The 65,288-nt window shown below is 39.9% G+C and overlaps 2 protein-coding genes across 2 annotated transcripts; both read left to right on the forward strand.

The window, feature by feature from the left end:
- Positions 1-2,153: 2,153 nt before the first annotated feature.
- On the forward strand, positions 2,154-23,092 carry LOC124147962 (organic solute transporter subunit alpha-like). The gene is made up of 9 exons (XM_048399554.1): positions 2,154-2,245; positions 4,404-4,473; positions 8,767-8,822; positions 9,084-9,238; positions 11,852-11,925; positions 15,268-15,404; positions 15,843-15,954; positions 16,970-17,222; positions 17,975-23,092. The coding sequence occupies exons 4-9, from the start codon at positions 9,217-9,219 to the stop codon at positions 18,202-18,204; spliced, it is 828 nt and encodes a 275-aa protein (XP_048255511.1). The 5' UTR covers positions 2,154-2,245; positions 4,404-4,473; positions 8,767-8,822; positions 9,084-9,216; the 3' UTR covers positions 18,205-23,092.
- A 15,759-nt stretch (positions 23,093-38,851) lies between these two features.
- Positions 38,852-58,534, forward strand: LOC124147964 (organic solute transporter subunit alpha-like). Its single transcript, XM_048399552.1, has 9 exons — positions 38,852-38,939; positions 43,658-43,721; positions 49,592-49,647; positions 50,306-50,460; positions 52,344-52,417; positions 55,230-55,388; positions 55,803-55,914; positions 56,446-56,698; positions 57,843-58,534. Exons 2-9 carry the CDS (start codon positions 43,699-43,701, stop codon positions 58,070-58,072), a joined length of 1,062 nt encoding a protein of 353 aa, XP_048255509.1. The 5' UTR covers positions 38,852-38,939; positions 43,658-43,698; the 3' UTR covers positions 58,073-58,534.
- Positions 58,535-65,288: the final 6,754 nt, after the last annotated feature.

A 65,288-nucleotide genomic window follows, 5' to 3' on the forward strand; every position in this document is an offset into this window, starting at 1 on the left:
TGACTGGATAAGTGTTCGAATTCTGTCCTGCGGAATTCTGCGCCATTCTGCTTGTAACGCGTTGGCCAGTTGTGGGAGTGTCTGCGGCGTGTTCTGACGTTGACGTACACGTCGATCGAGTTCATCCCAGAGGTATTCGATTGGGTTGAGATCTTGAGATCTCGACGGCCAGGACAAGTCGTTGATGTATGCATTATGAAGGCAGTCTACCGTGACACGAGCTGTGTGCGGTGGAGCGTTGTCCTGTTGAAACAGCTCCCTCTAGCGATCAATGATTTGAAGGGAGGTGAGGTTGAAGAATTTGATTCATGTAGCGATTTGTGGTCAAATTTCCCTGAACCACAACCAAGTCGGATCTCGTGGTGTATATGGACCCCTACACCATGACACTACCGAAACCGATATTGTCGAATTCACGTACACAATGTGGGGCAAAACGCTCATTTCGACGACGATAAACACGTTGTCTTCCATCTCGCCTCGAAGAAGAAATCGTGATTTATCGCTAAACCATACTCGTCTCCAGGTTCTCACATTCCAAGGCTGTAAGGTATGGCACCAACGCAAGCGTCGCTGTCTATGGATCTGTTGCAAAACGGACGATAACTGGTCTTCAGGGTCGGATTCCAGCCACGCGAAGATAGTTCCTGACAGTCTGGTCCGATATCCTCCTCAAACCAGGAATGCGTCCTGCAGTCTCTGTATCTGTTGCATTGCGATGACGTAAGTGGAACAGTCGAATGTAGCGATCCTGTGCAGGGGTGGTAACTCTTGGTCGGCCGATTCTCGGACGGTCTACAGTGGAATTAAACTGTATGTATTGGTCCCAAAGGCGGCAAATAGTGCTGTGGTGTACGTTGAAGTGGCGTGCAACAGAAGACTGCGATTACCCTCTTTGGATACGTCCTGTGGCAATGTTGACAATTGAATGACAAATTATTGGCTTATGCTTGCCTTTTTATAGCCAATACCACGAGTTACGAATGCCATAAATTGCACGTGCATTTTGCTTTACTGTTTTCCTCCAAGACATTTTTGAACAAGTGTGAAAACAATGCCGTTTAAGACATTGCAAGTCGACAATGGCTGCGTTTTAACCCACCGTTTGTCGAATATCGGGCCACCAACATTTTCCAATGACATATATCCAATTTATATACCGGATTTTTTGTGTAATCAGGTTCAATGAACTACATACTACCTGTGCGTTTCTTTTTTTTAAAGAGTGTTTTTGTTGTTTACAGTTGATAAAACTATTTTTTCAACCAGTAAATGATATTCGGATTCATTGACTGGTTGAATAAATGGCGATTATATGTGGTTTTACGCCGCTTTTAGCAATAATAGTAATGTCACGAATGGGAACACCAGAAATGGGCTTCACAAATTGTTCACATGGGGGGAAACCAACCCGGACTTTTGTCGTGACGAGCGAACCCAATCGCCTCTTAGTAAATAGGTTTCAATTAGTGGATAGTATGGAGGTTCATTGACCCCGTGGGGATCCGGGGTAGAATGCGTCCCCAGCAACCGGTTGCTGGTCGTTGGAGGCGAAATGGGGATTCCCAGCAATGCTGGTGATACGAGGATTGGGTTGTCAGGCTCAGTGACTTGGTTGATGGTGACTTGGTTGACTTGAATCATTGCTCATAAAACCAATCAACGAATTGTCTGGTGAAGACTCGGTTATTTGCAGGCAGTCGTCATACAGCTAGAATATTGCTAGGTTTTTCACTCTTTGCTCACCCTTGAATCTAAAATACTGCCTAACACTTAAATGTCAAAAGCATTGAGAAAAGGGTGCGATTTGAGGTTTAATTACTGAAGAAGTATCAAACAAAAGAAATACATGGAGGAATATTTTACGTTCTGTTTTTTATGTTTAATCTGCGTATCAGATACACCACTGCTGAGTCCCGAATTCCCTCTAAATAGACCCCCGAATTCCTCGTACCAAAAGGGGGTTGGCAGCCTCATTCCTGCGTCATAACATCAACCATGTATTGTTCATATATATTATTAAGTATGATCAAGTATTCCCATGGGTTCAACATGCAACCTATTTATACAACGATAAAGTGGGTGAAGAAAAAAGCTTTGGAAAGAAGCCAGTGTCGTCGGCTTGCAGCCTATGTCACGTGATCTCGTGCAAGCGCTGGTCGGAGATCAAAATATGTTCATGTGTCGCGGAGGGTACTCGAACAGAGTTTCTTCCCCCATCGATTTCCAGTCTCTCTACGGAACTGTGAGTAGCTGATGTTAAGCTCAACATGGAAATAGTCCGGCTACCGGTCGTTGATAACAGTTTATCACGTTTTAAGCGTACAACACAATACTAACGGCAGCGCTGCTGAGTGAGTGGGCGATTTGTCTCGATTTGAATGATAAAACTTAGCATGACGAGTGAACGATCTATCGTCTATGTTGATGTGAGGTCTTTTTAAGCCTTGGGAAATACCAAGTCTAGCCAGAGTTCATAATATCAGTTACATGTACATCAGTTGACTATGTCGACCGATTGATCTGCAATGTAATATGTGTGTTTTGTCACCAGTTGGTGAGAGACGATTGTTTGTGTAAATTTACACAGTGGCTCTGCATTCAACTACTGATTGCGCAATCATCACGAGGATGTTAGTGTTGGATTACAAAGCTATACCGCTCCATTGTTTTGAGTGTATCTTGATTATAAACCTCTTTCTGCCGTATGTTTACTCAGTATCATGTTGCGTTGATGGGTAAAGATGTGATTTTTAATTTTTTGAATTGCCTGTTTTTTTGCAATCTTAAAAAAAAATGATTTGACGCTTAACAAACCCACACACAATTATTTGAAAGTGTTACAGTCCGCATGAGGTCATCCTTCTCTGTGTATACACAGTTTCTAAAGCTTCATGCAGAATTCTTCTCCTTCCCCTGTGAGAGTACTTTGTTTGTTTGTTTAATGCCGCACTCGGCAAATATTCCAGCTATATGACGGCAGTCTGTAAATAATCAAGTTTGGACAAGACAGTCCAGTGATTGACATCATGAGCATCGATCTACTCAACAAACACACATAATACACACACACACACACCTGGAGAGAGAGAGAGTGAGTTTGGTTTAACGCCGCTTTTAACAGTATTCCAGTGTCAGCTTAATGTGGGAGGAAATCCCGAAGTGATGCAGGTCTCAGACGTTTACCACTTCGGTGAAACCCACGAGCACGTGTATGGTGCTGACAAACCTAGAAACATAATCGGGGCGAACCGGGATTCGAACCCACAATCATAGGTTTCTGGCGTGCCCAAGGGACACAACTCTGCACAGCGAATCGCGGCGCCTTAGACGACTGGGCCACCCGTGCCCCCGAGAGAGAGAGAGAGAGAGAGAGAGAGAGAGAGAGAGAGAGAGAGAGAGAGAGAGAGAGAGAGAGAGAGAGAGAGAGAATGAGAGAATGAGAATAAGAGAGAGAAAGGGAAGCATTGTGTCTTGACTAGCCTGCACCCAAGGGTATATACTGTGGGCTGTGTCATTAGCCGGGTGCACAGCGTTTCATGAGTTGAATTGTCTTGTACAGAGGCAGAAGGTTAATAGATGTACACGAATATTCACCTGAATGGGTTTTTAAAAGACAGGAACTGGCTAATGATTCTTTAACTAGTAGTGATGACGATAAGTGTATGGTTAGATTCCATCAATACCTTTATGCAAGTTCATTGCAAGGTCATTGTTATTCAAAATAAGGATCCAATAACTTAAGTTTGACTAGCCCTTTACAGGGAACTTGTGAATGGATCCCAATTACTTACTTGTTTTTTTATAACTTTGAGTGGAAAATACGATGACAATATGTGAAAAACATTTCAAAAGGAGGAAGGGTAGAAGGATCCAGACTCACCATTCCTACCCCTCATTGTGGGCCTACCAATGATCTGCTAAACCATATTTTTCAAAATGTGCTCAGTGTGTAGTTTGCAGGAATTTATCAAAGATTCTATACTGGTATGTGTGGCAAACTTATGAAAAAGTAAAAAGAAATTTTCAAAATGCAAAATTGGCAGTTCATATCTTCCTATTTTCAGAGGTAATTTAACAATGCAGTTTAACATTGTATTCGATGCAGTAATGTAAACCTCTTGATTAACCAGTTACGACCAAACAGCAAGTCACCTTCACAAAGCCACAACATAAGCTGTATGTAACGTGAATTGAGACATCGTTACTTCAAGAAAGGTTTCGTTGACATTTGCAGCAGACATGGCCAAATATTGGCATCTGAGCGGGTCTAGATAAATCACTGGTTTGAGTTTCGTTATTGTTGTTATATTTATACTTTTCTTCATAAAGAAAATAACCTTTACTTCTGTGTTCAATGAAGAACCTTTGTATCCTGAATTCCATTCATTGTTTCCCATAAGGAGCAGGTGGTGCAGCTGTATCAAGTTCTGAGACTTTAAACTCAAATATGGGATCTGAAGCCCCAAACACGTAAGTAAATTCGTTAGTTGTGATATACCGTTTCCCAGATAACCAGTTGGAATCAGAATGTTCCTGAATGTCTCTTTACATCCTCACTACTCAAGTTTTAATAATATATTAATGGTGAACCTGTGAACCACTGGTACTCTGGTATTAGCTCACACAAATCAAAGGTTGAAAGAAAGAATTCTGATAAAAAACAAAACAAAAATTATTTTGGGCATTTCCAAACTTTAGGGTAGGATCTTCTATATTCCAACAATATTTAGGACAAGGTAGGATAAGGGCCCGCGTACCCACAGAGTCTGCACAATTTCAGAAATGAGCAAACTCTACAGAAATCATTAAAAAAAGGTTTCCGATGTGTTTATAGGAATTGTACATAGGTAAGGTTCAAATATGTCAAAAGACTGATTTTAGAATTTGTGCGAAGTGTTTTTCTGATATTTTAACTTCTACAAGTCTTTTACCCAGGCTTTTTTTTGTAGGAGATAAAATCAGTACAAACATATAGTGCACAGTTTATGTTGGGTCACAAACCTGCTCATATTTAGATTTTTACTTGAATTAAAAATACATTTTCACTCAATTTAGTAATACTTTGTGATAGTATGTGATCATGCCATAAGTCCAAACTTACAAGCGTAAGAAGGAATAGATGCTGGGTGTCACCCTTTAAAACATATCTGATAACTTTTGTACTATTTGTAAATTGATATTACTAGTGTGCCAAAAATCAAACGAATAGTTATCATTGTCAGTAATTCTAAGAATACAACCTCTATTACATCATTGCCATAAATCCTGTTTTGGGGCTGCAATCACACTAAAACTAAAGTTTCAGATTTTAAAAAGACGTCCTCTTTACTGTCAGCTATACATAATTATTTGACTTTGTCCCGTAAAAGTACCAACAGCCTCCAGCTCTTCCTTGCGCAAAGGCAGGACAATCCTAACTTCTTTCCAAACACCAATCAACTGGAGACAAATGATTGGGGAGGTGTGTGTTGGGATGGGGGTGGGGTGGGGTGGGGTAGCGTGGGGAGTATGTCTGATTTAATAGAGGTAGTATTGTTGGAATTATTAACAATGATAACTATTGTTTCCATAATTCTTACGAACCCTCTACCTCTATTACGTCATTGCCATATGTCAGAGGGAAGGCGGGTTCTGTCTCTACCACACTCCCTGTATAGATGACAGTGATTTCTATAAACCCTTGTCATTCCATCATATTAGTTTCAAATCCTATGAGATGTCTTCCAATAAATCACTTGCAGTGGAATAATCAGTCAGAAATGTGATACCTTCCCATGAATTACCTTTATATTGCTGGTATTCGTATTAATAATTATCCTTGCACTCTTTTAGGGCATAATTTACCTTATTATTTCTGATTCTAACTTCACATCCGGTCTTTCTTTCTTCCGAGTTTGACGTCACTAAATGACGTCATTTCCTCCATACGATGCCACTTCCGGATCTTGTTATGTCACTTCCGATTTCATTTCTCTTCTCAATGTGAAGTCACATCCGGTCATTCTTTTCTTTGAGTATATCTGACCTGGGTTGCCGTAGAAGATCTCGGTGAAGAGGTAGGTATCGAGGTTTTTCCATCAGTAGAGACAAGAGCCTGGGAAACCATGGCCTGCTCGACCAGATTGGAGCAATGAAAATGATGGTACACTGCATCGGATCCGGTACCAGATTGACATAAACTGGAAGCCGATGGTTCAGGCAGGATGCAAACAGGACCAGGTGTGGAAGTGGAAAATTTGTTGAGAGCCATCTTCATTTCGGTGGAATTCTTCTCTGGCTCCAAGAACACTGGAGAATAGAAACCTGTGTTGTTGTCTGTGTCTTGGAGTTCCAGAAAGGCCCGTTTGTCCAAAGCCTTGATTGCGAGATCAGCCTCCTTTAACTTGGCTACTTTAAGGTGGAATCGACGACCTATAGATCAGGAGACAAGAAGTCGACAGTTACGGAAGTGTAACTTGTATCCTTGTAAGATCAAGTGGTAGGAGTGAGTGAGTGAGTTGGGTTTAAAGCCGCTTTTAACAGTATTCCAGTTATATCACGGCGTGTCAGCTTAATGTGGGAGGAAAGCCCGAAGTGATGCAGGTCTTAGACGTTTACCACTTCGGTGAAACCCACGAGCACGGGTATGGTGTTGACAAACCTAGAAACATAATCGGGGCGAACCGGGATTCGAACCAACAGTCATAGGTTTCTGGCGTGCCCAAGGGAAGCAACTCTGCACAGCGAATCGCGGCGCCTTAGACGACTGGGCCACTCGTGCCCCCTGGACCTGATTAGTCCCCAGTTTGATTGCGTAGAAAAAAAGGCACCCTACCACTGGACACAGAGTCGGATATGTTGTAAAATGTGGCAGTCTATGATCATAGTCCATAGAAATAGTCAGGCCGACAGGACCTGTGATGGCAACAGGAGCAGTGTCAACTGCTGTCCCCTCGACCTCCTGACTTGAAACCTCTTCAGCCAGATCCTCGACGTTTGGCATCAGACTGGAAATAGATTCAGGGGGTGCTGTGAATGGTCTGTTCTCCGAAAGGCTTGAAACGATTCTTTGCAAGAGACAATAAACTTCCTTCTTTCAGGTTCCCGGAAGGAAATGTCTTGGGAGTGTTCACGTGGTCGTTTAGGGGGAAAAGATGAACTATGAGCCTTGACAGCTAAATTGATGGTGGAGACCTGAGACCTTTCGACCGGATCCTTTCTGACCTCATCCTTGATCTTTCCAAGTTCATCCTTAAATATCTTGGGGGCCGTGATGGGCTGCGACATCAATCACCATCTTCTTAGCTTGAGTAGAGACAGCCTTGAAGCGGATTTGTTGCATATGCATCCAGAAGAATTATCAGTATGTCCAGACTTGTAACTTTCTGTGTTTTGCTTGGCCACTGACGAGTTTGGTGGATGTGTTGAGAAGTAAAAGGGGCATAGCAACCTGCGTATTCCAGCATCTGAAGAGGAATAGTCTGTTCCGTACGGTGTTGATGTCTAAACATGTCCTTATCTCCGTCCGGTAGCTGAGGAAGACGGACGTGGCTGTAATGGGTACACTCCCCTACGCGCTCTCTTGGCCGGTGGATTCTTCTGAGCCTGATATGCATTGACCCGTTTCAGCTTTTCTACCTTCAGACAAAGGGCTAGGAGACGGTATTCAAATAATGATTCCATTTCTGTTGAGCAAACAGTTGCTGGTTCCGGGGGTAAAGGGAAAGACATAATGGCCTCCACTTTCTTCTAGGCCGCTTCTTTCCTCGTGGCCTTGATGATGGATTACATAAACTTCGTAAAAAGCAGAGTGCAAATCTCACAACAGTTCCGTGCTGTTTACATCTCTGCACTTCCAACAGGCAGCTTGAGGGTCCCCAGACGCCATTGCCAACACCAACTTAAACTCACGTAATACAAGCCCCTATAAACAGCCAAGTAAACGACATCCAACAGTAGTAAAATGTGTAATAAACTATTTAAACTGAAAACGGACTACAATTAGTGTGCCTATATAACCATGTGCTATTATGAGACAGCTAAGTAGTAGAAGTTGACAATAGCACACACAGGAAAGAAATAAGTTGTTTCCTGCCTTTTGATGGAGGAGATACAGGCTGTTGGTGCTCTTAGGGGAACAAATAATGATGCATTTTTGACAGTGAACATGACGTTTGTTGAAAATCTGAAAATATAGATGTAGTGTGATTGCTTCCAAAGTACAGGATTTATGGCGATGGTGTAATGGAGGTAAAGAATTCGTAAGAAATAGGGCCTTATCCTACTTCGTCTTTCGAGCTGAAAATACAGCTAATCCAGCTCATGCCTTAATATTTATGGAATCAGGAAACATGGTAAAATCAAAATTCTTGTTTCATTCTTGCTCTCAAAATGTTTCTAAAGGTAAACTCCAGTTAATAATCAGGAGGTTGTTGAGGGGTACGGGTTCACTGTTTTACTTGTAATCCAGTTTTATCAAAGCTGGAAACAGCCCTCAAGAAACCCACATTTAACATTAGGAAAATGGATGTAACCACGTATCATTTTGCTATAGCTTTGTGACAGAAGTATTGCAACTGACACCAGTCCTAAACAAGCATAAAATAAAATAAAGTAATGAATGAAATCTCCTCCCCCAAGATAATGAAATAGTTGGCCCCTACAATTGAACAACGTTTAGAATGTGTGTGCGTGTCACGTTTACCATAGGTATTTTGGCATTCTTAAGTTTAAGATTTATTTTCATATAACATTATTTATATGCGAAAACCTGTATGTTTTCAGTACTGTGGCACCAAACTGCCCTGATGTTGTACCTTTCTCGGAGAGCTACTTTGCAGGTAATTAACATCACAAACATTATTTTTACACTGCATGAACATGTGAATGTGTTCTATTTACAAATCTTAATTTTATAGATTGTATTTAGATACTGCCGACTCTGTTTATATAGTACAATGCAAGGGACTGAGCCTTAAGTATCTCCCAGTACTTTTATCTCCTGTGGATGACCACCTGTACAATCCCTTGACATTTGTTCACGACATAATGATTATACCCTTTGTTTGTATTTAAAACATGTTATGATTTGTATTCTGCAGAAATATCTACCGGGCTTGTGGCTGCTATTGCAGTTGGTGCAGTGGTTACTGTAGTTATTGTCATCATGTTCCTTGAGAGCACCTGGTTTATAGTCCAACACTTCTTAGTACAGAAGACAAAAATTCTGTCCATATGGATGATTGGCCTACAACCAGTAAGTAAACAAGATATGGCTGTATGCACATTTTAGGCCACACTTAAAATTCTTTAAAGCTTATGTTTGTTTGTTGTTTGTTGCTGCACTCAGCAATATTCAAGATATATGCTTGTGAACTGTAGTCTAGTCTGAACTAGTCTGAACACAACAAACCGGTGATCGACAGTATGATCAACCACAAAGACACTCCCTTTTGAGTATGATGACACACAAACAAACAACTGATCTATCAATAGTCTTCAGGGACCCATGCTTGCCGTGAAAAGCAAAAGGGATAGGATGGTCAGGCTCGCTGACTTGTTTGATGCATGTCATCGTATCCCAACTGCGTGTATCGATGCTCATGATGTCAATCACTAGATTTTCTGGTCTAGACAATTATTTACCGACCGCCGTCACATAACTGGAATATTACTGAGTGCTGTGTTAAACAACAAACAAACAAACAAACATGGACGTCATTGTATGTTTATAAATACGCAATTAAGGGTAATTAAGTACTGGATTAAGCTTTTGCGAATGATCGCAAGTCGATAGCCCTTCCAAAGTTATGTTATGCTTAAAGTATTAGACGAGAATGGAAAAGTCAATTGGGCATCGTGTGTGAGGCAAACGTTATTTAATAGTGGTTTTACGTATGTCTGGTTATTCCAAGATGTTGGTGATAAGAACATGTTTTTATCTGCATTTAGATGACGCCCAAGAAATATATATATATATATATATATATATATATATATATATATATATATATATATATATATATATATATTTCCAATCATAGTACCACAGTATTACTTTAAATTGCATTATGCTAATATAAAATCTCTTCTCCAACCCAAATTATCCGCAACAGTACTCAGAGACAAACGGTTAATTAGAGCAATGTGTAAATTTCTAATATCTCTTCACAACTTTCGAGTCAACATTATTCTTAAAAGGTCATTGTTAAATATACCTCATACAGAATCTATATGTAAACAATGTGACCTTCATTTAGTAGAGGATGAAAACCATGTCTTTTTGTATGTAAGAAATATATTCACTTGAGAATTTTTTTTTTTTTATCTCATTACAGAAATATTATAAAGGTAATATTACGTTTGCAAATTAATTTAAATCATGGGATATTAATGTACTGCGCTTGATAGCTATATATTTATGTAAATTAATTAAAATGAGATCGACAGAGATGAAACACTCTGGATATGTGACCTAAAATGTTATATATCTTACAACTGTAGTATGGGCCATGTGGCCTGAATTACGAAATAAACATGTCTTCATTTCAGGGGGGCACGGGTGGCCCAGTCGTCTAAGGCGCCGCGATTCGCTGTGCAGAGTTGCGTCCCTTGGGCACGCCAGAAACCTATGATTGTGGGTTCGAATCCCGGTTCGCCCCCTTTATTGTCCCCCGCCGCGCGAAAGCGCGAAGCGGGGGATATAGTATTCACGACCGTCCGTACGTACGTCCGTACGTCCGTCCGTACGTCCCACCTGTTTGTTGCCGCGATATCTCAAGAACTAAACACTGGATTGTCTTCATATTTGGAACTATGGTGTATATACAAATTCCGCAGACACCAGTCGGTTTTGGTGACCTTGACCTCATTTTCAAGGTCACAGCAGGCAAATCTGCTTTTGGAGTTGGAAAACAGTGTGGCCGCGATATCTCAAGAACTAAACACTGGATTGTCTTCATATTTGGAACTATGGTGTATATACAGACACCGCAGACACCAGTCGGTTTTGGTGACCTTGACCCCATTTTCAAGGTCACAGCAGGCAAATCTGCTTTTGGAGTTGGAAAACGGTGTTGCAGCGATATCTCAAGAACTAAACACTGGATTGTTTTCATATTTGGAACTATGGTGTATATACAGACACCGCAGACACCAGTCGGTTTTGGTGACCTTGACCCCATTTTCAAGGTCACAGCAGGCAAATCTGCTTTTGGAGTTGAAACAGGGTTTTGCAGCGATATCTCAAGAACTAAACACTGGATTGTTTTCATATTTGGAACTATGGTGTATATACAGACTCCGCAGACACCAGTCGGTTTTGGTGACCTTGACCCCATTTTCAAGGTCACAGCAGGCAAATCTGCTTTTGGAGTTGGAAAACGGTGTTGCAGCGATATCTCAAGAACTAAACACTGGATTGTCTTCATATTTGGAACTATGGTGTATATACAGACACCGCAGACACCAGTCGGTTTTGGTGACCTTGACCCCATTTTCAAGGTCACAGCAGGCAAATCTGTTTTTGGAGTTGGAAAACGGTGTTGCCGCAATATCTCAAGAACTAATCGCTGGATTGTCTTCATATTTGGTACTATGGTGTATATACAGGCGGGGGACATTTCGTCACTTTGTGACAAATACTTGTGTTTCTAGGTTTGTCAGCACCGTGGGTTTCACCGAAGTGGTAAGTGTCTGAGACCTGCATCACTTCGGGCTTTCCTCCCACATTAAGCTGACACGCCGTGATATAACTGGAATACTGTTAAAAGCGGCGTTAAACCCATCTCACTCACTCACTCACTTCATTTCAGGTTAAGTGTATTCACTCAGTGGAACTTGATTGACTGCTTGTAATTGCTCCCAACAGGTGTTTGCAGTGACAGCCCTGATAGCTGTGTGTATACCGCGATCCGCCTTGCTGTCGGATCTGGTGGCGGCCATGTGAGTTAGATGTAGCGATTTTCTAGAATCTCTCTTTTGTCGAGTCCAGGGGATTCAGCTGGTGGGGGTGGAGTTGGGGGGTCCACAGGCTGTTGATATATGGCACGCTTCACTTGATTTCCAAAATTTGTTTTATTGTCATATCATTGCACATCCTCAAAAGCCTTCAGTCTATTATATATGGAGAAATTGGAGTATATTTCTTACAAGAATAGAATTGTCAGCTCTATGTAACATGCCGTCAGCAATTTTGATTCACTGTATTAGATTCATACAGCCAAACTACAAGCTATTGACGTGTCGTGTCTGCACTAAAGAAAGAAGTGAATACACTACTCTGATTAGGGGATAAACCTGCTCTGGGTTTTTTTTAGGTTTTGCACTTAGATTCAATATCTGTACATTTCATTCGAAACCAAATGCGTTAGCTGGAGAGTTCAAATTTGAAAAGTGTACAGGCTTCGAACTCTTTCGTAATAACGAAGTGATGAGTGATGGGCATTCGTTGAGTCGAATATGTTTAATAGGTGAATTCAGTAATGAATGACGATCGGTTTTATTCCACGAAGGTTTGTTTTTATTAACTCAAACCACAACTTTCATCATAATATTTAGCTTTGTTCAGTGTCAGCCAATACAAACTTTTAGTGCAGACACCCCGTAAGTAATTTTCTGGAGATCCTCCCTTACAAATAAGGCGACCTCTGCACTGTTTATTTCAAGAGTACACATCAATATTATGACGTCATAATGTACTTCAAGCAACGATGCCTAAGCATTGTGACGTGGTACAAATGACATCACAGTCTGCAAAGGAATAGCGCCAAATGTAAAGCTGTGTTTACGTTATGAATTCCGCCATACAGACGTTTAGTCATTGTTAACTGTCGCTTATGATATTCTATTACCCCTTTGGTTGTCAAAGTGTTTTCAAATACATATTTTCTTATATAGATTCAATAATCATGGCAAACAAATCAGAAAGTAGGATTCTACTATTGATGTCATGGTAGAATAATATACTGAACAGCATTGAAAACGCACCACCATGAAAATGGATGTATTTGTATCCGGGCTTAAGTCAAATGAAAATATATAAGTGAATGAGTAATATACGACGTTCTGGACGAAGCATGAAGAAGAACAGCTCGTCAAAACACATTCCTAATTTTTTGGTTAGCGAAATCGCCAAAACGCAACAAATTGCTTACACACCATGGAAAACGTGTTTTGTTTCACGGGAAGTATGCAGAATAGGGCTATAAAAGACAGACTTTTAAAAGCCACATCACTTGTTGCTGCAGACGTAAAGGGTACTGACACAAGAAATGCCAAGATTAACAGCAGAGGAACGTGAACGTGCCTTGGGCATGCTTCAAGTTGGTACGTCAAGTAGAGTCGTTGCACAACGGTTTCAATGCCATCATTCAACAGTCCTCAGGCTACTGAGCAGATACCAGCAGACAAGAACCACCAGAGATCGACCACGTACGGGTAAACGTCGTGTAACTACACCACGCAAGGATCGCCATATTGTTCGTCGGCATCTTCGTGATCGTACACTTCCGGCTACCAGGACTGCAGCAACCGTACAAGGCCGACGGAATTGATTAGTGCTGACACCTTACGTCGACGTCTCCGCTCAGGATATACACACCTTCCAGCAATCTATCGCCAACTGAACATCTATGGGGTAACCTGGGTCAACGCCTCTCACGTCGTCCGCAAGTACAGAACCTGAGAGAACTTGAAGATACACTACGTCAAGAGTGGAATGCCCCAGAACACTATTCGCATACTTATTCGATCAATGAGAAGACGTTGCATGGCCTGTGTTGCTGTCAATGGCGGACATACCAGATACTGACTTTTCATTTTAACCCTATGTGTCTTCCTTACACTGATGACGTAATTGTCATTACTGTGTGGTATTCCTGTTTCCTTTGTCGTCTTTCTTAATAATCCGTCTATGTCTGTTCTAATCAAAATCGGTCATTGCTCAAATTGTTTTTGTTATATTTCAAGATTTATTGCTGGTGCGTTTTCAATGCTGTTCAGTATATATTCAACTGCTGTAGTATAACAAATTTTATGCTTGAAACAAATGGGTTTAGGCCATGTTTTATGATTTTATCAACTTTTATAGCACATTCTTGTATATCACTACACAATTTGAAAACAATCTTTAGGACATTTTGGACGACAGTAAAAGCCCCAGTAAATTTAACCAATTTGAAACCCTGATTACACTTTTTGAAAATGGACAGAGGTTTATTTGTTTTCACTGCACTTGGCTTTATGTCTGCAGTACGCCTTGTAGGCACACTTATATACTACTCAAAAGAAGTTAAGGATCACCTGATTCTTTCATATTACAATAGTTAATCTCTCATGCCATGACAGATTAACATTACCAATATGAAAGAATCGGGTGATCCTTAACTTCTTTTGAGTAGTATATGTCACAAGATGTACATGTATATGGTAGGACTAGGACATGGAAAGTAGGGGACATGTACACTATATTCCACAGTTAGCTTTTCTTCGCCTATCACGGTTCACCAAGGTACTAGTGCAATATTTTAATGTATTGTAATGTATTGTATTGTTAAGTCCTGTATATTTTGCTATAACTTGTCACAACTTCAAAATCTGGCCTTTGTATACTGCTGATGAACATGTGATTTTGGCCATCTGCATGTAAACCAGTTATCCATGTTTCTTTAATGAACATAATACCTTAATGAACATACTGAGACATCAGGTTTTCTTTTAGCATGTCCTTCTTTACCCTTGTGTGAACTTTCAGATCTTATATGAAACTTAAGGAAATTTTAGATGAGCTAAAGAGTTCCCGGCTCTTTTTGTATTTTTTCACCTGGCCAAGAATTATGTAAATAAATATAGTGGCATTTTCTTCATTTCGATCACTGATACTATGGTTTTGCGGGGAAAGAACATCTAAGGGACCGGTAATTTATTACAGGGGTGAATGGGTCAGAGGTTTTTGATGCACTAATGTATTGAAAATAATCACCCTCCCCTAATGCTTGTCATATTGTTTGATGACCCTCCCCATGTCCTTGTACATTTGTTCATTGCCTCCCTGTAAAGACCAAATGAAAAAGCACTTTATATTCTATTATCAAATGTCCATATTTTCATGACCCTCCCCAAATATCCGTATTCTTTTCACATATTGAGACTGTCAAATTTTTGGAGACCCTCCTCCCTGATTCCCTCTGACCCACCCACCTCTATAATAAACTGAAGTCTCCCTCAGATTGACTTTCTGCAGAGTGTCTTTTGTACTATGTCAGCTACATGTCCCGCTGTCTCCAGCTGTTCCTCTTTCTGCTGATCCACTACCATGGAGGGGACCAAGCTCTCATCGATCACATGTCAGGGGAGACAATAAACCTGCGCAGCCCTCCCGTGGCCTGCTGCTGCGTCTGCTGCCCCAAGATAGCTGTAAATGAGTGAGCAGGTATATTTGTCACTGTCACTATTAATTCACCATCAAGCCTCTTGAGATGAACTTTTAAACCCTGTTATATTGATGCTTAAATAAAATACATTGATATGTAATTCATATTGACAGTGACAATTACATTGTGAGTACGTTGGGTTTAATGCCACTTTGACTAATATTTCAGCCGTATCTCAATGGGGTGTGGGAGGGATAGAACCAAGGTCTTTATTGTAACAAGAGGACACTTCAACCACTAGACTACCCCACCACTGCTAACCACAGGAAGAACAATGTGATGTGTACTTTTATGTGACAACAACCTGATTGTAAGAGTTCTCACATATCCATTCAATTCGGACATATGTATTTGTTGAGGTAACATTAAACTTCTTCATCCATTGTGTTCTAAAATAAAGCTTTGACTGGTTTCTTTATTCTCTTTCAGAAAGATCCTCTTCAGAATCAGAATGTCTGTTTTACAATTTGCCATTTTAAGACCGATCTTTGTGCTTTTGACTGCTGTGTTGTGGGCTGATAACAAATATCAGAACGGAAAGGTAAGTAAATAAGTCTGTTTCAAGATACATCCCATGCTCCCCAATATTTAAAAATACATTTCATAACTGTTATCTTGCTGCCTTATAATACATCTCATACCTGCTAGCTTCCTCTGCTTAACCTATACATCGCCATGTTTCCTATGTTTCGAAGAACGTCTCAAACCCGCCGCCTTTCCTTTGTGTCAAAGTACATATCATGCCAAACGTCTTGCCATGTTCCAAAGTACGTCTCAAACCCGCCACCCTGCTGTGTTCCAAAGTACATCTCATACCCGCCATCTTGCTTTCTTTCAAAGTACGTCTCATACCCACCATCTGGCTATGCTTCAAAGTACATATCATACCCGCCATCTTGTGATGTTTTAAAGCACATATCATACCCGCCATCCTGTGATGTTTCAAAGCACATATCATACCCGCCATCTTGCGATGTTAAAAGTTCGTCTCATACACACCATCTTGTTATGCTTCAAAGTACATCTGGTACCCACCTTCTTCTTATGCTTCAAAGTACATCTGGTACCCGCCATCTTGCTATGCTTCAAAGTACATCTGGTACCCACCTTCTTGTTATGCTTCAAAGTACATCTGGTACCCAGCTTCTTCTTATGCTTCAAAGTACATCTGGTACCCACCATCTTGTTATGCTTCAAAGTACATCTGGTACCCGCCATCTTGCTATGCTTCAAAGAACATCTGGTACCCACCATCTTGCTATGCTTCAAAGTACATCTGGTACCCACCATCTTGCTATGCTTCAAAGTACATCTGGTAGCCACCATCTTGCTATCTTTCAGCCTGTGTTGATTTGAAATCATGCATCAGCTCTGAAAATGATTCAGAACGTAAAATGTTAAACATAATTAGTTGTTTTAGTTGCTCATAGGTTTCATCAAAGTGCAAATGTCTGAGACTTTAAGCTTTCCTCCCACATCATGTGACATGCCATGATATAAATAACATATTGTGCAAAGCAGCATTAAAGTCAACTCACTCACTCTCTCACTTTCAGATGAGTCCAAAACAGGCCTCCCTGTACATAAGTGTGTTGAATGGTGTGTCAACACTTACAGCCATGTACGGCCTGATCCTTGTATTCAGAGCGTCCAGAAAACACCTAAAGGTGTTCAACATTGTCCCAAAGTTCATCTGCATGCAGTTAGTGCTTGTCTTCAGCAATCTGCAGGGCTTAGTCTTCAATATTCTGGCCAGTAGCAACCTTCCTCCTTGTACACCAATACTGCCTTCTACTGAACGAGGCAGTGGTAAGTGTCACAATTTGGCCATCAACAACCTTCTTCCCTGTACATCAATGATGTCTTGTATTGCACGAGGCGATGGTAAGTGTCACATCTCGCCCTCAACAACCTTCCTACCTGTACATCAATGATGTCTTGTATTGCACGAGACCATGGTAAGTGTCACATCTGGCCACCACCAACATGCCTACGTGTATACCTGTCTACCAATATTGCTTTCAACCTCACAAAGCAATGGCAAGTGTGACGTCTGCCATAGAAAGTGACATACCCATTCACTCGTGGAAGCAGAGATGATTGGTGGTAAACATAAAAAATATGCATCACTTCTGGCTTTCCTCACACACTGTGGTAACTGAAAATATATTGTTCAAAGCTGCATGACACCCAACACATCTGGACTTTTGTATGTAAGGTGTGTATTCTTTTTAGCGTAACATGTAGTAGTAAAAACAATACAAATCAATTTTGTCAGAACTGGTAATTGTTTATGGGTTTTTGGAGGTCATTTTGATATTCTTTCCCTGCAATACTGACTCTGTGACTCATTAATTACTGCTATTCTGTTTGATTTGCAGTATAAATACTTCGGAGTTAATATCCTGCAATACTACCACCAATATAGAGCTTTCAAAAGGAATTAATTCCACTATTTTAACAATAGTAACGCAATATCATCAGTTTGTTTCCACTAGTAAAAGGTGAAAGATGTAATCTGACTGGATAACAATGTAAACAACCTCTGTTTTCAATTTCAGTTTGGAACCACCTGATTGTCATTTTGGAAATGTTCTTGCTTGCGCTTCTTGCTCGGCGCTTTTATCGCAGGATAGAGGAAACACAGATCATCACAGATGTTGATGTTATGAGCTCAGGTGACAAAGACAAAGCACAGAAGAACGGGAATTCTTCCTTGAACAATGACACCAACATATTGAAATACACCAACAGTGGAATGGAATTAGAGGAAAGCATTACTTACATGTAGATGTTGATGAGAGTGGACACAGGAACGGTTATATTGCTTATTGATGGCAAGAGAACTGTGACCCAGGATACAGGAGAGTGTGTCCCAAATGAATATTGTAACTATACTTTATCTCAAAATCACAAAAGTCATAGCGTTAGGATCGCTTTGTAAAATGGTCCATGTCTCATAGTCAGGGCTATGACACTCGTTGGCTTTGGGATTCACAGGCACCACTTGTAGAAGAATAGAACACTTTCTTTTCTTTATAAGTCTATTCTTTTGTTGCATTTATCAACATTTTACAGGAAACAAATAGAGAATCTCACCCAAGTGTCTTTTGATATCAAATATATCAGCACAAAAACAAAACTCCGAGGTTTGCCGAGGAGTTTTTCCACGTAGATCAACAAGTGTTTATATATTTGATATCAAAAGACACGAGGGTGAGATTTTATTTATCATCCAACATCATTCTTCCAACTTTTTTTCTGTTTGTAGACAGCCATAAGCAATGTCTTAAGGGTAAAAAGTACTGCTAACAGCTTCAGTAACAGAGCTATTAGTGGTGTCATTTAATTGTGACGTCATGGTAACAAATGACGTCACAATGGTCTGCAAAGCATTGTGATGCAATTTCATTGCAGTGATATCTACAATTTCAGCCTAGCGATATCACCCGTGGGAGCCAATTTTGGATGAGAAATAACAATAACCCCCGGGTGATATGAAATAACATATATCTCTGTACATATTGAACAGCGCGAGAGTGGAAACGTGTACACAGACTAACAAAATAGAACATGACATGACGACCAGAACTTATAAAAGGAATCTGTTTTAGAATCTATGAAACAGGAACATTTAGTGATCATGTGGTTTTGTTTTACTTCATACTGAAAAGTCTAGAATGGTGGCATAGTTTTGTGAAACGTACTTTGGAAAGTCAATATTTTAAAAGTATAATAATAATAATAATAATGTTGATTGGATCATTGTTTCTCCTTGGATAACCAAGTAGTAAATGTCTCAATGGTGTGATATTACATTATTGGAACCATTGTAAACTAGTATCGTTTGTGCATGTAAAAGGAAGTACATTATAGTGTGGCTTATCGTTAGATATGGTATCATTCTGTAGGATGAAGTCGCATTTTGTCGATTGTTGATTTCTTTTGGCATAACGCAGTTATTAGCAGTATATAGCAATATTGAGTTCCTGTGGACATTTTCAATAGTTTGTATATGTGGGGGTTGGAGTTATGCCCCTTGTTATGCCAAGACGTGTGTTGATGCGTTCCGTCAAAAAATCATCTTAATTAGGTATTATGACCGAAATCGACCGAAGTGAAGCTGTAATAAGTGGTTGACATAATACCAGAGACCGAAACAAAACAAGAAATGGTGTCGATTGACGTCTCTAGATCCAGAGTTGGACTTTTAACTTAACCAAAAGGCACCAAAAGGCAAGTAACACTTGACAAACATAGCGAGTATTCACCCACTGTCGTCGGGTCTGATAAACACTTCATAATTATTATATGTGCAATGATGTTTACCTTGTATATTGGTTTGAGCCATGTTGTTTTGAACGCATGTGAAAATGTTGATCTGTATTCATATTTACAAAGAGCATGTTTGTGAACTTGTTTACACAAGTGACGTCACGTCATTCAAAATTAAATAGTCAGCTTGGCCAGCTCAATCATCACCTGCTCCAGACGCATGTCAATAATCCGCTGCCCGTAGAGGTAATAACACATAGAATCCTGTGTGCTAACGACATCAAAAGGAATCCCGGACCACTGACCTTAGACGAAGTCAAAGATGTCATTTTGAAGGAAATCTAATGCGTGGCATGTGACCTCGGAAATCAGATAACCACACTCACAAATCAGGTTCGAGATTTTAGGACCATATTTTATTACCTTGAATCAAAGATGACCAATCTTTAGATTGACGTGGAAACTGTACAATACAATCAGAGCATAATGTTCGAGGATGTTGGTTTGATCTCCGACAAGTTAGAAAACGTGGAAGAGAAACTAGCACAGTTCGATGGCGAGACGTTATTCTCTATAACGTGACAGAGGAAACAGGGGAGACGAACACTGATTCCAAGGTCAAGGTACTAGATATCTTGAACAGCAATGTTGGGTTAGTGATGAAGGGGTTAGTGATGACGTCTTCCGTTACATCGGTCCCCACATCTCCAAACCAAGATTAAATTACGGCTATCTGATGACAAGATCGAATTATTGAAAGCTCGAACAACACTCAAGAATAACGGTTATGAAGTCTCAAGTGACTTAACTATCCGACAAGATCAACAACTTAAAGCTGTGAAAGATAGAGGACTCATTGGAAATATTTCAAGAATGGTAAGCTTTATTGCCTACCCCCAATTTTTTGATATTGTGTGTTTATTGGAGACATTTTATAATTTTATATCAGATTTCCCAGACTTAAACTGGCTACCTGGTTACCAAATGTACTTTGCCCCAGCAGTTAAACTATCGTTTTTAGGTAGATGTTCTGGTGGTGTGTGTCCCTGCGTTAGACAAGATGTTGTGAACCAGTGCATCCACCTTAGCACCGATAAAGAAAACTTCATATGTTTTAAAATTTCCAAAATCTGAATTAAATTTAAAATGTGATTTAATGTTGTATAACTATGTCCCTCCGGCAGGTTCTACATTTTACAATGGGAGAACTGATTCAGGTTGTCTTATTTATAAACTGGAAGCTTTTATATTGGAACATTGGTCTGATTTAACTTCTTCACATGTGCTACTCTGAGGTGAATTTAATGCCCGCACAGGCAACGAAAATAATCCCATTTATGAGGACTGTGGTGCCTTTGGACATGATGATTTATACATTCATGTAGACAATGCCCCTGTTTAACAGCCTGTATCTCACGATCGTACTATCAATACATTCGGATGCATTTTGTCGAATCTATGCTTTGTTTATTTATACTAAATGGGAGAGTTTACGGTGAAAGAGCAGTCGAGTTTACATTTGGTGATACATAGGTGATACATATGCCTTTTCTGGTTAAATGTTTCAATCGGATTTTTGATACAGGTGTTTTTCCTTCTGTCTGGTCAAAATCAAAAGAATGGAAACAATCATGACAATTACCAGAGTATATCTCTCACTAGTTTCGCCATTTTACGTCACTGACATTATGTTGACTTTGTTGTCTACTTATACCTGGGCGGTTTCGGTAGGAACTCGGGATGACCTCAAAGGAACCATTTATGGTTTATACTTCATTATGTTTATGTTTATATTTCATACAGAACACTTTTTTCCATCCAAACCTGCAGTGTGCAAATATAGAATCTATACAACAGACAAAACTATACTTATTTATTATGGCAAAATATTAATTTATGACATTATACAAAAAGGGGAAATTTAAGATATTAGCACTCAATTGTAGATGCTATGAAATAAATAATACTTTTAAAATGACACAAGTATTTAGTTTTCTTAAAAATAAAAAAGCCCAGATTTACTGTCTATAAAATGTGCATTTCACAGTTGATCACGAACAAATAATTAAACAACAATGGGGTTATAAAGAATGTTATATCTGTCCTTTTAAAAGAAATGCAAGGGGTACAGCTATTTTAAATTTTAACGATTTTGAATTCAAGGTTATGCATTCAATTAAAGATAAATATGAAGGTAACTTTGTGGTATTAGATGTAAGTATTGATGACAAAATATATACCATAACTTATATGGACCAAATCCGGACAAACCAGAATTTATTGAAAAAATAAAGGAACTAGCAGTATAATTAACAGGAGAATCATAACATGTTGTGATTGGAATTTAATAATTGATCAAGACAAAGACACTTGTAATTATGAAGATATTAACCACCTCAAAGCAAGAAAGGAACTTTTGGAGACAATGGATAGTTTACTTCTTAAAGACCCATGGCGAGAATTATATCCATCTGAAAGAAGATACACCTGGCGACAACCCACACCAATAACGCAAGCTCGTTTGGATTATTTTTAGTCTCACACAATGTGCTACATTTAGTTGAAGACAGCGATATAATATACCTAGTATAAATTCTGACCATTCTATTATATCTCTTACTCTTTCACTCTCAGACATACAAAGGGGAAAAGGCTTTTGGAAATTTAATAACTCATTTTTGAAAGATAAAAAAACTTTGTCGCAATGGTTAAAAAACAATTAATGATACTCTAGATCAAAATGAAGACAAGACAGCTACAAATGAGAGAGTATTTACAATTGATGACCAACTACTTTGGGAAATGATGCTGTTAAATATTAGGGGAAGCTCAATGTTATTCTCCTCAACACGTAAAAAAAGAAAACATAGCTTTGTAATCCAGATTAGAACAAGATTTAAATCGGCTTGAAAATAGGTTAGGAGTACAAAATACACATAGAGAGATGGGAGAATTAATGGAACAATTAGATTCAGCTAAACTAGAATTGGAAAATTTGCATAGAATAAGAACTGAAGGCTCTTTTATGAGATCAAAGGCCAAATGGATAGAACAAGGTGAAAAACCCTCAAAATATTTTCTGCAACTTGAATATAGAAACTTCCTAAACAAATCCATATCTTTACTTGAAAAGGGAGATGGTACACAAATAAATAAACAAGATGAACTAATTCAAGAAGGTAGAGACTATTATCAGAAATTGTATAAAACTGAAGATTGCACACAGATTGATTTAGAAAACCTATTTTCTGATACCCATGTGCCAAGACTAGGTGATGATATAGCTTCTTCTCTCGAGGGTGAATTGACTTATGATGAGGTACTTGAAGCATTGAAAAAAAAAATAATAATAAAAGCCCTGGCCCAGACGGGTTTTCAGCAGAATTTATAAAATTCTTTTGGGTGGATCTTCATAGTTATTTAATAAATGATCTAAATTATGCATATAAGAATGGATCTCTATCGGTATGACAAAAACAAGGATTGATACCATGTATTCCCAAAGAAAATAAACCAAAATTATTTCTAAAGAATTGGCGCCCCATCTCCCTCCTTAACACATCTTATAAGTTAGCTGGAGCGTTAATTGCAGACAGAATAAAACATGTTTTGCCTTTAATTATTCATGAGGATCAAAAAGGTTTTGTTGGTGGTAGATATATAGGTGAGGTTACAAGAATGATTTATGATGTGATGGAATATACTAAATCTTACCAAATACCAGGTTTATTGTTATTAATTGATTTTGAAAAAGCATTTGGCTCTGAGGAAAGAAAAATTATGCTTAATGTACTAACTTTTTTAAATTTTGGACCAAGTATTCAACATTGGATAAAAGTCTTTTTTCGAAAACATTGAATCAAGTGTTTTGGTAAATGGATATGCTAGTCCTTTTTTAAGGTTTCAAGGGGTTGTCGCCAGCAATTACTGCTGTCATCAATAATAGATTAACACAGTGGTTAAATATGAGGGATTTGTTTCCTGAAATACAAGCGGGATTTAGATAGGACTATTCGACTTTTGACCACATGTTCACTCTATATGCAGTCATTGAGAAATATTTATCCCACAGCAAACGTAAGTTATATTTGGCCTTTGTTGATTTTAAAAAGGCATTTGATTCTGTAAATAGAGCTAAACTGTGGAGTTGTTTGAAAAATAAGGTTTTCGGAGGCAAAATGTTTGCCATTGTTAAATCAATGTATGCAAATGTAAAATCATGTGTTCGCTGTGGTGATACTAAAAGTAACTTTTTTGATTGCCCGATAGGCTTACGCCAAGGATGTGTTTGTATCTTACACTCATTGCTTGAGATATTGGTGTAAAATAATAATAATGCCTGAACACTGCTTATCTTATAGTATCGGGGGACACGGGTGGTCCAGTCGTCTAAGGCGCCGTGATTCGCTGTGCAGAGTTGCGTCCCTTGGGCACGCCAGATACCTTTGATTGTGGGTTTGAATCCAGGTTCGCCCCGATTATGTTTCTAGGTTTGTCAGCACTATACCCGTGCTCGTGGGTTTCACCGAAGTGGTAAACGACTGAGACCTGCATCACTTCGGGCTTTCCTCCCACATTAAGTTGACACGCCGTGATATAACTGGAATACTGTTCGGTGTTAAACCCAACTCACTCACTCACTCACTCACTCACTCACTCACTCACTCACTCACTCACTCACTCACTCACTCATAGTATCGTGAAGTCACTTTGTAAAATAATTGTGTACACCCACTTTGTAACATTGTCTCCACATATGTATTGTATGCAGCACATCTCTATAGCTGTGTTGCACTCACGGATATTATCACTTTGTACTCTTGTTTTGTATATGGGCGGAGGCCTTATGTACAATCAAACCTCTTGACCTTGATCTAAGAAAGCCTACAACATGCTTGTACACCTCGGTAATCTTGGAAAGAACACAAGGGCATCTTGTATACCTTCATTGCTTTTTACACTTTGCCATTGATACGAGTATGTTGCATCAGAAATGGCATTCAGATATTTACGAAAGTTCAAGATATGATACTTGTCGTCAGTTCATTGCTTGAACCAGAATCTTATTTATCAAAGTTATGGTACAAGAATTTTCTTAACATAATTATTCGTTTTAGACTTGGCCTGAATGATCTAAAAATTAACACTGGATGATTTTCATCTATTGAGAAATCGCTAAGGTTATGCCCATTCTGTGACATTAGTGTCGAAGATGAACACAACTTTATGTTTATTTGCACTATATACGAAAATCTAAGAAACAAGTACATAACGCAGTGGTCTATATCTCATTTTAATGCTATAAGATTGTCTTCATTACTGTCCTGCAAGGGTATTCTAATACAATATCAACTGGCTTTGTCAATACATCATGCGTTTTTGTTACGAAGTGAATTGTTACCTTGACTTTGTATCTTATAAAATATGTTATGTAACTCCGTTGTATATGGGCCTGTGTCCTTTCATACAATAAAGAATTGCATTGAATTGAATTGATTGGGTTAAGTAGTTTTTTATATTGTTTCTGAATCTATTTTGCATTTCAAAAAGTATTGCTTTACAGAGTTAACAACGCCCATATATATGAGAAAGTTTGTTTTGATATCAAACCTTTTTCCAAATGTGTCAAATGAAGTAGTTTCCCCTTATCATCGATAAGGTCACTTATCAAACGGACACCATAGTTATACCATTCTTTATTTTTTTTAAACACACCTTTTTCACAAATGTATATGTTGTTTGTATAATAAATACTTTCCGAAAGTATGTCATTATCTTTAACAGTGCTAAAGTTAATTTGAGAAGCGAAATCCCACCATGATGTAATAGCATATGTATCATATTATTTCGTATCTGTGATAAAATCTTCTTTCTCAAGTATTGACAATTATGTTCAAGTATGTTACTTTGGCCAATCTTTGGAAGATTCAGTTCGAAAAGCGTACGACATTCAATTGATTTTGGAATTAACGTCTCAACATAGACAAGTTTGGGCCTTGAAAGACTTCATTTATCTTCATTGATATTTGTATGACATATTATCTGAATCTCTTGATCTTGTCAGGTTTAAGATTCCAAATAAATCGAAAACACTTTTTCTGAAAGTCTTTTATACCAGTTTTTTTAGGGTTCGGAAGAGAGAGAAACAGATGATGAGGTTTTGGAATTAGAAGCGATTTTAAAACTGTATTCAACCCAGTTATAAAGTAAGGTTACTGGATGATAATGTACACATTAATGTTTCACATTGTCTTATTTTCTCGTTGTAATTGTCGTAAATTTATAACATCGTCCAAATTTAAGATAAGTTTTAGGCTAAGAAGGTCAAAAGAATGTTGGTCCCAATTTAGTCTCAAGTTTATTAGATACTGTCCATGAGTCGCATTTTATCAATATTGACTTTTAAACCTGAGAATCTGGCATAGAAATAATTTAATACATTTTTTAAAGCAAAATGACAACGCTCAGATCCGTCTAGTGTACATGTAGTATCATCGGCAAACTGTTGAAGCAAATATTCTATATTACCTATATTTATGTCTGTTATGTTATTTCTTATCGGTATTGCAATATTTCAGCACATAATATGAACATGTGCACGTGGTAGCACATGGTCCTGTGCACAGCGCACAGATCACAAATCAGGTGAGTTTAAGCATCGTCGGTCTCGGAGAGTAGTTGGATGGGTGACCACGTTAAGCAGCTTGACTCCTGAGAGTTTCTAGGGCTTCGTTCCTGCCCCACACTGAAGCACACGTACCACATGTGGTGTCTCCTTAGGCAAGTGACTTTGTTCGAAATGTGCCTCTGTTCACCCAGCAGTGAGTGGGTAACCGGTAGGATGAGATGGTAATGTGGCTGTTAACCTTCTAGCGCCTCACAGGCAGCTTGGGTTGTATACTCCCCAGGGAGATGAATGAAAATCGAGTCCATACTGATCCATTGACCGGGGTAATAATAATGTAGTGCCAAGAGCATCCACTTGGTGAATGGAATCTGGCGCATTATAAATGCACTTCTCCGATAGAACATTTTAAACCTTCTATGTATTGAGTCACCAAAATTCAAAAAAATAATAATGTTTTGTCAATAAATGTCCAGTGAACAGCATCAAATGCTTTCTCGAGTCAATCAGTAGTAAAAGACCGGGAATTTCATATGTCTCTGTATAGTCTATGAAGTCATAATTTAATGTAGTGATTTCACCGATGTACCTGCCAGACATAAATCCCATTTGGTCTTCGTTTATAAGTAATATCAAGAACTGACTTTATCCTTCTATATATAGTGAGAGATGCAATTTTATATAAGGCTGATAACAATGAAATAGGTCGCCAATTTGTTAAGTACTGTTTTGGTTTGTTGCCTCTTGGTATACATGCGACATCTCCTCGCTTCAAAGATATGGAAGTTTCTCCAGTTCTTTTTGCATATTTAACATTCAGCAGTGAAGCCATCGGGACCTGGGCTCTTCTCATTCTTTAAACATTTTATAGCAGCCTATTCTTACTCAAAGGTGATGAACTTATATTGCTTAATTTATGGATACCATATACTCTTTAAGCACGTGTACTAGATTAACATCAGTAGCTTCTTGTTTCGTATATAATTTGGACAGAAGGCTTTTAACTTCTTGAATTTCGTGTTGTTTTTCAATCACAATCCATTGAACACTTTCTAATCTTACAAATGATTTGTGAAGAAAGTTTCGTGAATCTAGACCAAGAAAATAGTTTGTGGTTGTTTTTTCCTTTTCAGTCATCTTTAGCTCTTATCATAAGGCCTAGTGTTTTTATCTTATTGATTTCTTCGATTAATTTCGATTTCTTGCATTAGTTTATCTCTGGTCGCAAGCCTCGTCCATTCTTCGGGTTAATTTTTCTATATTTCTTGTTCAGGTAGATTTTTATTTTATGTTTCTCGGGTTTTTTATGGGATGGATATTTTATGTTTTCTCCTCTAATCATTAATAATATTGTTTCGTAAAACAGCTGATCCTCAATACTAAATTCATTCGTGTTATCATTTGTGTTTTCGTATTGAGGACCATTTTCAAAGATAGTATTTCTACCATATTGACATAGTCAGTATCTTCCCAGAGAGAAGTGATGAATTTCCAAAACCCCTTTCCACGCTGTTTTCTGTTAGATTAAGTGATTTAGATATCGGCGAATGGTCCGATTTATGGTCCTTAATCGAAGAGATCATATTATGAGATACCAGAAAATAGTCCAGATAAGCTTGTTTTAATGGTGTTGGCTGTAGCCATGCAGATTGTCTGTCATTTGGGCATTTTATTCCGCCATGGACCTATCTATTTCATCTTTTAACTGCATTATTCTCTCCCATGCCTTGTGATTATTGTTGTTTTTATAATTATAAGTATCAATAAAATAATTCTGAACCACGTTCCAATCTCCATATACCACCACATGATCACTGTTTAGGGTGCGTATCAGTATATCTAATTTATCATTGAACCTAGGTCCGTCAGTATTTGGCCCGTATATTTTGATAATAGCCAATTTGTATCATCTATCGTAATATCTATTGCAATCATATTTCGATCATCGTCACTTTTCACATCATCAAGGTTATAGTACAGGTTAAGTACTTGTAGCATAAAATGGTTACCCCTCTGGAATTACGTTAAAATGAACGAAAATAACATTTCATACGTCTTCCTAAATTTGTTGTGCCATACCTTTAGTAAAACGTACATCTTGAAGACAATATATTGTTGAACATTTTCTCTTTAAGAACCTGAACATTTGTTTTCGCTTTACCTTATCATTTAAACCTCTGCAATTTAATGGTGTAATCTTTATTTTATCCATTGTGAGTAGTTAAATTGTATACCTGACATGTATGATATATATCGTTCGGTATTGCAGCAAGGAAACGTACTACTACATGTAAACTTAACTTACATACTGCAATATATCTTATTTCATGTGGGAGTAGTCTGGTGGTTAAAGCGTTCGATACGAACTCTTGCTCAGAAGTTGTTTTATCAAGGTCACAACATTCAGGGCTTCAGTAAAACTTTTAAAAAGTTTTATGGTATACATGTGGAGGATAATTCCAAATTTGACGCATCAGTGACAAAAATTATGTCCGGTGCAATTCCCTTTTTTGACTAGTACCATGTGTTCCCATGTTTTTCTCAGGTGAACACTTGACTTGCCTTTGCGTGTGGTTGTGACCGATGCCACCGGTGGGGCAGGATACGCTCACCTTTTCGCGAACACCTGGTATCATTACTTTTTGATAGTGATTCATAAACATGCTCATGATATAGTCAGAATTGTACAATCGACTCTGCTTTATGCAAAGATTTCTATTGGATATGGAAAGGGTTTTGTTTCTATATTTCTGTGACATTCACATAGCAATGTGCATGCACGTGTGTGTGGCTGCCTGTATTAGTACGGACTAATGCCGATATTATAGTGCTTGACGAGTGAGATACCATGCCGCAGTTTAACATGCCGACCCATATTTGTTTTATCCCCTTAATCCCGCGCGCCAGGCAGTGTAACAACAGGTACCATCTTTTAAACATAAAGGAACTTGAAACATATGAAAATATTATTCTTAAGCTCAGTATATAAGCTTTTGTAAGTTCTTAAAACTTCGAAATCCAAAAGATGACTCTCAGAAAGGATCACATGGACTTTGCTTTCCATGCTCCGGTATTCAAATTTCATGCATAAAACAAAAATGACTACAATTAAGCAAAGGAGAGAGAGTTTGATCCGGAGTTCAGTTACATTATTGCGCTTATGTGGGAACAACGCTCAAAATGATGCAGGATCATTGTCTTTTACCACTTTGGCAAAACCCACAAGCACAATTATGGTGTTGGACGACCATGTTGATTGCACAGCCGGGGGCCCCGGCCCGGCAGTGCGAGTGACCGACTGTTGGTCCGATATTCCATGCGCGGCGCTCATGTGACTTTTCAAATTTTCTTGTTGGTGTCCTGCGTAGAAAGAACATGGCGCTTGAATTACCATAAGTTGAATTCTTCAAAAAGGATCTTGAGCCTCGGTGCTGTTTTTTTGCAAACACAACTGCATGCGCATGTTGTTAATGCGAATGCATAGAAATGTCAACAATGCCCATGTTTGGGCGTATATCAATATTCATGCGCAACCAGAATTTGCAACCGGTTTCAGTTTAGTCTGTGAACGAACGAAAGTTGTTATGTATTTACACTTAAATATATATTTAACGTAGGTAATAAATAAAATACCACACTCATTCTCGTTAGGTACCATTTTTACGAAACTTTCGCTCGGTCCGATACCATAGAAAGTCCACTCGTTTCGTAAAAATGGTATCTAACGAGAATGAGTGTAGTACTATTCTCTATGTACTATGACCTTGTCATGTTTACTACAGGTGTTCAATGTGAGGTTACAATATGACATGTCAATGTAAATCCAAAGCTGCAAATTTGGAAGTGAAATTTCTCTCTGTGAACATTTCAAACTCGTTTCATCATTTATATTTCAACTATTTTCACTCTTTCGATGAATACAATTCAATGCATTTTTAAAGTGTGTACGTGATATTTGATTCCCTGTTGTCCTCCTATTGACTTGATACAACTCGAATGAGTGAATACATAATATTCTACATAATAAGCATATATACGTATGTACCTAAAATAGTTTATATGCTCACTTTTGCAAACCCTTGTAAAACACAAGTATGCAAATGTGTCCGTAAAGCCAGAGCTAAAGAGATTTGACTGACTTCAGCTCCCGGAAATAGGGTTTAATGCCGCCCTCGTCAGTATCCCAGTGTGGGATAAAACACGTCCGAGGGGTGGTATTAGCCAAGATGTTTTATTCTGAGGATAGGTGTTTTAAAACTCATGAAAACTCGACGGGGTGTTCTTTATCGAACTCCTGACCCGAAAAGAAAACCTGGAAAATATGTTTCATGTTTCAAACATATTTTCTATGAACATTGGGAAACGGGCGTAAATTATATCTTGCTAGCGTACATGTACTTGAAAAAAAGAGTGTTAAAATCATTGTGATTTCGCCCCATTGAAATGGAAAGAAAACATTTGTCTTTTGATTTTACATCATTCCACACATTTCCTTATGAACATTCCCGTATATGAGATTTAACCTGATTGTAGAACAATAGGACGAGGTAACTGGGGTTTATAAGTTGTAATACGGCGGTTTTGAGACAATTGGATCAGAGACCATATAATGATTGACGTGGAGTTCATGCTCTACGTGTATTCGCCAATGCTCCAAGTCGACTGTTCACATAACTAAATTCATTGTAAATAATTGGCTGTCTTTGACTGCTTAAATATAATTCATAGAATTGTTCGTCGCAGAGAAATCATATTCGGATGTAAAGGAAATGTCAAACGCTAACCTAGTAAACCTTTGCCATCTAATTCATGCTCAACCACGTGTGGCAGCCTTTGACGCACAATGTGCAACGGATTATGCAGGTGCAGGGGCTGATGTTTCTTCAGTTTGCCTTGGTACATATGTGAGCCAGTGGCGGTAGTGTGAGCTGTATTTGTAACGGGAACAGTGAGCAGAGTTAACTTATTCACTTCAACACATTAACCTGTCCTCATTCACTGCATCCTCGATTATACAATGTGTCATATCACGATTCTATTATGATAAATACCCTGGACCCAATTCGCCACCATCTCTCCTCTCTCTTTGCACAGCATCGCTTATGAGAGTAGTTTGATTGGACGGCTATTTTTAGCGTCATTCCATTCGAATCGGGCTCAGAACGAAGCTATGGTAGACAATGGGTCCAGGGTATTTATCATAATAGAATAAAGATAGAATACAGTGGATAATCGATTATATATGACAAACTTATGACGCTATTTCAGTTATTTTACAGTGTGTAAGCCTGACGTGGAAAGTATGATGCAGGCCTTAGCTACGATCGTGAGTTTGGTACTGACAAACCTAGAACCACACAATGAGAGCGAACAGGAACAGATTAAGAGGAACGTGAGTAAGTGAGTGTGTGAGTATGGACGCCGCTTTTAGCAATATTCCAGCAATATCACGGCGGGGGACACAGGAAATAGGTGTCACACACAGTACCCTTGTGGATAATCGAACCCGGGTCTTCGGCGTGTCGAGCGAATGCTTTAACCACTAGACTACCCCACCTCCCCGAGAGGTACATGAAGGCAGGCATAATAACAGCATATGCCAGTGTTATCAAAGATGCCATCACACTTTCAGGCCTCAGTTAGAGGCCGGTAGATACATTTTAGTACACTAAGAAACTCTGTATCACAACTTTAACATAAATACATATGTTGCAAAAGGAAATATCATGTAAATGATAATGTACACTAGTAGTATATAACGGGTCGCCAGAAGGTAGTTTTGGTTGAGGGAGGTTGAGGGAAAATAGGGAAGGTGATTGGCTCATCCAAGTCACGTCATCAGATAGGATGACTCATGTATCAACGGCGCGTCGGGAAAGGGGGGAATGAAAGTTGTGTGTTTTTAATGCAGCAAACCCATTTGTAAAGAATTATTCAGCCCTGTCCCGACTTGCATAGTTTATGTTTCAATGCTAGCTTTTCCATTTAACGCGATGACAAATAAGCCCTACGGTTTGAGTTTTAACCGTGTAACATGATGTGCACAGTTTTACTTCAGAACGTGCTATTTTGAAAATAGATAGAAAACTGATAAGTACATGTACCAGTGTGACGGCACGAAGCTAGGTTTGTTGGGAAAGTGATGGAAGCAATCTATAGGACATTTTCATGTTTACAATATTCACCCTTAATTCGAAGAGAGAACAGAGTTTATCATTGGAAATTGTTTGACGAGGAAAATGTTTTATTGGAAATATATGTCGAAGCAGGTTTGTTCATAGCTAATGTATAGCAGAGAGACTAAGCGACCGACCGCCCATAACAATGTCAACATACCCCGGCCTTACAATTAATGTCAACATACCAGCCTCGCCTGAAGCTTCCCATTCATAAATTGTGTGACCAGTGTCCCGTATTTATGATATGTTAGGGAAGATGTGTTGTACATTTATTCCCCTCATTAAACCTTTCTTTCGTTGGTGTCTATTAAACGTATCCGGTATTTAATACATTTGAATGATGTAGGAAAGTATGTGCGTGCAGATGTTGTACCTATATCCGAACACGAATGTATGACACCTTTCAATAGATCAATTACGGTTCTAACCACGACACGCAACATGACTGTGAGCGTGGTTAGCAGTTCATATTTATAAACACATCGTAAATGACAGATTTCTGATGAATGAACTCGCCCGCACACATGTCTATAGGGTTATGTTCGCCCGAACTGTAAACAGTGACACATTGATAACAGGAAGGGTGTGTCGCACGCTCTAGCGAGCGCGGGATATTTGAAACGAGCAGCAATCACGCCTCTGCATCTCCTCGAAACTGACTGGAAAAGTGTACGAATTCTGTCCTGCGGAATTCTGCACCATTCTGCTTGTAACGCGTTGGCCAGTTGTGGGAGTGTCTGCGGCGTGTTCTGGCGTTGACGTACACGTCGATCGAGTTCATCCCAGAGGTGTTCGATTGGGTTGAGATCTGGATGCATTATGAAGGTAGTCTACCGTGACACGAGTTGTGTGCGGTGGAGCGTTGTCCTGTTGAAACAGCTCCCTCTGGCGATCAATGATTGGAAGAAGGTGAGGTTGAAGAATTTGATTCATGTTGCGATTTGCTGTCAAATTTCCCTGAACCACAACCAAGTCAGATCTCGTGGTGTATGATATGGACCCCCACACCATGACACTACCGACACCGAAATTGGCGAATTCACGTACACAATGTGGGCCAAAACGCTCATTTCGACGACGATAAACACGTTGTCTTCCATCTCGCATTTGAAGAAGAAATCGTGATTTATCGTTGAACCACACTCGTCTCCAGTTTCTCCAATTCCCAGGCTGTAAAGTATGACACCAACGCAAGTGTCGCTGTCGATAGATCTGTTGCAAAACAGGGACGATAACTGGTCCTCTTTGTCGGATGGTTCCCGGCCTTGCGATGACGTTGGTGGAACAGTCGAATGTAGCGATCCTGTGCAGGGTTGGTAATGGTGCTCGGCAAATGGTGCACTGGTGGACGTAGAAGTGGCGTGCAACAGAAGACTGCGATTCCCCATTTTGGATACGTCCTATGGCGATGTTCCGATCGGCAGCGCTGAGTCTCGGCATTTTCGAACATTGAGCATTGACAAATTATTGGCTTATGCTTGCCTTTTTATAGCCACTACCACGAGTTACGAATACCATAACTTGCTCGTGCATTTTGCTTTAGTGTTTTCCTCCATATAATTTTCAAACAAGTGTGAACACAATTCCGTTTAAGACATTGCAAATCGACAATGACTGCGTTTTGACGTACCGTTTGTCGAATATCATGCCACCAACAATTTCCAATAACATATATCCAATTCATATACCGGATTTTGTGTGTGGTCAGGTTCAATGAACTACATACTACCTGTGCGTTTCTTATTTTGAAGAGTGGATGTCATAACTGCCAAGATGTCTAACTCAAGGATGAATATTGTGTCTTTTTGTATGTACAAAGAAGTAAGTTAATTTACACATAGGTAGAGTGCAAAGCCAAAATTAAAGAAAAAAACTTTATTAAAAATATAGACTTGTTCTTAGGAATTCGTGCGCTGCATCACCTTCATCTCTTAGGAAGCTGACAGAAACAAAGCACTCAAAGGTTGAATTGTTTTACAAATAGGTCATTTGAATAGTATATCTATCTCAGACGATAAGTAAGATATATTTGTTTTATCATGAACAATAAACTCAGATATATCTGTGTCAAGGTCTGTTCCAGAATCACCAGCCCTTGAAGATGTGTAAATATATAATGTCAACGCCAAAGACAAACCAGACCCAATCGTTAGCCGGGACATATTCCTTTTGGCGGAACAGGCAAAATAACAGTGAAAACCACACGAATTGGCCTTCGGACAGCGACGAAACCAGGCGCCAGCGATATGGGGAAGCACGCCCGCCCCACCTCCCACACAATTTGCATAAAAAGGTAAGTGTCTGTGCATTGCACAACGCCGCACAGCAGTACTCCTGTTATAGGACAGAGGCCTTTAAACAATCGACCCAGTGACGATAGCGCTTTAACTGATTTTGTTTACACTAAAAACGATATGTTAATTTGAACATATTTCTTCAGGTTACAACTTTGAACGTATCGGTCGGAACATACACCCATGCCACCTTAAACATTTTTATTATATGTAATAATGCTTATTTTCGGCCATTTCTTTCATCGTTTTCACAGTTTATTACATATAGATCACTGAAAATCAGTGATAATCCAGGTGCTCACGAAAAGGGCAAGCGTATCCCGCCACACTGGCCGCTGACACTATTTTCATAAAAAAACACGCACCGTATTGGTGATCCGAAAAAGTATTAAGATGTTGATAACCTTGGCATAACGACGCTCTACCTGCACATTTTGTTTAAGTTCCCCATATTTCCATTATTTGTTGAGTGACATGGTGTCTTAAAGAGGTATTATGCTGAAGTAAGACGAGTTCTATGGATGAACAACTTCCTTATTACAATTAGTGCGACGTTTCGGTGTAGATCCTAACACCTTTAGTGATCACTTGCTTGATAAAGGTGTTAGGATCTACACCGAAACGTCGCACTACTTGTAATAAAGAAGTTGTTCATCCATAGAACTCGTCTTACTTCATCACACCAACTTCTAAATGCCACTGAAGCGTATGTTTGTTTGTTGTTTAACGCCGCGATAATATATAAAGAGACTGCCCTACAATCACCACAGGTGACAAGATTTGATAACTATACTTTCTGGAAACTAATTTCTGGTAGAAATGGACACTTTCGGTGGGCAACTTCGATATTTTCTCTTTGTGCAAATCCCCATATCTCACTTCCATAAGTCAAATTCGGTACAATTTTCTAATTAAATATTTCGAAAGCATTTCTGGCAGTTAGATTAAAGTTTAAAGTATTTAAGGTTTTTTTAATCGGAATTAGAGATCTGATGCCCTGTTTTAAAAAAGTACCAACTGCTTTTGTCCAAATCATTTTTGTGTAACATTAATCCAAGATATTTATACGCGTTAATGACTTTAATTTCCCTTCCTTTATATGAAAACTTCCTCATATTTTTATCAATATCCCCAGTTCCTAATACCAGTTTACGTGTTTTATCATCATTGATTTCCATTCCCCAGTTAATACAGTATTGGCGTAACCAGCCTAATCTTTTCTTTTTGGAGAATCTGCTAAAAGTATCAGGTCATCTGCAACTAGTTGAGCAATAATGTTATACATTTCCGCCAATACATATATATCATCAACAAACGTTAGTGTAAAATGTGTCACCAGCTCTCTGATGAACAATGAAATAAGATTTGGGCTTATATACATCCTTGGCATACACCAGCTTTGCTAAAGAAATATTCAGATAATATAAATCAATTTTGAAGTACACCATCGATTAAACTGTTCATATATACTTTGTATTATTGTGAAGCATTTGCCAAGTATACCAGTTATAAAAAGAGAATAAAACAACTATATTCTGAGTGGCCTTTTTTAAAAAAAACTTAATATTCCCAAGTGATCTGTTTCCACAAATTCTTTAAGATTGTGAGATTTAATTAAGTAGGAAACATGGCAGTGCGGGCATTCCCCAGACAGACATATCTGCAGTGAGATCAGGTACACGCGGTACATGGGAAGAGATAAATAACACATTGACCTACTTGAAAACAGAAGAAAATAACACCAAGGCTGGCGTTAATCTAACTACCGTATTATATATTTCGCGTAGGCCGTTGACCTGGCGTTTAATACTGTTTAATGCTGGCACAGTGGCAACTCTATACCTTACCAGATCCCCCTATTCTACAATCATATAAAGGGTATATTCGCAGTATAGCACAGTAATAATGGTCCGGCTTCTATTTCTTTGACAGCGTTTGAACCGGCATGTTTTTAACACCCGGCGTTACACTGACATAGAGTCACAGAAATAAAGTTCACTTATATAAATATACGTGTATATACCTACAAACTAAATCAAATGAAATCCATATGGATCCCAGAACAAACCTTAAGTGGAGTTTAGGCAATCTAGACATGCCAAATCAGTCAAGGCTTGAGTTGGACCTCTATTTCAATCTATTCTCTTCGGTCTGGGAGACAGACTAAGACGTCGTCACATAGAGGAAACACGGTAACCGGAACCTTACTTACTAACTTACTTTGGAGATTTAACGTGCGCTTTCCGACTGATGCATATTTCGCACACGGGCCCGGCCAGGCCATTTAATGTGTTTCCGAAAGGGGCGAAAGTGGTCTGTGCAACCCAAGAGGGGGGTTTTAGGGGTTGCTTATATAGAATTTGGGAATTTCGAGATTTTGAATAGATGCCGATGGGATTGGGGAGGAGAACTCAGGGAGCTGGGTATGGTGGATGTTTGTTTGTTTATGTGATTTTGATTTGGTAGGTTATTGTGTTTTTAGATGCGTTTTATTAGTTCCGTTTTTATTAAGAAAACCGGAACCTGTTGTAAGAATCGTTTTATACCGCCACAGGTATTAACGCACTGGTTGGTGTAGATTAAGTAACACATCCCTTTAATAAAGGCTGCATCGAGTTTTATCACTCGTGGCCAACTGACAGAAATTCGCTGTGCTTGGTTGCGTTCCTTAGACCTGCTCGAGGATGAGTAGAGGTTACAAGAGCTGAGAATGGGATGAGCATACGCTGATAGAGCTGAGAGTGGGATGAGCATACGCTGATAGAGCTGAGAATGGGACGATTTTTGTATAGGCTGATAGAGCTGTGAGTGTGATGAATATAGGCTGATAGAGCTGAGAAGGGGATGAGCATAGGCTGGTAGAGCTGATAATGGAATGAATATAGGCTGATAGAGTTGAGAATGGGATGGGTACATGCCAATAGAACTGAGAAGCGGATGAGTATAGGCTTGTAGAGCTGAGAAGAGGATGAGTAAAGGCTGATTGAGTTGAGAAGGGGATAAGTATAGACCGGAAGAGCTGAGAATGGGATGAGGGATGGAATGCGGTGGATGTTTTATTAGATATATGCTATGGGTCCTTTGGGAGGATTGACGTGGGGGCTATAAAATACTTTCTACTCACTTAAGTGCTGACTTCCCGAGACTGACTTCACAGAAACATGACTCATACCTAACAAACAGACCCAAAAATACGGCAGCCGGTTACTGTCGGTTACTGTCGGTTACCTGTAGCTTTCACTGCACAGCCTTACAGTCCATCCATGTCTATGTTGTTGACAGTTGTTAAACCTATTTATTCAACCAGTGAATGATATTGACGTGACGTGCTTTGTCGTGACGAGCGAACTCTTCAACCACAAGGCTCGCCTCTGAGTAAATAGGTTTCAAATAGTGAATGCTATTGAGGTTCATTGAACGTGTTCCCAGCACCCGGTAGCTAGTGATACGAAGATTGGGTTGTCACTCTCAGTGATTTGGTTGATGGTGTATCCACGTATCCTGCGTGGATGGTTGCTCATTATATCAATCACTGGATTATCTGGTGAAGACAAGGTTATTTACGGACAGTCGTCATATAGCTGGAATATTGCTGGGTGAGTCGTTAAACAACAACTACACACAGTCTGTGTGAAATAGTGTCATAAGACTTTGAACTCCGTGTAGTTCGATTTGTTACCCGTGAGAGTGCCAACCCCTTCCTCTCCTGAATACCGAATACCATCTAAGTTTTCACTCATTGCACAAACACAGATCTCAAAAGCATTGAGAAAAGGGTGCGATTTGAGGTTTAATTACTGAAAAAGGTATTAAACAAATAAAATACATGGAGGAACATTTTACTGTTTTATAAATGTTTAATCCAAGGACCTGAGTTCCGAATTCCCTCTAAATAGACACCAGAATCCCATGTACAAAACGGGGGTTGGCAGCCTCATCCCTGCGTCATAATATCAACCGTTTAACTTCTTATAAACAACGATTAAGTGAATGAAAAAATAGTTTTGGAAAGAAGCCAGTGTCGTCTGCTTGCAGCCAATGTCACGTGATCTCGTGCAAGAACTCGTCGGGAGATAAAAATATGTTGATGTGTCACGGAGGGCACTCCGGCAGAGTTTCATCCCAAATCGATGTCCAGTCTCTCTACGGAACTGTGAGTAGCTGATTTTATGTGCAACAGGGAAATAGTCCGGCTACCGGTCGTTGATAACAGTTTATCACGTTTCAAACATGCAGCACAATACTGACGGCAGCGCTGCTGAATGAGTGGGTGATTTGTCCCGATTTGGGTTAAAAAACTTAGCATGACTGGTGAAAGATCTATCGTCCATGTTTAACGAACCGTTGACGAGTGGTCATATTATGCCTCATCAGTTGACTATGTGGGCTGCCTTGTGATCTGTGTGTGCAGTCCCCACTGGTAAATCTACACAGTGACAATCGTAGTGATGATCTCACGGGTGTATGATTACAAAGTGTTTCGCTCTATTTCCGCGAGTGTCCCTTATAAACATCTATCTGCAGTACATGTTTACTCAACATCATGATGTGTTGATGGTTCAAGATGTGATTTTCATTTTTTGTATAGCTTTTTTTAGCATTTTTTATTTGCCATGTTAAAGTATGCCCATGATGTCAATCACTGGATTGTCTGGTCCAAACTCGATTATTTACAGACCGCCGTCATATAGCTGGAATAGTGCTGATTGTGGCGTTAAACAAACAAACAAAAGAAAAATTAAAGTATGATTAAATGCTTTACAAACCCGCACACAAATATTTCAAAGTGCTTACAGTCCGCATGAAGTCACTGTTGTGCGTATATACAGTTCCTGGAGCTTCAGGCAGTCAATATCTCTTTCTCTTGTAGGAGTGTACTGTGTAATAATGTCCATTAGTGGTTTGAACAAATATTGACTCATGACATCATTTTCAAATGATAATTGTTATCCTATTATTATTACTTCGTACTGTTATCAGCACTGGTATGGGCTTATCTGTGCTCACACTTTTATGATTGTTTTGGGTTAAAAAACTTAGCATGACTGGTGAAAGATCTGTCGTCTATGTTTAACGAACTGTTGATCCTTTTATGCCCCAGGGAATATCAAGTTTAGCCAACAATATCGCCTACATTAGTTGCCTATCTCGACCGATTGAGCTGCGGCATCACAGCAACGGCCATGGTAACCCGTGCACGTGAGTTCCGTGCAAATTGAAATGCACATGCGGTCCCTCATTTCTTGCCCTATAAAAATCCACCCAGATCGGATAACATTCATTCGCTATTGAATTGCTACCACATGCCAAGATTGACAAGAAATCAGCGACACCAGGCCCTTGGACGATTGCAAGCTGGACAAACCGCCCGACAAGTGGTCAATACATTTCAAGTTCACGTAAGGACCATATACAGGCTCTAGCAACGGTACCAGACCACCAACACTACATATGACCGACCACGTAGTGGAAGACCAAGGGTCACCACCCGACGTCAGTATCGTCAGATTGTGCGACAGCATCTTCAAGATCGCTTTGTTACTGCTGCGGAAACTGCTCGATTGACCATGGGTACACACCAGCGACACATTAGTGCGGACACCGTGCGTCGACGATTGACGAGCAGATACCTCCACTGTCACAGGCCACACCGAGGACCCATTCTGACACCACGTCATAGCCGGGATCGTCTTCAGTTGGCAACACAGCACCAGCATTGGCGCCACAAGCAGTGGAGAAGAGTCCTCTTCTCAGACGAAAGCCGTTACTGTATCTCAACAGCAGATAAAAGGGAGAGAGAGAGTCTGGCGACGCCTTGGGGAACGTTATTCGGATGCTTGTGATGTTGAGAGAGAATCTAGGGGTGGTCCGAGCATCATGCTGTGGGGTGGAATTGGTATTGCACGGAGGGTCGGCCCTCTGGTCTTCCAGAACATCGGTCCTAGGTCAGGCAATGGTGTCAAAGCAGCTCGGTAAATTGATCAATTCTTGAGACCACACGCCATACCTCATTTGGCACGTCACCGGAACCAGTTTCAGCATGATAACACCCGTGCCCACACTGCGAGAGCAACAAGAGACTTCCTCCAGCAGAATGGCATCAGAACCATGCAGTGGCCTGCCCACAGTCCCGATTTAAATCCATTGAGCACCTGTGGGACGAGATTCCAAGACGGCTGAATGACGTCCGACCAAGGCCGACAACTGCAGCTGAACTGCGTCAGGCGTTCCTCAGAGTGTGGGCTCAAGTGCCTATGGCCTTCATGCACCGCCTCATCCATTCCATGTAGCGACGTTGCACGGCAGTCAAATGCAAATGGCGGACACACGAGATACTGACTTTGAATGCCATCTTCTCAGAGACAAGTGTTGTGTTTCACTTTAAGAACATTTGACACTTTAATTTCAACCTTGATGATCAGTTTTGCCAAGTTTCATCTTTTTAATATGTCTCAAAGTAGTTGGTTGGTTGGGTTTTTTCCGCCGCACTCAGCAATATTCCAGCTATATGACGGCGGTCTGTAAATAATCGAGTCTGGACCAGACAATCCAGTGATTAATATCATGAGCATCGATCCACGCAATTGGGGTCGATGACATGCATCAACCAAGTCAGCGATCCTGACCACCCGATCCCGTTAGTCGCCTTTTACGACAAGCATAGTCGCCTTTTACAGCAAGCGCGGGTTGCTGAAGACCTATTTTTTCTATCCCGGATGCTTACAGTGTTTGGACAAATAAGGTTTCTCATATATCTATCCATGGTGACGTTCCTTTTGAGGTTCAGTATATCTGTGTAGTCACCAGTTGGTGAGAAATGATCATTGCTGTGTATCTCCACAGTGGCTGTGTATTCAACTACGGATTGCGCAGTCATCATGAGGGTTTCATGTGGGTCACAAAGTTACTGTGTCATGAGTGTTGGATTACAAAGTTATACCGCTCCATTGTTTTGAGTGTTTCATCGTGATCACAAAACTCTATCTGCCGTATATGTTTACTCAGTATCATGTTGCGTTGATGGTTCCAGATGTGATTTTCATTTTTTTTGTATGGCCTGGTTTCGGCATTTATTTGCCATCTGAAAAAAGTATGATTTAACGCTAAACAAACCGGTACACAACTATACTCAACAACAAAAGTTCCTGTGACACCAATATTTTAGTATATTTTTCAAACAAGTAAAGTTTGGTTTTCAATATTGTGGTACATGTATGGAATCAAGTCACAAAAACGCAACTGCTACAGAAAAGCATGCAAAAGTTGACTTTTATGCAAGCCCCAAGCGTTTCATTACCCAAGAATGGGTATAAAAAGATGTGCGTTAACGGGATTCCATATGCATCGTTTAGCATCGTGCTGACAACAACCACTCAGAAAAACAACAAAATTACGCAATTATTCAACATTACGAAATGCTACGCCTGTCCGAAAATGAGCGTCTGCGAGCCATTGGTATGCTTGAAGCAGGATCGAGTCAACGTGATGTTGCAAGACAATTTAACGTCCACAGAAACACCATTTGGTGTATATGGCAATGTTGGCAACAGACGAATGCAGTCAGAGACCATCCCCGGAGTGGCAGGCCACGCGTAACCAATAATCGACAAGACAACTGGATTCGAACAACACACCTACTAAATCGATTCCAGCCAGCAACAGTGACATTCTGGCATCCCTGGCCTTCGACGAATATCTTCACAAACCGTACGTCTGCACCACCTCAGATGTGCAGGGATTGTCGCCAGAAGACAGAAGACGTCTACAGTGGTGCAGACAGCGTCTACGCTGGGCGGCCATGCAGTTGGGACAAGTTCTAATCACATGGGCATTCTGGAGTTTGTCCTTAATCTGCATCCCTAAGTACGTACAGGCCTGACCTGATGATGATGATGATGATGATGATGATGATGATGATGATGATGATGATTATTATTATTATTTTTAGTGGTACAATATTATATTTGTTGACACTAATGTGTTTGTTTTTGTTATTAAGGCCACACTTATTTATTGCTTTGATCCAAACATTAAATAAACATTAAAAAAGAATTGTGTGTTGATGTTGTTGCTGTTGTTGTTTTTTATGACGGATGTCTGTAAATACTCAAGTCTTGACCAGACGATCCAGTGATTGACATCCTGAGCATTGATCAACGCAATTGAGATACGTTTAATTATTATTTTACTCCTGCAATGAATTTGCAGTCTATTCCCATGTCCTTGTGCATTTTTTCATGACCCTCCTCGTTGTGTTAAAAGATGTCCTCTTTTGTATGACCCACCCCTAGAGACTGTCATATTTAATGGTGACCCTCCCAGATTCCCTCTGATACACCCACCCCTTTATTATATGTCCGATCCTTATTGATTAGCAGAAGTAACTCTAACAGCATCACCATTAAACCGTTTCTGGAAAACATGGTTCGTTCCAGTTGAAACATGGCAAAATTGGCAAAACATTGTTCAAAATGCAAAATGGTCAGTTCATATTTTCCTATATTCAGAGGTAATTTAACATTGCAGTTTAACATTGTATTCGATGCAGTAATGTAAACCTCTTGATTAACCAGTTATGACCAAACAGCAAGTCACCTCCACAAAGCCACAACATAAGCTGTATGTAACATGAATTGGGACATCGTTACTTGAATATTGGTTCTGCGGACATTTGCAGCCCACTTGGGCCAAATATTGGCTTCTGAGCGGGTCGAGATAAATCATTGGTTTGAGTTTCGTTATTGCTTTAAGATTAATGCGTTTCTTGTCTCTATAAATTATTAAAAAATAATCTTCACTTCTGTGGGATTAACTGTTCATTGAAGAACCTTTCTATCCTGAATTCCATTCATTGTTTTCCATTGAAAGCAGGTGGGGCAATTGTATCAAGTTCTAAGACTTGAAACTCAAATATGGGATCTGAAACCCCAAACAGGTAAGTAAATTCATTACTTCAGATATATCGTTTTCTAGATAACCAGTAGGAATCAAAATATTCCCGAGTGTCTCTTTACATCTTCACTAGTTAAGTTTTATTTATCTATTTATGTGAGCTTATGTACCACTGGTACTATTATATTAGCTCACATAAATCTAAGGTTCAGAGAAACCATTTCGGATAAAGGTTTTTACAAAATCATTTTAGGCATTTGAAAATTTGTGAGGGGGATCTTCTATAGAACAAAAATATAAAGGACAAGGTAGGATAAGGGCCCGCTTCAGCCAACAGAGTCTGCACAATTTAAGAAATGAGCAAATTCTTCAGAAATCGTTAAGACAAAGGTTTCAGATGTGTTTATAGGAATTAGAACTAGACTTTGTTCATTTGTGTGAGTGTTTGTTTCGGAATTATAGCAACACCATGTATATGGGTAAGGCTATAATACATCGAAAAAACTGATTTTAGAATTTTGGTGAGGTGTTGTTTCTGATATTTGACCTTGTACAAGTCTTTTACCCTTGTTTTGTAGGAGATTTAGCTAAAATCAGTACAAACATATGGTGCACAGTTTATGACGGGTCACAAACTTTCTATTGAACTAAACAACTTTTTCACTCAATTTAGTGATACTTTGTGATAGTATTTGACAATGCCCTAACTTACAAGTGTAAGAAGTAAAATATGCTTGATGTCACCCTTTACAACATGTCTGAAGTTATCGACAGTTTTGTAAATTCTGGGGTGTTTTGGCTGCAAACACACTAAAACAAAAGTTTCAAATCCACTTCACTGTCAGCTATACATAATTAGTTGTTCCATAAAAGCACCAACAGCCTATGGCGTCTTTCCAAACATCAATCAACTAGAGACAGATAATGAGTACTGCTGGTGTGATAGAGGTAATATTCTTAACAATGACAACTATTGTTTTAATAATTCTTACAAGTCCTCTACTTCTATAACATCATTGCCTGCCAGAGGGATAGACGGGTTCTGTCATTAGTACACTCCCTGTATAGCCGACAGTGATTCCTATAAACTATTGTACAAATTCCATCCTATTATGATACTGCTTCGTATCCTAAGGAGATGACTTCCAGTGAATCTCTTTCAGAAGGCTTGAAAATCATGCAGTGGATTAATCAATAATGTGAATTACATTTATACTGCGAATATTCCTATTAATTAAACTGACGTCCAAAAGAAACTTTACCAGAGTTTGAAATCACTCTTGCTCAAAAACAACAAAACATACATGCATGAAGTAAAGTGTATTGAGAAGATCAATATATCAACATGATCAACACTGAAAATGACAATCATACCGCGACCGAGAATGACGTCAGAGCCCCCCAAAGTTGGGTTTGGTACAAAACTCGAGCTTTCAGAATCATGGACAATAGGCAGAGTACATAAACAATCGCTCACGTTCAATAACAAGTCATTAGTTTTTTGTGTGACCACCAAATGCCTCAATACACGCAAAAACTCTTCTACGCACAGAAAAAGTCAGTCGTCTGATGAGGTCACGTGGGATTTGACGCCATTCTTCTTGGAGGGCCAAGATCAGTTCTTGCCGGTTGGCTGGAGAGTGTGGTCGTTGTCGAACACGACGATCCATCAAGTCCCAGAGGTGTTCTATGGGGGACATGTCGGGTGAGCGTGCAGGCCACGGCAGGGCGTTGACGTTGGTGGCTGCGAGGAAGTTAGAGACAATTCTGGCTGTATGGGCTCTAGCGTTGTCATGCTGTTAAATTACACCACGTGGCTGCTATTGGAGAAATGGTAGGACAACTGGACGAAGAATGTTATCCATGTAACGCTGAGCTGTCAAGTTTCCGTCAACGATGACCAGCGGTGTCCTCTCCTGCCCACAGATCCCTCCCCACAGCATGACACTCCCTCCACCATATAGTACGACCTCCTGCACGCAACACGCCGCCGTTCGTTCACCCCTTCGGCGATAAACACGTTGTCTTCCATCAGCCCTAAACATACAGAATCGACTTTCGTCAGTGAAGACAACCCTCTGCCAGTCACGTCGTTGCCAACGTCGTACAGTCCGTGCCCATCTCAATCGCAGACGACGATGTTGCGCTGTCAATAGCTGTCCTCTGTATGGTCTAAAAGCCCTGATTCCATGAGCCCTGAGTCTCCTGGCCACTGTCTGTCGACTAACTCTGTGACCTAAGGCATGTGTCGCCGATGACGTCACTGTCAGGAAGCGATTTCGGAGGTGCAAGGTACGCAAGTACCGGTCATCAGGGGGCGTGGTCACCCTGGGTCTGTTTGTTCTTGGCATGTCAGCGGTCCGCCCTGTCTGTCTGTAACGTTGCATCAAGTTGGTAACGGCAACACGGGAGCAACCGAAGGTTCGTGCAATATGGGCGTGGGTGGCTCCCATCTGTACCATACCCAAGGCTCGTTCACGTTGTTTGACTGTGAGTCGTGGCATTTCTTTTGTGTTTTTTTATCACTGTGGACGTTTGACTTGCCGTTACAATCGTTTTATACCCTTATCCGCACGTGCATTTGCAGTTGTCCGTGGTGCACGTTTTTTCACTTTTTCGCGTGTTATCTCGCAAACATGTAACAGACGATTAACATTTTCTGCATACACTATTGTTGTATTTAGGTTATGTGTTTTAGATATAGACTTCATCGGGAAAAAAATTATACTTTGTCTGAAATTTATATTTTAAGTTGGTAAAGTTTCTTTTCAAAGTCAGTTTATTTCCTTGGACCTTTTTGGGAGATAATTTTGCTTAAAATTCACATCCAGTCTTTCTTTTTTCCGGGTTTGACGTAATTTCCGGTCTAAATGACGTTATTTCCTCCCTTTGACGTCACCTCCGGATCTAGTGGCGTCACTTACCATCTCATTTCTCTTCTGAAAGCCACATCGTATCCAGTCAGTCTGTTATCAATATCTAACTGTATATATATATAATATATATATATATATATATATATATATGTGTGTGTGTGGGTGTGGGTGTGGGTGTGTGTGGGGGGGTGGGGGGGGGGGTGGGGGGTGTTTGTGTACTTTATGTTCCACACAGTATCTAATGAATAATAGGTGTACTTACCTTCTGTTGCTGCTGGTAAAAATCAGCAGCCATGGGTATAGTAACGTCTATGTCTCCTTGTCCACATCATCATCTCAACTGGATAAACTTATGCCATCTGGCGATGTTTTTCCATCAGTAGAGAAAATGATGGTGCAGTCTCTTACTTCTTTTTTCCGAATTACTTTGTCTTGGAGACACCATGGAGGAAACTCGTAAGCGAAGAGGCGTGTCCAGCCCAGGACTGGGTGTCAAGCTGAAACACCATCGGATCCGGTTCCAAACTGTCATTAACTGGAAGCTGATGGTTTAGGAAGGTTGCAAACAGACCAGGTACGGAGATGAAAGATTTGTTGAGGACCTTTCAAATTTCTGTGGAATTCATCTCCGGCTCCATGAACACTGGAGGATAGAAACCTGTGCTGTTGTCTGTGTCTTGGAGTTACAGAATGGCCCGTTTGTCCAATAAAGTCTTGATAGCGAGATCAGTTGCCGTTAACCTGCCTACTTCCAGGTGGAATCGGCGACCCATAGAGTCAGGACACAAGAAATGGACGGTTACGCAAGTGTAATGTGTATCCTTGTGAGATCCAGTGGAAGGACGTAATTAGTCTCCAGTTGTCTGCGTAGAACAAAACCAGCCAACCTCTGGACCCAGAGTCATATTTGCGGTGAAATGTGGTCCATAGATATAGCCAGGTCGACAGGGTCGGTGATGGTAATAGGAGCAGGAGTAGAGTAATCTACGATCCTCTCGACCTCCGGACTTGAAACCTCTTCAGCCAGAATCGATGTTTGGTATCAGACTGCCGAAAAGATTCAGGAAGGTGCTGTGAATGGTCTGTTCTCCGAAAGGCTTGAAACGATTCCATGCCCAGGGAATAAACTTTTATTCTGGCAGGTTCACGGACGGAAACGTCTTGGGAGTGTTCACGTGGTCGTTTAGGGGGGAACGATGAACCATGGAGGCCTTAGAACCGTTCGGCCGTATCGTTTCTGACCTCATCTATGATCTTTCCAAGTGGATTGTTAAATATCCTGTGGACCGTGATCGCCATCTTCTTGGCCTGAGTGAAGATAGCCATTGATCCGATTTATGCTAAAAGATATTGCCAATGAATCCAGAAGAATTGTGAGGATGTTGAGACATGGAACCTTCTGTGTATAGCTTGGCCACTGAAGAGTCTGTTGGATGTGTTGGGAAGAAACAGGGACATTGCAACCTGCGTATTTCAGCATCTGAGGAGGAATAGTCTGTTCCGTACAGTGTTGAGGTATAAGTATAACATGGTGGAGCGACTCAATCATATCCACGAAAGAGAGAGGAGACCATTATCCATCCCCATATTCAGATCTGAGTATTTAGGGGCGTAGGAGACCTCCAGCCGCCAGCCGTGTTGATGTTGTTAATTCAAGTACTCAAGAACATCCACATATTCTCCAAGCGGGACGTCATCTAAATTCGTCCATGTTTCAGACAGGATGATTACATGGTGGTGGCACGCTGCTGGCTGTGGCAGAAATCCGTGACGCAGAAGCTTCATACGGTAATGGCGATGCCATGTTGATGAGTAGGAACCCGTGCAGGAACCGAACAGTGGTCGAGATGACCCTGTAACAGCTGGTATGTCATGGTTCCCGAGTGGAGGCTCAGAAGAACACGTGCTTGATGTGGTTTTCAATCTTCTAACTTTTAACGGTTCGTCCGAACAGTCATGAGGACCATGCGGAGACCGTGTTGGGCGAACGTCCTGTAGGGGTAAGGCAGGCGTTTGGCTGATGAAGTCGACATGCCCCTTTCATCGTGGCCTTGTTGAATTCCTTAAGCTTCGTAAAGGCAGAGTGCAAAGCTCACAATGGTTACGAGCTGTTAAAATCTCTGCACTTCCAACAGGAAGCATGAGGGTCCCCAGACGCTATGGTCGGCAACACTTCTGACACATAAATAGAGACACCATAGCGACTCACACAAAACACCAACCAATACTCACGCCATAAAAGCCCCAATAAACAGCTAAATGAACGACTTAAAAAAGTAGTAAGAGTGTAATAAACTATTTAAACTGAAAACGAACTACAATTCGTGTGACTTCATAACCATCTGCTGAAGTGGGAGCAGCTAAGAAGTAGGAGTGACTAGCACACAGAGGAAAGAAGTTAGGATTTCCTTGCCTTTGAACAAGGAAGTGCTCAAGGCTGTTGGCGCTCTTATGGTAACAACTAATGGTGTATTGTTGACTTCTGTTGAAAATCAGAAAATTTGATTTAAGTGTGATTGCAACCAAAATAAGGATTTATGGCAAAGATGTAATACAGGTAGAGGATTCGTAAGTCCAGTTAATATTCAGGGGAGGTTGTTGAGAGGGGTCACTTTTTCATTTGTAACCCAGTTTTTATCACAGCTGGAAACAGCCGTAAAGAAACCCTTATTAATTTTCGAGAAGCATTGCAACTGACACCATACCTACACAAGCATAGAATAAAAAAAGTAATGAACCTATCTCCCGATTTATACATGTTCGGTCCGTGTTACCTGAAACAAATTTTGTTTATAGTTTGCCATGGGAAATTGTGGGAAGAGTGGGGCAGCATTTCGGGGAACAGGTGGTTATTTTTAAGGAAAAAATCTCCCCTCCCCCTCAAGTTTATGAAATAGGTAGCCCCCAAGTGCAATTGAACAACTTTTAGAATATGTGTGCGTGCGTTAGTGTGTCACGTTTACCATAGATATTTTGGCATTCTTAAAATTATTTTTTTTAAAGTATTATTTATATGCGAAAACCTGTATGTTTTCAGTACTGTGACACTCATCTGTCCTGATGTTGTACCTTTCTCAGAGAGCTACTTTGCAGGTATTTAACATCACAAACATTATTTTTTACACTGTATGATCTGTGAATGTGTTCTGTTTACAACTTTTCATTTTGACGATTGCTTTTTAGGTACTGCTTAAATAGTGCAATGCAATAACTGAGCCCAAAGTATCTCCCAGTATTTGTGAAGAATTCTTCTCAGCCAACTTTGTTGATTGCTACCTCTTCCTACCAAACAGTTTGTCATGTGATTACAAGATTAACACCGCCGTCATATAGCTGGAATATTGCTGAGTGCGGAAAAAACAAAACAAACAAAACAAGATTAACATGATGATGTAAACATAAAAATAAACGATGAAAATATCTTTATTGTCTGAAGAAATAGGCTCAATATGAGTGCTAAGTATTCACCTTTTAAATGAACCAGGCACCTTGTGTGTGTTGTACGATGCCAAAGTATGTTACACTTAGAGAATAACCAATAAGCGACGAATGGTTAAGGATTACCTACCCGAGTGAATAGATTGTGTTATTACCGAGTCTTTGGCGTGGGACTTACAACATTCATTCACCAGGGCGATATCTCCTGTGGATTACCACCTGTACCATCTCTTGGACATTTGTTAGAGGTTCACGACATGATGATTATACCCTTTATTTGTAAACAAAGCATTTTGTGATTTGTATTCTGCAGAAATATCTACCGGGCTTGTGGCTGCTATTGCAGTTGGTGCAGTGGTTACTGTAGTTATTGTCATCATGTTTGTGGAGAGCACCTGGTTTATAGTCCAACACTACCTAGAAAGAAAGACAAAAATTCTGTCCATATGGATGATTGGCCTTCAACCAGTAAGTTCACAAAGTTGTTCCTGTGTGTACATTTGATATCAGCTGAACATAAGGTGAAGCTTATGTTTGTTTGTTGTTTGAGGCTGCACTCAGCAATATTCAAGGTATACGATGGTGACCTGTAGTTTAGTCTGAACTAGTCTGAACATAACAAACCGGTGATTGACAGTATGATCAACCACAAAGACACTCCCTTTTGAGTATGATGTCACGCAAACAAACAACCGATCCATCAAGTTATAACCAGCAGAGTTTGCTGGGAACCAAATCTAACCCGGAATCCCCATACGCCATTGACAATGTGCATTCTCCATTGTTCACCCTCCAGTTTCATGGGTAATATATTTGCACCGCATCTGAAAATACGCTAAATCTATTATGTTGTCACTAAGCATGGTTTATCTCAGCAATGGTGTCTCACCAAAAAAGCTCAGAAAATCTATCGATGGACATATTGCAAATGTCCTCTTTCCTCATATCTCAGCAATTTCTGAATGCATCATTATGAAATATGATATTTAGTAAAATTGTGCTATGCAAAAGAATACTCCATACATATTGGCTATGGCCTTTGATCTTCAGGTTCCAACAAGTATTAAGTGTTTCTGCAATCTCTGGGCTTATGAAGCTGATATTTCGTGTGTATGATCCCAGAATTTGTGTCTGTAAAAGTTGATCACAAACTTTTAATCTAAGCCTTTTATTTTGGCATTCGTGTCAATCTAATATTGCAAATATTCAGATTCAGCAACAGAACCTTGCGGCTGGGTTTTTAACAGGTGTTTCTCATACATCTTAATACTCATTATATCAATCTGCTGTTGAGGTATTGATAATAGTCATGTACAACAAGGAAATTTACTCTTTTTGTGGTCATTTCTAATAATCATATTCATTTTGGTACCAGTATATGGTTTCTACATTTTGGTGTATCTTCCAAAGGAAAGGGAGTATAAAAGTTTAGATTTCACCCTTGCCGAACTAGGCTGGAATTTCTGAGCTATGTTTTGGCTGTCCTAACGAATCTATGCTTAGTCCAATCAAAAATTGCATAACGAAATTGACATCTGGTTCATAAACAACATGGCAACTGCAGCTATCAGTCGATTGCAGGATTTGCAAAGCGTGTGTAATTGGGCATCGACAGATATTTTCCAAATCTTTTCGTCTTTTCAATCGATGTGCTCAAGTTATTTGATGGACTTCGCGAGGTAAGAGATAAGTTTTATCACAATATAGATCTTGATTATCGATCAGATCATCTCGACTAGATCCTGCCATTTTGCCAAGTGCAAAAGAAGGGGTATAGAAGAGACGTCGTAATAGTCACTGGTTGCGCTACGATCGAGCCACGAAATTACAGCCTAGTTTGACCAGGGTGGAAGCTGGACTTTTAGAGAAAGTTCACCCCCTTCCCTCGGGAAGATACATTTGCTAATACTTGGCACTCAGTCAGGATCAACTGACACGTCAAAAGCACTCAAGTCCTTTCCATCTCAGTGGGAATGCTCACAGTAAACCTCTGTTCATGATCCCTATGAAAAAACGGGGTAGAATAGGTCTACAGCAACCTATGCTTGCCGTAAAAGGCGACTATGCTTGTCGAAAGAGGCGCCTAACATGATCGGGTGGTCAAGCTCGCTGTCTTAGTTGATGCAGGTTATCGTATCCCAATTGCGTGGATAGATAATCATCATGCCAATCATTGGATTGCCTGGTCAAGACATAATTATTTACAGACCGCCGTCATATAGGTGGAATATAATTTAGTGCGGCGTTAAACAACAAACAAACAAAACCCTCTGTTCATGACTTCATTGCAGGTTATGTAGAACTTGATTGAAGTATATGTCTATTTGATTACATGTAGTTGCCACCAACAGGTGTTTGCAGTGACAGCCCTGATAGCTGTGTGTATACCGCGATCCGCCTTGTTGTCGGATCTGATGGCTGCAATGTAAGTTAGAATCAGGGATTTACTTGGGTCTATCTTTTGTCGAGTCCAGGAGATTCAGTTGGTGGGGATATTGGTGGGGTGGTGTGGGGTGGGGGGCCCCAGGCGGTTGACATATGGCACGCTTCACTTGATTTCCAAATGTGTTATTATTTGTCGTATCAATGCACATGCTCAAGAGCCTTCAACCTTTGAGAAAAGTAGAATTGTCAGCTTTATGTAACATAACCTCATCAATTTTGATTTAATGTATTTGATTCATACAGCCAAACTACTTTGAGTCCCCAGGATTCACTGTGTTCATTGTTTGCATCCATTCACTATTTGTATGTGTATTAGACGCAATATTTACAATGGCTATACAAGCTATTGATAGGTAGTGTCTGCAGGGCGTATTTTATCACTAAAGAAAGAAGTGAATACACTACACTGAATTGGAGATAAACCTACTCTGTTTTTTGTTTTGTAGGTTTTGCTCTTAAAACCAAATGCGTTAGCTGGAGATTTGAAAAGTTTACAGGCTTCGAACTCTTTCGTGACAGCGAAGTGATGAGTGATGGGCATCCGTTGAGTCGAATCTTTTCTTATAGGTGGAATTCCTTGATGAATGACGATCGGGTTTTTTCCACGAATGTTTGGTTTCATTTACTTAAACCACAACGTTCATCGTAAAACTTAGGTTTGTTCTGTGTGAGCCATTACAAACTTCCAGTGCAGATACCCCGTAAGTATTATTCCGGAGATCCTCCCTTAAAGATTTGGAAAATGTAGCGATCTCTGCAATGTTTATTTCCACAGTGCACATCACTATTATGACGTCATAATGTGTTTCAAGACACGACACCTAAGGATTGTGACGTGGTACAAATGACATCACATTATGTAAAGGAGTAGCGCCAAGTGTTAAGCTGTATTTGCGTTATGACTTCCATACATTCGTTTAGCCATTGTTCACCTGTGTTTATGATATTATATGATCCCTTTTGTTGTCAAAGTGCATTCAAAGAAATATTTTCTTTCACACTGATGCTGTCAATAAAGTTATGATCTAATGTAGATTCATTTCTCCTGGCAAACCAATCAGAAAGTAGGGTTCTACAATTGATGTTATGGTAGAATAATATATTGACAAAACCCTCAGTACAACCAGTTTTATTCTTGAGACAAATGGGTATAGGACAGTTTTATGATTTTATCAACTTTTATAGCACAGTCTTGTATTTTTAGATGACAGTGAATATCCTAATAAACCCTGATTACACGTTTTGAAAATGAACAGAGGTTTATAAGGTTTCACTTCACAAGGCTTTGTGTCCGCAGTAAAAGGAAAGCATAATCATATGTGGGTTAGTGACGCTTGTAGGCTGACTCGTATGTCACATGATGCATCAGGGAGGACAACGACCTGGAAAGTAGGGGACATGTACACTACATTACACAGTTAGGTTTTCTACGCCTGTGACGGTTCACCAAAGTATTGGTGCAATGCAAGGTACATGAAAAAAGAAAGAAAGAAGGACGCGGAAAGTAGGGGACATGTACACTACATTACACAGTTAGGTTGTCTACGCCTGTGACGGTTCACCAAGGTATTGGTGCAATGCAAGGTACATGAAAAAAGAAAGAAACAAGGACGCGGAAAGTAGGGGACATGTACACTACATTACACAGATAGGTTTTCTACGCCTGTGACGGTTCACCAAGGTATTGGTGCATTGCAAGGTACATGAAAAAAGAAAGAAACAAGGACGCGGAAAGTAGGGGACATGTACACTACATTACACAGTTAGGTTTTCTACGCCTCTGACGGTTCACCAAAGTATTGGTGCAATGCAAGGTACATGAAAAAAGAAAGAAAGAAGGACGCGGAAAGTAGGGGACATGTACACTACATTACACAGTTAGGTTGTCTACGCCTGTGACGGTTCACCAAGGTATTGGTGCATTGCAAGGTACATGAAAAAAGAAAGAAAGAAGGACGCGGAAAGTAGGGGACATGTACACTACATTACATAGTTGTGTTTTCTACGCATGTAACGGTTCACCAAAGTATTGGTGCATTGCAATATTTCAATGTATTGTATTGTTAGGTCCTGTATATATTGTTATGACTTGTCACAACTTCAACATTTGGCCTTTGTGCTGATGATAAACATGCAATTTTGGCCATCTGCATATGAACCATTTATCCATGTTTCTTTAATGAACATAATACCTTAATGAACATAATACCTTAATGAACATAATACCTTAATGAACATACTTTGTGAATGTCTGTTACTTTTTTAGCATATCCTTCTTTATACTTGTGTGAACTCTCGGATCTAATATGAAACTTAAGAAAATTTTAGATGAGCTACAGTGCTCCTGTGCTCTTTTTTGTACTTTTCTCTTTTTTTCACCTGGCCAAGAATTATGTTATGTTGGTATTTTCGTCATTTCGATCACTGATACAATGGTTTTGCGAAAACATCTTAGGGACCGATAATTTTTACAGGGTTGGATGGGTCAGAGGTTTATGAGGCACTGATGTACTGAAAATAATTACCCTCTCCTAATGCTTGTTATATCTTTTGATGACCCTACCAATGTCCTTGTACATATTTACAGAATCTCCCTGAAAAGATTACTTTATATAATATTATAAAATGTCCATTTTTTCATGACCCTTCCCGATTAAGCGTATCATTTTCTCCCATAGAGACTGTCATAATTTTTAGTGTCCCTCCCCTGATTCCCTCTGACTCACCCACCTCTGTAATAAACTAACTGTACCTCAGACTGACTTTCTACAGTGTCATTTCCGCTATGTCAGCTACATGTCCCGCTGTCTCCAGCTGTTCCTCTTTCTGCTGATCCACTACCATGGAGGGGAGCAATCTTTCATCGATCACATGTCAGGGGAGACAATAAACCTGCGCAGCCCTCCCGTGGCCTGCTGCTGCGTCTGCTGCCCCAAGATAGCTGTAAATGAGTAAGCAGGAATATTTGTAACTGTAACTATTAATTCACCATCAAGCCTCTTGAGATGAACTTTTAAACTCTGTTATATTGATGGTTGGATAAAATATATTGACATGTTATTGATACTTTGACGATTACATTGTGAATTAGTTGAATTTAATGCCACTTGAGTGATATTTCAGTCATATCTCATTTGGTGGGGATAGGTGTTTAATGTAAGAAGGGGACACTTTAACCACTGCTAACCAAAAAAGGACAACCTTTTCTGGGTGGACGTCTATGTGACAACCTGACAGTAAGATTTCTCACATATCCACTCAATTCGGACATATGTATCTGTTGAGGTAACACTAAACTTCTTCATCCATTGTGTTCTGAAATAAAGCTTTGGTTGGTTTCTGATGATGACATTATACTCTTTCAGGAAGAACCTCCTCAGAATCAGGATGTCTGTTTTACAATTTGCCGTTTTAAGACCGATCTTTGTGCTTCTGGCTGCTGTGTTGTGGGCTGATGACAAATATCAGAACGGAAAGGTAAGTAAATAAGTCTTTTTCAAGATACATCTCATTCTAAGCATTGTGCTATGTTTAAGAAATATATTTCATAACTGTCATCTTGCTACCATATAATACATCACACACCCGCCATCTTTCCTGTATTTCGAAGTACGTCATACCCGCCATCTTACTATGTTTCGAAAAACGTCTCATACCGCCATCTTTCTATGTTTGAAAGAACGTCTCATACCCGCCATCCTGCTATGTTTCAAAGTACATCTCATACCCGCCACCGTGCGATATTTCAAAGCATGTCTTATACTCACCATCCTGCTATCTTTCAGTTTGTGTTGATTTGAAATAATTCACAAGCTCTTAATCAGAAAATGATTTAGACTATAAAATGATAAACATAATTAGTTGTTTTAGTTGCTCATAGGTTTCATCAAAGTGCAAATGTCTGAGACTTTAAGCTTTCCTACCACATCATGCTGACATGCCGTGATATAATTGACACATTGTTCAAAGCAGCATCAAAACAACTCACTCACTCTCTCACTCTTTCAGATGAGGCCAAACCAGGCCTCGCTATACATAACTGTGTTGAATGTTGTGTCCGCACTTACAGCCATGTACGGCATGGTCCTTGTATTCAGAGCGTCCAGAAAACACCTGAAGGAGTTCAACATTGTCCCAAAGTTCATCTGCATGCAGCTAGTGCTTGTCTTCAGCAACCTGCAGGGCATTGTCTTTAATATTCTGGCCAGTAGCAACCTTCCTCCTTGTTCACAAATACTGCCTTCTACTGCACGAGGCAATGGTAAGTCTCACATCTGGCCAACAACAACCTTCCTCCCTGTAAACCAACACTGTCTTCTTCTGGATGAGGCGATGGTAAGGTCACATCTGGCCAACAACAACCTTCCTCCCTGTAAACCAACACTGTCTTCTTCTGGATGAGGCGATGGTAAGGTCACATCTGGTCAACAACATCATCTGTACACCAATACTGTCTTTTTCTGCATGAGGCGATGGTAAGGTCTGATCTGTCCAACAACATCCTCTGTACACCAATACTGTCTTCTACTGCATGAGGCGATGGTAAGGTCTGATCTGTCCGACAACATCCTCTGTACACCAATACTGTCTTCTACTGGATGAGGCAATGGTAAGGTCTGATCTGTCCGACAACATCCTCTGTACACCAATACTGTCTTCTACTGGATGAGGCGATGGTAAGGTCTGATCTGTCCGACAACATCCTCTGTACACCAATACTGTCTTCTACTGGACGTGGTTAAGGTAAGTGTCACATCTGGCCAACAACAACCTTCCTCCCTGTAAACCAACACTGTCTTCTTCTGCATGATGCGATGGTAAGGTCACATCTGGTCAACAACAACCTTCCTACCTGTATACCTATATTGTTTTCAACTTCACAAAGCAATGGCAAGTGTGACGTCTGCTAGAAAATGTAGTTACAGTGAGATACCCATTCGCTCGTGGAAGCAGGGATGATTTCATACCCAAACGTGGTAAACATCAAAGACCTGCATCACTTCTGGCATTTCTTCACACATTGATATTATATTGTTCAAAGCTGCATGATACCCAACACGCGTACATCCTGATTTTTTAGGTAAGGTAATTATTCTTTTTAGCATATCAGGATATGTAACAGGAAGTAATAACGGGGGGGGGACGGGGTGAGGTGATCTTGATATTCTTTCAATTCAACACTGGCTCTGGGACGGAAGTATCATTAATTACTACTATTCTGTTTGCGTCAATATCCTGCAATACTGTGACCAATATATACCGTGTTCCAAAGGAGCTTATTCCATCATATTAAAATAGTAACGCCAATAATAAAATTGAAAATCATAGCAGTATCATCCGTTTGTAAACTGTAAAAGGTAAACTGACTGGAAAACAATCTTCTCAAGCTCTGTTTTCAATTTCAGTTTGGAACCACCTGATTATAATTGTGGAAATGTTCTTGCTAGCGCTGCTTGCTCGGCGCTTTTATCGCAGGATAGATGGATCACTGATCATCGCAGATGTTGATGTTATGAGCTCAGGTGACAAAGACAAAGCACAGAAGAACGAGAATTCTTCCTTGAACAATGACACCAACATATTGAAATACACCAACAGTGGAATGGAATTAGAGGAAAGCATTACTTACATGTAGATGTTGATGAGAGTGGACACAGAAACGGTTATATTGCTGATTGATGGCAAGAGAACTGTGACGCAGGATACAGGAGCGTGTGTCACAAAATGAATATTGTAACTATATTTTATCTCAGACTCACAACAGTCGTGGCACAGTCAGGGCTATGAAACTCGTTAGCTTTGGGATTCACAGCCACTACAGACACTTCTTTTCTTAATAATTTTATTCTTTTATTGCATTTATCAACATTTTACAGGAAAACAAATAACAATGACCTCCGGGTGATATGAAATAACATATATCTTTGTACATATTAATCAGCACGAGAGTGGAAACGTGTACACAGACTAACAAAATAGAGTATGACATGACGACCAGAATCTATTAAAGAGGAACATTTAGTGATCATGTAGTATTGTTGTAGAATGGTGGCATAGTTTGGTGAAACTTACTTTGAAAATAAATAATTTAAAAGTATGATAATAATGTTGATTGGATCATTGTTTCTCCGCCATGGATAACCAAGTAGTAAATGTGATTTTTAGTTTATCGCAAAGCCATATTTCAAGTTATTTCCAGATAATGTTTACCTTGCTGCAAACCCAGACTATATGAGTGATTGTTTCCATGTCTTTGGTGCAGAAACTACAACTTCTGCTATCTACAAATCCTATTTTTGACAAGAAATTATGAATTGGTAAGATATGGTGTGTGTGTTTTCTTTATTGGAACCATTATAAACTAGTATCTTTTGTACATCTAAAAGGAAGTACATTGTAGTGTGGCTAATCGTTAGATATGGTATCATTTAGTCGCTTTTTGTCGAGTTTTGATTTTTCTTTGGGGGGGGGGGACATAACGTTCCTATTAACAGTTTATAATGATGGGTGCCTGAGGACATTTTCAATAGATTTTGCATACATGGGGATTGCATTTGGGTTTAGTAGTTTCTGAATCTGTTTTGGCTTTCGTAAATTATTTATTTTATCTTAGGCACATTAGCCCCCGTCTTTTTTATGACATATTATCTGATTCATCTTGATCTTATCAGGTTTAAAATTCTCCCACTGAATACATAATATTCTACATAAGCATATATGCGTATATACGTAAAAGTATGCACGTGTGTCCGTAAAACCAGGGTTTTAAGAGATTTGACTGCCTTTAGCTTCAGGCAGTAGGGTTTTATGCCACTAAAGACAGTATATCAGAGTAGGAAAAACACGTTCGATGGGTTTTATTAGCCCAGAGATTTTATCGCGTGGGTTTTGAATTTCATAAAAACTCTAGGGGAAGTTCTTTATCTAACTTATGATTCGAAAAGAAAACCTGAAAAATATCTTTTTACAACAGGTTTGCTTCTAACATACTTGCCATGAATCTTGGGAAACGGACGTAAAATATCTCTTACTGGCAAACCTACACTTGAAAAAGAGATTGTTAATAATGCTTTGTGATTTACTCACTGGGCTGCAGATACGTAGGTTGCAAGTTCGATCCATTGCAATGGAAAGAAGACATTTGTCATCTGATTTTCCATCATTCCTCACATTTCCTAATGAAATTAGGGTAATCGTTTATACATGACAAACATATGGCGAATGGATGCATAGATCCACATGTACCCTTCGTCAAAGACTGCGTTTGATATGACACCGCTGTGGACACTATTTCAGTTTTTTCACAGGGTGTAAGCTTGATGTGGAAGGAAAGCCCGAAATGATGCGGGCCTAAGACGCTTACCGCTTTGCGAAGCCTGCAGCGTGGGATGGTGGAGAACGAACCAGTCAGATTGAGAGGGACATTAAGGCTGACATAATCACAGCATATATCAGTGTTATCAAAGTTGCTATCACACTCTCTTATGGAGCCCGATAGATACGTTTCATATCTCCAAGATAAACAACTAATAAGGACATTGAGTACACTAACAATCTCCGTGTCTCGACTTTATATCAAGTAAATGAGGATGTATGTCATAACTGCAAGATTGTCTAATTCAAAGATGAATATTAAGTCTTCTTTGTCTGTAAAAACTCGTGATTTGAGTAAATTCCACAATCTCTCTTGGATTGTATTTACACAAAATTACACCAAATCCGCATACTAGTATATTGTTTCATAGGTAGAGTGCAAAATATACATTTGTTCTTGGTTATTCGTGCGCTGTGTCACCTTTATTAAGTGAAAACTTATTGTTGTTAAGAACTATTCTCATGAATCTATTTTTAGCCGTCCATACTGGAATTTCCCTTCCTCAACGCCACATATAGTCAGGACATGGTGTTTAATTACATAGTTTATTATAAATATATTATGAGCGATTATGGTTTTACGCCGCTTTTAGCAATATTCCAGCAATATCACGACGGGGGGGCCCAGAAATGGGCTTCACACATTGTAACCATGTCGGGAATCGAACCCGGGTCTTCGGCGTGGCGAGCGAACGCTTTAACCACTGGCTTACCCGACCGCCCAAGGTCGCACTATGAACCCATGGAAATATCTGATCATACTTGTAAATATATATGATTAATAGATGGTTCAGGTTATGAGGCAGGAATGAAACTGCCAACTACCCGACCGCCCCAAATATATTATGAGAAATTTAAATTAAACAAGATTGACAAACGCTTGAAATTACGATTTTGCACCATTCGTAAAAAAGCCGAGTGTCTCTTTAACTTCGAACATCTCTTCATCTCTTAGGACGTAGACAAAAACAAAAGCACTCAAAGGTTGAAATGTAGGACAAATAAGTCTGTTGAATATTTTATCTATCTCAGACGATAAGTAACCTATATTTGTTATCTGTTAGGCGTGCATGATGATCATGAACTTAATACTGGTAAATATCTGTGTCAACGCCTATCGCATCTCACCTGTTTGCCTGACGGAAATACATCCGACCCGTGAAGATCCGGGGTAGAACAGGTCTTCAGCAACCCATGCTTGCCGTAAAAGGCGACTATGCTTGTAGTAAGAGGCGACTAACGGGATCGGGTGGTCAGGCTCGCTGACTTGGTTGATGCATGTCATCGATCCCAACTGCGTGGAGGCCCGTGGAGATCCGGGGTAGAAAATATTAAAGGTCTTCAGCAACCCCTGCTTGCCGTAAAAGGCGACTAAGCTTGTCGTAAGAGGCGACTAACGGGATCGGGTGGTCAAGCTCGCTGACTTGGTTGATGCATGTCATCGTATCCCAATTGCGTGGATCGATGCTCATGCTATCAATCACTGGATTGTCTGGTCCGGACTCTATTATCTACAGACCGCCGTCATATAGCTGGAATATTGCTGAGTGCGGCGTTAAACAACACGCAAACACACAAACAAACATCCGAGTGGCTAAGTTTGAAACCAAACAAACTTCAAACAAACTTCATGAAGAACAATATGCAGACAAACATAAGACATAAGGATGGTGATGTAACGCCTGTTCCATAATCACCAGCCCTTGAAGAAGTGAAAATATCAACGCCATGAATAACCAGTCTCAATCATCCGTCGAAACAGATTCCTTTGGGCGCAACAGGTAAAACAGCAGTGAAAACCACATGAATTGACCATCGAAAAATAGCGACGACACCAGGCGTCGGCGAAAAGGGCAACCACGCCCGCCCCACCACCCACAACATTAGCATAAAAAAGGTAAGTGTCCATTGTTCAACGCCGCACAGCAGTTCTTCTGTCATACGACAGTGGTCACGCGTTTACTGATTTTGTTGAAACTAGGGACGATATTGTTAATCTAAACATATTTCTGAAGGTTACCAGTTTGAACGTCTCGGTCCCAACATACACCAATGCCGCCTTAAAGCAGCCATGTTGAAAATGTTAAACATTATTATTACATGTATATGTAATAATGCTTACATTCTGCCATTTCTTTCATTGTTTGCACAGTTTATTACATATGGATCACTAAAAGTCAGTGATAATAGAGGGCGGGGCAGGGCTGCCACACTGTCAGCACCTTGGTGATCCGAAAAGGTAATAAGATGTTGATATCCTTGGTATAAGGAGGCCATTGTGTTGAAGTTGAGTTGAGTGCCATGGTGTCTTAAAGAGGTTATGCTGTATAGTCTGTTCCACATTTGCAGTCCAAGTGAGTTAGTGAGTGAGTTAAAATTTAGCGTCGCATCGGCATTATTTCAGCCATACAGCTGTGAGTTGAGGTGAAATTGGGTTTAACGTCGCGTCCAAAATTATTGCACTTATATAGCGACGTGCATGCACGTGTGTGTGTGTGTGGCTGCTTGTACTAGTCCGGACTGATGCCGATTTATAGTGCTAGCTCACTGAGATACCATGCCGCAGTTTGACATGAATACCCCACTCAGACAAAGCATACTGACTCCGAGTCGACCAGTCCTTGTTTTAGCCCCTAAATGCCGAGCGCCCGACAGGGTAACAACAAGTACCATCTTTTAACGTCTTTTGGTATGACGCAGCCGGGGATCGAACCCCGGACCTTTCGATCTCCGGGCGGACGCTCTACCTCTAGACCACGGAAGCGGTCAGCCATATAGTGACGAAGTTGGCATATCCACAAATGTTATCAAACATAGTTGAGCATAACTATATCATTTGGTAAGTATAAGTTTAACTGTGGAACTGAGACGTTGACTCGAAAAATACTGGATTGAGTTACAAATAAGTGTTACCAGGCAAAGAAAGTAATGTTTGACTTGACTTGAGTCAAATTTGCTGTGACTGCCAATTTTCCCGAGCACAGCCCCCCTTTAATAGCTACTGAGAAATTCTTCATAAAGAGCAAGCCCTTCCTGGTGAGTGAGTGAGTGAGTGAGTTGAGTTTAACGCCGCTTTTAACAGTATTCCAGTTATATCACGGCGTGTCAGCTTAATGTGGGAGGAAAGCCAGAAGTGATGCAGGTCTCAGACGTTTACCACTTCGGTGAAACCCACGAGCACAGGTATGGTGCTGACAAACCTAGAAACATAACTGGGGAGAACCGGGATTCGAACCCACAATGATAGGTTTCTGGCGTGCCCAAGGGAAGCAACTCTGCACAGCAAATCGCGGCGCCTTAGACGACTGGGCCACACGCGAGTGTTGTTTAAGAAAGGTAGCGATGATGATGAATCTCATATTATGATGTCACTGTGTCAAGGACTATATCAAACATATATGCTTCCGTTAGATTTTATTATACGTGGATGCTAATACTTCAGCGGAAATTCCATGATAATTCGTGTTTGCAAACTGAAGGCTGCATTGAATGTAGGCATAAGTGTATCTTTGTTTTGTTTGTGTGTTGTTTAACGCCGTACTCGGTCATATTGCAGCTATATGATGGCGGTCTGTAAATAATCGAGTCTGGACCAGAAAATCCAGTGATTGACATCATGAGCATAGATCCACGCAATTGGGATACGATGACACCATAGAAGTTTGTGTGACGAACAAGGACAATGTCTTATTGATAAACAACTTCTGTATTAAAGTCTACATCCGAACGTCGCCCCAGGTGCAGCTCTTTGTTCACCACAGTGGTAGCTGCTGTTATTCAAAACTACAACCCTCCATACTCCCGAACACCTGGGTGACAGATTGAGGCAATGTCAATTTCAGACATGTAATTGGGATGCTATGTTTCTGCGCATGTTTGACCCTAAGATTAGCCCGTGTGTGGGTAAAACAAAGGACAGCAGCATTGTTCCCATAGCGATGTATCGTATGGCATGTGCTTAATTGTAGGTTGTGTGTGTGTGTGTGTGTGTGTGTGTGTGTGTGTGGTGTGTGTGTGTGTGTGTGTGTGTGTGTGTGTGTGTGAGAGAGAGAGAGAGGAAAGAGAGAGAGAGAGACTAGGCGGTGTTATTAAACTATATGGGAGCTGTCAGTTTTCGAATAATATTGGAACATATATATTTATTGGCATATATTCTCCGATTTGGAGAAGTAAAAAATCCCTTTCATATTATCGAGTATTGTTGGTACCGAAGACCGCAGTCATTACGTAATCGAGTTTCTGTGTGAGATAATGTGAGATTTTGACAATGACAATCTGTTTTGTTCCTTAGGCCAACCATCCCTTACAACACCTGCATTTACTTATGTAATATAATATTCACATATGCACTTGTCATAGCGCATTGTTCTATATTTCCATGTATCTTGAACATATCATACACAAACTTAGCAGGCATAGCTGTTGTTTTCTCATTATTTGATAAACAAAAGGATCTTATGTCTTGACGATTAATAAGATCAGAGGGAAAACACGAAGAGCGCATGTCATGTTGGGGACAGTGCAAGCGTCCATGTTCTTCATCTTCTAAATCAGAGCATTTAATACAACGAATATCCTTATTATATATAGTACCTACTGTATTCATACCCACTTCGAAATTTAAGGAGCGCCTTCCTATGCTTAATTACTTCAATGCAAGATATATATATAGATATATATATATATATATATATATATATATATATATATATATATTTAAGGAAGATAATTTATGGATGTCAACTTCTAAGATAAGATAAGATAAGGTAAAGTCTTCCCTTTTCAAAGTAGAATAGTGAGTGAGTGAGTGAGTTGGGTTTAACGCCGCTTTTAACATTATTCCAGTTATATCACGGCGTGTCAGCTTAATGTGGGAGGAAAGCCCGAAGTGATGGAGGTCTAAGACGTTTACCACTTCGGTGAAACCCACGAGCACGGGTATGGTGCTGACAAACCTAGAAACATAATCGGGGCGAACCGGCAAAGTAGAATAGAATGTTAACAATGGGTCAATCCTCTTTGCAACAATCAATCTTTGTTTGAAGACATCAAAGGATAAGGTATTGTTACGAGATCTTCAGCAATCCAGTTGAACTACTAGTAAAACTACTTAACACAAATATCAAAAGCATTGCGAAGAGGGTGCGATTTGAAGTTACATTACAGAAAAAGTATCAAACAAATAAAATACATAGAGGAACATTTTACCATAACTATTTTTTTAAATGTTTAATCTGCATACCAAATATGATTTAATGTGCGCCCCGCGTACCCCCCACTGTTGAGTCGCCTCATAACATGAACCATTTATTGCTCATATATATCACCAAGTATGACCTAGTGAGTGAGTGAGTGAGTATGGTTTTACGCCGCTTTTAGCAATATTCCAGCAATATCACGGCGGGGGACACCAGAAATGGGCTTCACACATTATACCCATGTCGGGAATAGAACCCGGGTCTTCGGCGTGATGAGCG

This window comes from Haliotis rufescens, unplaced genomic scaffold (assembly GCF_023055435.1).
Source record: "Haliotis rufescens isolate VD_foot unplaced genomic scaffold, xgHalRufe1.0.p SCAF_2, whole genome shotgun sequence".
Taxonomy (NCBI): Eukaryota; Metazoa; Mollusca; class Gastropoda; order Lepetellida; family Haliotidae; genus Haliotis; species Haliotis rufescens.

Coding starts and splice junctions, on each gene's coding strand:
- LOC124147964 (XM_048399552.1), top strand. CDS start 43,699: ATGGGATCTGAAACCCCAAACAG. Junction 43,722..49,591: donor GGATCTGAAACCCCAAACAG/GTAAGTAAATTC, acceptor GTATGTTTTCAG/TACTGTGACACTCATCTGTC. Junction 56,699..57,842: donor TTCTACTGCACGAGGCAATG/GTAAGTCTCACA, acceptor TTTCAATTTCAG/TTTGGAACCACCTGATTATA.
- LOC124147962 (XM_048399554.1), top strand. CDS start 9,217: ATGGATGATTGGCCTACAACCA. Junction 9,239..11,851: donor GGATGATTGGCCTACAACCA/GTAAGTAAACAA, acceptor TGCTCCCAACAG/GTGTTTGCAGTGACAGCCCT. Junction 17,223..17,974: donor TTCTACTGAACGAGGCAGTG/GTAAGTGTCACA, acceptor TTTCAATTTCAG/TTTGGAACCACCTGATTGTC.